A 68,869-nucleotide genomic window follows, 5' to 3' on the forward strand; every position below is an offset into this window, starting at 1 on the left:
CAACCCAGCCCAGCCTTGGTTGTTGAGTGAACTACTGGATCAAAGACCTCTCTGCCACTCTTTCAAATAAATAATTTTTTAAAAAAAAGATTTACTTATTTACTTATTTGAAAGACAGAGTGACAGAGAGAGCAAGAGCGAGAACAAGGCAGAGAGAGAGAAAGGTCTTCCATCTGCTGGTTCACTCCCCAAATGGCCACAACAACCAGAGCTGGGCCAGGCTAAAGTAAGGAGCCAGGAGCTTCTTCCGTGTCTCCCACGTGGGTGCAGGGGCCCAAGGACTTGGACCATATTCCAGTGCCTTCCCAGGCCATAGCAGGGGGCTTGATCAAAAGCAGGACAGCCAGGACTTGAACCAGCGCTGATACGGGATGCCGGGGTCAGAGGTGGCAGCATAACACAGTGCACGAGCCGGCCCCCTTGGTTCACTCCGAAGTCTGGTCCGGTGACCCTACAGGAACAGCCTTATTCTGGATTGATCTGGCTTACAGGGATTGGGCTCTACCTGGAGAGCTTCTGGGGGCCACCATCCACACAGCTCCCCAAGGCCCCGCCCTGGGCAAGGATGAGGCGACAAGACAGGGAGTGAGTGCTCTGTAGCTCGGGCCAGGACTGCCGCGGGAGCTGGGGCAGCCTCGGCACCCCGAACACAGCATCCCGGCCCTTGGGCACTTGCCACGCCTGTTTCAGGCTTCCAACAGCACTCACAGGGCGTGGAGCCTCTGAGAATGGCTCTCTGGCACTGCCTGCGCACTGGCTTCACCCGCGATGGCGTTGGTCCTCCCATCCCGAAAGGCTCCCTCCCGGGCAGGGCTCGCGGGCCAACACCGGCGCAGGCGGGAGCTCGGAATCCTGTGTCTATTTCCAGCTCCATCACTGACTCAGAGCGCAGGGCGCGCTCTTGCTGAGGTCACGGCTGTGTGCTTCTTGCCAGGGGCGGAATCAGAGGTGGCAAAGCGTGCGTTTTCCCCAGGGACACCAGGAATCCCACCAGGAGGGACCCCTCCCTGCTCCCCAGGGACTCCTCCACGCCTGGCCCTGCCAACGGTCACCCGCACAAAGAGCAGCTGAGCTTTGGCTTCACCAGGCTTTGGGGACACACGGATCAAGAAGCAAGTGACTCCTGCGACAGCGGGGCTTCCGGCCGCGTCACCGGGCAGCATTCCTTTGGTCCTGCTCCCACACCAGCAACTCCCCGACATGACCCGCCCGCCACCTGGAGGGCGGGCTTGCCCCCCCCCCGCCCCCGTTTCAGGATGAGGACGGCCACGGCTGAGAATGGCATTTTCAGGAGTCCCTGTTATTGCTTTACTGCGTCTCTGTTTTACAAGGCACAGACAGCTAAGCGCTCTGCATTCATTAAACAGAAATTCATCTCTTTTCATTCATCAAAGCACAGTCGAACTGTCGTTAAAATTTCTGCTCACCCAAAAGGGACTGGAGCTGCCCACCCAGTTCACGGCCAAGACCTGTGGCATCTACTCCAGGTTATTTCCTGGCAGCTAAAGGGACACTTTTCATCAGACTTGGTGCAACTGTGACAACAGTTTATCTTCCAGGGGCCCAGGAACCTGGGTTGGAATAGTCCCCAGAGACTTCCCAGGGACCCCGTGAACTCTCCTGTGGCTAGAGTCGAGGTCAGGGTCAGAGCTGGGGTCCTGACCACTGGGCAGGCAGGAGGCGGGGCTGTGAGCACACTCAGACCCACAGGCACACGGATGCACCTGTGCCAGGCCATAGCCCAAACCCAAGGCTCCCGAGGGCTCAAGCCAGGCTGGGGGGAGCAGTCTGAGGCTGGAGTGATTTCAGGGAGGGGCTGGGGGATAGCATTCATTCTGCCGCCTGCCTGGGCTTTGTGTGGCTGCTAACAATGTTTCATTCATGCAGGCTGAGACAGGGCACCCACCTCCAAAGCATTCAGCCCCTTCGGCAGCACCTGCCCCTTCCCAAGGATGGATCAGTGGGGGGCGGGGGAGGGAGGCTGAGCTCAGAGGACAAAGGCAAGGGAGGGAGCTGAGAGAGGGAGGAGAGGGGGAACAGCTTCCCTCCCGGTTCCCCCACCCCCCACCCCGGGGCTCCTGCAAACACTCTCCTCTGCTGAGCCCTTGGCGTTTCTCCAGAGGCTCAGCTGTTTGATCCAGGGGCTCAGAGGCATCAAGACTTTGGAAAAAACCCGGGGGCTTAGCTCCGTGGCTCCACCAATCCCAGGCAGGGCCAGGGGCCCGGGGCAGGGTCTTTGGGGGCCTGTGGCCCCGACAGCTGTTCCCTGTGTTATTTTGGTCCCGGGGGAGCATGTCCATTCCAGGATATTTGGACCAAAATAGCCAACATAGCAGGACAGCCTCCTAGTGGCTCTGTGGCAACCTCCCCATTAAGAAGTTTCTAGAAGAGGCTGGGGCACAGAGAGGAGTCCTCCCCCCTTTTTGTGGCTGAGTCCAACCTGCCAGGATTTGCTCTTCGGCCACACCTCTCGGCCAGCAAAGCCAGGGGTTTCCTAGGGAAGGAATGGAGCTGGTGTTAGGAGCTGGTTCTTCCATTTGCTGTCCCCTGCACCCGCACCCCAGGAGCTGGGGAGACAAGCATTGCCCTTGCCCATTTCACACTCGGGGCTCACCTGGTTCAGAGAGACAGGGCAGGGGTCTCAGACCACGACGTTTGGAACTCAGGCCACAGTGCCTCTCCGTTGGGCCTGGGGACTAGTGGGCGCAGATCCCGGCCCCAGCAACTGCCAGCCGGTTCCATGGCGTAGCACGGAAAGCGCTGAGTGACCCTGGCCTTCCCTTCGGGCCACGGCGGGGGCCTGGCAGCTGCCCGCCTCATTCCCTCCTCCTCCTCCTCATGGAGTTGGCCCAAGCGCAGGTGGAAACGGGAGAGGGAAGACCGACCACCCCCGCCCGCCGACCCCTGGCGGGAACCCTGAGGGCTCCTCCCCGCGCACCCCCAAAGGGTCCCAGGTCCGGCTCAGTCCGGCCACGCGGGGGAGACGGCTTTGAGCCCAGGCGGGAGCGGCGCGGGGCGCGGGGTGCACGCCCCCTGGAAGCTGCTCGGCGCCGCGCGAGTGAACTCAGTCGTCGCGTGCCGCCCGCCAGGTCCGCGCGGCGAGTCCAGGGCTCGGGGCCTCGGACGTAAGCAGCCCGGGAGGGGGCGCGTTGGACTCCCGCGCCCCGTCTCTCCGCCGGGATTTCGCAGCGGGCTGATTTCCTGTGCGGGTAAATCCACCCTCCCCGCCTCTCCCCGCTCCACCCCCGCCCCGCCCCGCCCCGCTCCGGTCCGGCCGCGCAGCGCTCGGTCGCCCCCGCGCGCCAGGGCGCACGCCCTCCCCGCCCGGGCAGCCCTCCGGCTGCCAGCGTCCCGCAGCCGGGACCCCCGGCGCGCTGCCCAGTGCCAGGGCTCGCCCGGAGAGCCGCGTCCGCGTCGCCGCGGCCGGCCGGGGCCCCTCGGCCATGCGCCCCCGCGCCACCTCCCGCGTCCCCGCCGGCGCCGGCAACGCGCTCTGGCTCTGCAGCCTCCTCCTGCTGCTGCTGCTGCCGCTCCGGCCCGGGTACGCGTGCCCCGCGGGCTGCGCCTGCACGGACCCGCACACCGTGGACTGCCGCGACCGCGGGCTGCCCAGCGTGCCCGACCCCTTCCCCCTGGACGTGCGCAAGCTGCTGGTGGCCGGCAACCGCATCCAGCGGATCCCCGAGGACTTCTTCATCTTCTACGGCGACCTGGTCTACCTGGACTTCAGGAACAACTCGCTGCGCTCGCTGGAGGACGGCACGTTCAGCGGCTCGGCCAAGCTCGCCTTCCTGGACCTCAGCTACAACAACCTGACCCAGCTGGGCGCCGGCGCCTTCCGCTCGGCCGGCAGGCTGGTGAAGCTGAGCCTGGGCAACAACCGGCTGGCGGGGGTGCACGAAGCCGCCTTCGAGACCCTGGAGTCGCTGCAGGTGCTGGAACTCAACGACAACCGCCTGCACAGCCTCAGCGTGGCCGCCCTGGACGCGCTGCCGGCCCTGCGCAGCCTGCGCCTGGACGGGAACCCCTGGCTGTGCGACTGTGACTTCGCGCACCTCTTCGCCTGGATCCAGGAGAACGCCTCCAAACTGCCCAAAGGTGAAGGGGCCGGGGGCGCTGGGCAGGGAGCAGGGAGAAGCCACCAGGGTGCGCAGTGCGCCCGGGGGCTTCAGGTTGACCCTAAAGAGGAGGCAGCTCCAGCTGCTGCCCTGGCAGGTGCCGGAGGAGCGGGCTTCCTGGGTCTGTGCCCCGGGGCGAGGCAGGGAGGGACCCCTCTGGAGTTCTCCGCAGTTGCTGGGCTCTGAGGCCTGTGTCTTCCCCTGTGTCACCAACCACCCCCTTTCCCAAGTTAGAGACCCGACAGGTCTGCCTTACTGGGGCCCAGGAGCGCTCACTGGGCCTGGTGGGTGCAGGGGGCGCCTAGGCGGCACAGCCCTGCCCTCAGCGCCCAGGTCATGGTCATGGTGAGTGAGACCACGGGTTCCTGGTGCTCTCCAGTGGCCCCAGATCCTGAGCTGGCTTCTGCCTCTCATCCCGTTTGCTCCCGGAACAGGTGCAGTCCTGATTGACATTTCCCTGGCTTCTCAGCCCAGATGTGCAGAAACTGAGCTGAATTATTGGGGGGGGGGGTGGACAGGCGCACCCACTTGGCAGATGGGAACACAGGAGCCCAGGGAGATGGAGGGGGGCTCGGGGATGGGCAGTGGGAAGAACGCGGCAGCCAAGCTGGGAAGCGGAGGATCCTGGCACCCACGGGTTGAGCGCCCGACGGGGGCAGGAGGGTGACCCTGCCTTTGGGGGATTCCAGCCTCCACTCAGGAGCCTGTGAGCACTGGGGCCGGCAGGGCCGTCTCCCAGCCAGACCCCGCCGCCTGCTCTGCCCCTTGGGTTCTGGCAGAGTTAGAAGCAGAGCTGCGAAGCACACAGAATCACCAGCGGGGACACAGACGCAGGGGGAGCCTCTGTCTTTCCTGGGAGTTCAAGGCTGCTGCTCACTTGCGAGCTGAGTTCTTGTGCTCCTGGACTGGCTCCCTGCTGTCACAGGCGCATACCGGGGTGTCTCAGTAGCCGTTCCTCAGCCAGACGGCCCAGGCTGGCTCTGTCCTGCAAGCATCCCTAGAAGGACCCGGCCTGCCAGGCGCAGAGGGCCCCAGCCTTATAAACTTTGCCTTCATTCACCTGCCTGTGTCCCTGGCCTCTCCCTACCAGAACACGCTGGCCCAGAGAGAGGGGTAGGGCTGTGCCCTGGTGCTGCTTGCTCATGGTGCGTGGTTGGTTGGGTTGGTGCAATTGGCTGCCTTTGTTTTCTAGAGGAGGACAAGGTGTGACAGAGCCAGGAGCACCGAGTTTTAGTCTCTGCTCTGCCATGGGTAGCCGTGACCTTGAACAGGCCACTTCGCCTGTCTGGGCCTCAGTTTCTTCATCTCTGGGTTGACCTCTGAACTATCCACTACGCTGGAGTCCGAGCAGCTTGAGATGAGAGCAGGCTTAGGATCTGGGTGACTCTGGGCAGGTCACCTGAGTCTCTTGAACCCCACCATCCTCGTGCGTGAAATCGGGGTGCAGCTAACGCTGCAGAGACCACACACTGGCGGATGTTAGGGTGGAAACAGGGTCAAGTGGGTGCAAAAGCGACATTTCACCCTGCCCAGCCTGAGGTGCAGAAAGAGAACAGGTACCCAGTGGGGGGGGGGGTGGGGATGCGAGGCTGGGAGTGGGGGCGAGGGGCAGGTGCAGTGCCGGGAAGTGTCCGGAGGCCTGAGAGTGAGGTGGGTGTTGGAGGAGAGCACTCCAGGGGCAGTGCCGGGGGCAGCCTGGTCTCCCTGGGTGGCCAGTGCAGTTCCTCCCCACAGCCCCACCTGTGACCCCGCAGGGGCGTAGCTGGTGGAGACTAGCACAGGCCTTGCAGTGGGAGAGCCGGGTTCAGAGCTGGCCTCGGAGTGACGGTCCCACGCGAGTCTCTGACCTCTCTGAGGTCCGTTCAGGTGTACCCTCCAGCGTTGGTGCGTCGAGGGGCACAGCTGCGCCGGCACGAGTGGGAGTCGTGCCCTGCAGGCGCCGTCCACACCCCTCCCTCCTGGGGTGCATTTGTAATGCTGCTTGCACTTCTCACGGAGCCCGCGAGCCCAGCCTCTGCCACCAAGTGACTTCCGCTGTCCTGCTGCCTCTACTTCCTAGTGTGCACCCCAGCGTCCTCCCCCGTGCAAGGGGATGGCACGGCACCTGCCTCCTGGGGGTGTGGGGAGGGCTGTGAGATACTGAGAACAGTGCCTGGCCCACAGTGAGCCCTCTGCTCTTGTCCTGCACTTGCTGGGCAGCCTGAGTGACCTGCCTGCCGGCCCACAGGGCTGTGGGGGGGCCCTGGGACCTCCTGACTCCCAGCCCCCAGCCCCCTGCCCCCTGCCCGAGAAAGTCAGGCTCCGTCTGGACACAGCTTCAGGGCCCCTGTGCCACTCCCAGGGGGAAGGAACCAGAGGCAAGAACAGAGCGACCCTGGCTGTCGTCCTGGCCTTTCCCTGGCCCCCCCACCCCCTCCCCAGAGGAGCTGGAGGGAGCCAGAGCTGCCTCCCGTGACCTTGACTCACTCTGACAGTTGCAGAAATGCGTTCCGGTGCCAGGTGAGCCTCCCCTGTGGCCACGGCACCCGGAGCAGGAAATACAGATACAAAAGCCACAGCGGGAGGCAGGGACCAGCAGCTGATGAGGCCCTTAGTCCCCTCCATCCGGACTCCCAAGGCCTGGGTCTGAGGCTCAGCTAGGAGGCGGAGCCATCCTGCCGAGGAGGCGAGAGGTCCGGTGGATGCCGGAATGCCCAAGCCATGGCACAAAAGGAAAAACCCAGGAGGCTGGGGATCCTCGGACCTCACGCCCCAGATGTCCATCAGTATCTGGTGTCAGATAAATGATGAACAGTATTTTAATGTCAGTACGTCCCCGGCGATAGCTGGGACATGCGTAGACACAAGGCAGTCTCTTATTTTCCGAAATCCACCATGAATCGGCATCCTGGGTTTGATCGGCAGCCCCAGCACCCTCCATCAGGGGTGTCTCTTTGTGGAGTTGTCCCGTGCCCGGCAGGTGCCTGGTTTACCTGGCAGGAAGCAAATGAGGCAGGAAGAAGTGAAGTGGGTTGCACAAGGTCACGGAGTGAGTGCTGGAGATGAACTTGAAGTCTGGAGCGTCCAGCCCGACACCTGCTTCCAACTGGTGGGCGTGGAGAGGGAGGGCGAGACTGTCCCCACACTGCTCTGTCCTCCTGTGTCTCTCACTCTCCCGGGAGCGACCTCCAGGGGCTGTGTGTCACCACGCGGACAGAGCCCATCACTCAGACCTGGAAGCCAGTGGTCTCAGAGACCACCCGGGTGACACAGGAAGTGAAGACACAGAACGGGGCAGCTTGGGGGTGTCTCTGAGAACCGTGTGTTTGAGGGGCAGAGTTCTGGGCCCCTACACCTACTTCCTGAATGAGTGGGGGGGTCGATGCCTGGGGACCTGCATTTTAACACTTCCGCCCCCCCCAGGGGTTCCTGTGCACACTCCACTAAGCACCCCTGCTGCTCAGAGGGTGGGCTTTTTGCTGGGTCTGTGGCTCTGTCACTCAACAGCTGTGCGACCTTGTGTAAGTTGCTTGTTGTCTCTGAGCTCCACGTCTCTTTAGGAAGCCAAGAAACATGGGCATTGGAAAGTCTGGAGTTGCCAAGGAAGGGGATTCCTTTCTTTTTTTTTTTTTTAAGATTTATTTTATTTATTTGAAAGACAGAGTTACAGAGAGAGGTAGAGACAGAGAGAGTGGTCCTCCATTCACTGGTTCACTCCCCAGATGGCTGCAATGGCTGGAGCTGCACCGATCCGAAGCCAGGAGCTTCTTCTGGGTCTCCCACACAGGTGCAGTGGTCCAAGGACTTGGGCCATCTTCTACTGCTTTCCCAGGCTATAGCAGAGAGCTGGATTGGAAATGGAGCAGCCAGGACTCAAACCAGCGCCCACATGGGATGCCGGTGCTTCAGTCCAGGGCTTTAACCTGCTGTGCCACAGCGCCGGCCGGAAGGGAATTCTTGTCTTGGTTTTACAGACGGGGAAGTTGAGGCCGCAGAAGGCCAGGTGCCTCTCCGAGGCTCTGCTTCCGCCAGACATCAGGGGACCACCGTCTCTGCTGCAGGGCGGGGCTGGAGCACCTGGGCAGCCCAGGGCCCTGGCTTGTGGGCCTGAGACGCTGTTGCAGGGTGGACGCACCTTCCACACACTCCCCAGCCTGGGTTCTGGAGCCACTGGGAGACAAAGCCACTGAAGAGAAACCGAAGCCGGCAGGTGCCTAGGTGCTTGGCCTGTGAGGTGCGTGCGGTCACAGGAGAGACCCGTGCAGGTCTCCAGGTGGGGGGCTGACCTCGCCAAGGGCCCCTCTTGCACCTCCCTGGGTAGTCACTGCCATGTGTGGCCTGCACGTCCCAGCCCACAACGCTGGGGGAGAGATGGGAGCTGATTCTCTCATCCTGCGGCCTGGACACAGGGAGGTCCAGGGAGGGGCTGGGAGGAGGGTTGGACCCAGGCCTCTGTGTGGGGACCGCCTTCTAGAAAATTCCCACTTAAGAGTGCTTGGAGCATCCATTCGGGGCTGGGGCCTGGGTGAGGCAGGGGATCACAACAAGCTGCACCTGCTGGCCTGGTCGGGCCTGGCTCAGGGCCCACTGGGGAGCCCACCCCCACACCCCAGAACCCCCTGCCCTTCTCCAATGTCAGACACGCAGAGAGGCCTGGTGCGCTGTAGAGGCATGGAAACTTCGCATCACCCTGAGAAAATCGATGGTTTTTCAGCCGAGGGGACAAATGTGGATGCTTGTCTGAGGGTCACCTTGCTCCTTTCTCCCAGGTGCCTCCAGAGTGACTCTGTGTCTTTTCCTTTCCTTTAGGAAGTAAAGGCAGCTTGATTTTCCCAATGACAAACATAGCAGGCTCCTGTTCCGGGGAGGGGGGAGGAGGAGACACCAGCAGGAAGAAAGTGAGCGGCAGCCCAGCACCCACCGCGACTAGAGCTTCACTCTGTCCTGTTGTCCTCCACGTGCACATATTTGTAAAGAAATTGATATGATAGTGTACCTTTTCTAAATGACTTTTGCTTTTTAATTAATCTTTTAAATATTTATTTATTTCTTTATTTTGAAAGCCAGGGTTGGCAAGGGAGAGAGAGAGAGAGAGAGGTCTTCCATCTGCTGGTTCACTCCCCAAATGGCCACAACAGCCAGGGCTGGGCCAGGCCGAAGTCAGGAGCCAGGAGCTTCTTCTGGGTCTCGCACATGGGTGGCAGGGACCCAAGGACTTGGGCCATCTTCTGCTGCTTTCCCAGGTGCATCAGCAGGGAGCTGGATTGGAAGTGCAGCAGCCGGGACTTGAGCCCGTGCCCACATGGGCTGCAGGCATTTCGGGTGATGGTTTAACTTGCCACGCCACAATGCTGGCCTCTGATTTTGTTCTTTTATTTAGTTGTGAGTTTCCCATCATTACAGTTCTCTGAAAATTTAGCTTTTCACGGCCATGGGAAGGGTCGTTTTGTAGATGTGTGAACTGAGCCTGTCTCCAGTTATTAGACATGTGGGTCGTCTCCTTCTGTTTGTAAACAGTGCTGAGCTGCGAGTCCTCCTATCAGAACTTGAGAAAGTTCACAGAGGGGTGGGCATTGGATTCAGTGGTTACACTGCTGCTTGGGACGCTCCCATCCCTATCAGAGTGCCTGGGTTCGAGGTCCGGCTCCACTTCCAATCCAGCTTCGTGCTAATGCACATCCCAAATGCCCACAACAACCAGGGCTGGGCCCTGCCGAAGCCAGGAGCTTGGCACCCTATCTGCAGGGACCTAAGCACTTAGGCCGTCACCTGCTGCCTCCCAGGGTGCACCTGAGTAGGACGTTGGGTCTGCAGCGGAGGAGCCAAGACTCGAACCCCAGCGCTCTGATATGGGATGCAGGTGTCACGAGCAGCGGCTTCACCGGCCGCGTCGCCGTGGTCCCCCGACACTCTGCCTCCAGCACATTTTAACTAGCAGGCGAGCACCGTCAGCATTAGAGTCTGGGTGTGGCCTTGTGGATTGTGATTTTAAACCATACTTTCTGATTCCCTGGGTGAAACAATGACCCCTCCTTGCTGCTGTAACTCCCAGGGTCGGCTCGCGGGCCGTGCGTGCGCGTTCTGTGTTCTGCGTGTGTGTTTAGATTCCTAAGAGAATCGTGCTCCCGAGCGGGGTTGGCTGAGGTCTCAGCTGCTGTTGTGACTGTTCTCTCTCTCCTGCCTCTGGCGGGGCTGTGCACGGCGTGTGTCCACAGGCTGCTGCGTTTTTAAATTGTCTCTCAGAATCAAGTCATTGGGTGTCACCTTTCTCACCATGACCGGTGTCCAGGGGCCGGGTGTCAGCTTTTATGGGCTCCAGAGACTGGAGCCAGCAGTAGACGTGGCCTCAGGCGGCCTTTTTTGCCTCTAGAGCACTCCCATGAGGTCCTGCTACCCAGGACCTCGGGTCTTCCTGAAAATGCCACGTTCGTCCTGTGGCTCTGTCGGTTAAAAGTCCCAGGGGGCAGTCGCTCCTGGACGCCGAGGGACAGTGGACACACAGCCCCAGGGGCCCATCGCCGGGGGTTGCTTTGGAGGTGACAGGAGCACTCAGATGCCCAGGGCTGCCCGCTTCCTGCTCTCCCAGAGTCCTGTGGTCCCCAGCGTGGTTTGCAGTGCTGAGGGCTTGGCAGGCCGTGTCCATCTGCAGGTTGGCGGTGGCCATCCAGGCGCATCAGGCCCTCCATGGAGGAACGTGTTCACAGCCAGCGAGTGGACACAGCCAAGCCCATTACTCTCAGTGTGGGGACGCCCCCTGGGCTCCTGTGCCCCGGGCCTGTGTCAGGCTGTCCTGTCCTGGGGGGTTTCCTCCCTGCCCCCTTGTTCCCTTCCTCGCCTTCTTCGCGGCGTCCCTCTCTTGTCCGCTCAGCTCGGAGGAGAGGTGGGTGACGCGGTACCTGTTGGCTACCAGGAGCTTCTCAGGCTGCCCCGGTGAGGGATGCAGTGTAGGAAGTGTAGGAAGGGGCAGACCACCTACTGGGTGACCTTGACCGTGGCTGTCTGGAGGCGGATGAATTCCCCCAGCGCTCCTGGGCCCCCAAGTCCCATCAGTCAGGTGCGGGTGTGATGGGATCTGTGCTTTGACCTTCAGTGACGTCCTGTGAGTCCGCCCACAGCGCAGCTCCCCACCGCCGCACAGAGGCGCTGTCCTGTTTGGTCCCTGTCCCAGGACGCAGCTGGGCCCCAGGCATCCGGGTCCCGGTTGTGCCACACAGTGCAGCTGCATCACGTTTTCCCGGCACATCCTCGCGGCGGCTGCACTGTGCAGCCTGCCAGTCAAGGAGGCCCCGATGTCCCGTCTCGCCTGTCCTCGCTGGCCGTGTGACAGATGCCAAGGGCAGGGAGTTGGGACTTGAAAGGGGAGCACGGGCCGTTCAGGATGAAGGGGCCGGTTCTCAGAGGCCAGCCCGAAGCAAAGGGGCACGGGTCAGTTCCAGCCCCAGCCGTGGTCAGCTGCGGGGGCAGGGCTGGAGGGTGGGGGTGCTGGGAGTCTCCTCCTTCTCCTGTCCTAGTCTTCACATCCCTGGGAGAGTGGGTTACCCCAGACCAGGAGCGGTGACCACCAACACCCCTGGGACCCGCTGGGTGAGGCTAGCGGGAGAAGCAGCTGTGAGAGTGAGAGAGTGTGCCACTCGCCCCTTGAGGGCATCGAAGTCCCTGAAGCTTGTCCTCCCGCTGGCCACGGGGCCGGGCGCGCCCTGCAGCTCTGACTGCAGCTGATGCCGTGACCTGCACAGTCTCCTCCAGGGCACAGGGCGAAAGGGTCTGGAAGCCCCTTGCCCCAGCTCCCGGCAGAGCTCCCCTGGGTTGGGGGCTGGCGTGAAGGTCCCACCGCCCCCCGAGGGCTCTCAGATCAGGGGTGCAAGAGTGTCAGGCTCTCGTCATAGGCAGGGAGCGCACCCCCTCCCAGGGGAGACCAGGAAGACCGACATTGCTTTTCCTGACACCCAGGAGAGGACCTGTGGCTGCACATGGGACCGTCACGCGTGATTCTGTGCATCAGACGTGAACGCTGGCTGCGTGGAGGACTGGGGAGCTCAGGGTGAGGCCCGGGATGCACTGCTTCTCTCTCTGGCCTTGACCCAGGCTGGCCACGGACTCCCTGGGCTTTGGGTCCCTGTGTGCCATCCCAGGTGTGCGGGGAGGACCAGAGGAGCCTGGGGAGACGGTGGAGGCCTCTAGGTGTCAGGGAAGGGCCCGGTACACGTGCTTTCCAGGCGGACGACACAGCACCTGCTGCAGCAAATGCAGCCCCTCCCTCTGCCCCTCTGCAGGCCGCACGTGGAACCGCACCCCTCCCTGCTCGTCCCATGTCTGGTCACAGCCCTCCTCTGCTCAGGACTGGCCAGGGACTCCCATACAGCCACACGCAGCCTTTATGGGGCTGGCGCCGTGGTACAGTGGAGTAAGCCACCTCTTGCAATGCTGGCATCCATAAGGGCACCAGTTTGAGTCCTGCTTGCTCCACTTCCAATCCAGCTCCCTGCTAATGCACCGGGAAGGCAGTGAGCAGAGCCGAGTGCCTGGGCCCCCGCGCCCACGTGCGAGACCCAGATGGAGATACGGGTTCCTGCTTCAGCCTGGCCCAGACCTGGCTCTTGTGGCCATTTGGGGAGTGAACCAATAGTAAGTCAATCTCCTCCCCCTGACCCCCGTCTTGTTGCTTTTCAAATAAATCTTTTTTTTTTTTTTTTTTAAGAAGAGTAGCCCTCGAAGTCCTTCCGGAGGCTTAAAAGGCCCTGGTGACCTGACCCCTCCTGCTTTCCTCCCGACCCCATTTCCTGCCATTCTCCCCTTAATCCGCTCTGGGTCCGGGCACTCTGAGCCGCGCGGTGCACCTCAGACACACCAGGCACATTCTCACCCCAGGACCTTTGCACGCTGCACCCTCTACGTGGAGTGCCCTTCCCCTGATGTCTGTGTAAGGTGCCCCCTGTGCAGAAGGCCACCCTCTGCCTGAGCCTTCCGCCGCCTGTGAACCCCACAACCTGCCACCCCAGCTCTCCCTGCCCTCCCCATAGCTTCTGTTTGCCCTGGAGCACCTGCTTCCACGGCAGGATTACACATTCTCCTGATTTATTCAGGAGCTGTCTCATGGAATCGTAGCCAGAAAGGGCTGGGACGCCTCAGTTTTCACCCCAGTGCTGGAACTGTGCTGGCAGAGAGCAGGTGCCGGGTCCATGTTTGTTGAGTGACTGAATGACTGACTAAGCACACAGTGGGTGCTAAGGCAAAGCAAAGGGAAGAAGGATGGAGAGGAGGGGGCTCCTGGACCACCCCCTTGCTTAGAGAAGCTCACGTGGTTGAGTAATTCTCATCCGCCGTCAGCGAGCACAGGGTTAACCAGGGACAGATGCGGTGGTGGCCGAAGGTGGTGCCATGAACCTGCGTGGACTTTCACGCTCACTGGTGCTCAGGTCGGGGAGACCTAGGGGCAAGGTCGGGGCTCCCAGGCCCCTTCGGGTCACCACTCCCCTGGGCTCCCCCCAGATGCCCTTGGGATGTGCAGACTGGGAGTGTCGAGGCCGGTGTTTCTGCGGGCTGATGCTGAACTGGCAAATGCAGAGACCTGTCTGCCGCGTCTGAGGAGCTGTCACCGAACTCGGAGGCTTTGTTCTGGCCTCAGGGGGTGGCCCTGGGGCTGGGAGCCACGGGGAAGCTGACTTGGATATTCCAGGAGCAGGAACATTTGACCTTCGGGGTGCTGAAAATGAGCTGCCGAGAGAGGTAATGAGGCTCCCATCACTAGAGGCATTCAAGCAGAGGCCCAGTGATTGCTTTCCAGTGGTGCAGGTGGGTGCATCAGGTACCCGGAGAGATTCAGCCAGGGCAGCTTCAGCCCCCTGCCTGTGGCTTCCTGGGGCTCCTCCATCCCGTCCTGGGTGGCAGGCGTGCACCTTGAGGGAGATTCCAGTGTGATCCTAACCCAGGGAGGGAGCTCGGAGGCCACAGCAGTGGTCGCCCCTCCCTGCCCCACCCCTCCCCCAGCCACACCAGCCCCGAGCCTCCGGCACATCTCCACTCTCACTCTGCTCACGCCCACCAGTGCTCGCCGGAAACCAGATGGCCTGCCAGCAACCGGCGCCGGTTTCTAAATCCGGAACGTGCACGCCCAGTTCCCGCCCAGCTCCCCTTGAGCCAGGGCTGTGGCCCTCTGGGACTCCCCCCATGAGCCGGCGTCACCTGGGCTCCTAGCCTCGTAGGGCCGGCTCGCCGCGCATGCCACCAGCCCCGTCCATTCATTCGCGGATATTTGTCGTGCTTCGGCTCCCTGCTGTGGAGGGAGAAGTGTCACCCTCTTTGCCACTGACCGTTCTGGGAATGGAGGGTGCCTGAGCCGCGAGCCTGCCCTCTGGCGTCCACTGCTGCTGCACCAGGCTCAGGAGCGAGCAGAGAGCATCTCACGCAGAGCCTGGCCAGGGACAGGTTAAGCCGGAGGGAACTTGAGCCCCCCGGAGCAGGCTTGCCACCTGCCCAGAGCACATTCAGCTCCCGGCCCCCGGCTCGGGATGCAGCGGGGGAGTGCGACAAAGGCTCTGTCTTCCTGGACAGAACATTCCAGGGGACTCGGACAAGCACAGGCTGTAGGGTTGGCCACTCTGCGTTTTCAGAATGCAGCCAAGGCTCTGAGAGACCAAGTGGGCTGCTGAAAGCCTCATGCGTGCTGAACCCTGAAAGGTGGAGCCAGGAGCCAGCTGCCCCAGCCCTGACCCGGCACTGTGCCCCCAAGGTCGCAGGTCAGGGGGACGAGCCCCATGGCTGAGAGCTGGGCTTTGGGCTTAACTCCAGCACTGTTTGAGTCCAGCTCCTCTGGAGCCCTGCTGTGTGGGCCTGGGTGGACCGCTCACCCTCTCTGTGTCAGCTTCCTCGAGTGTGGAGTGTGGACAGAACTCGTTCCAGAGTCCACTGTGAGGGTCGGGGACGTGACTCTGTCAGGGGCATAGCTCAGAGCAGCCGTGCTGTGCGTGGCGGATGCTGTTAGCATCGTCTCAGCAGCAAAGCAATGCCGCCACTCAGAGGGCCGGTTCTGGAAGCTTCCACTGACCACAGTGTACCCGTGTGGGCTGGCTGGAGGCGCAGGGCTGCGCGTGGGGAGAGCGGGCGCCCAGCTCGCTCAGCCACCTCTGCAAAGCCCCTGAGCTGTTGACAGATGCCGAGGGGCAGGATGTGGGCGACTCGGGGTTGGGGTGAGGGGGGGAGTCTTTATTCTGCTGCAGGAAGTCGCCCCACTGCTGTTGCCCACCTGTGAAAGTTGCCGGTCTGGTGATGGTCAGGTCTGTCCACCTGCACAGGCTGTTTCTCCTCCCCGCGCCCCTGCCTGTGTGCAGCCCTGCACACGCTGCTCAACAGCGCCACCTCGTGGCCCCATCGTGGCACTGTCACAGTGCTGGCACCCTCGGAACCAGGAGATGCAGGGTCTGTAGCCAGCATCTGCTTTCTGGAAGAATCGTGAATACAGGAGGCAGGCAAAGGAAGGGAAAGGTGTTCACCTGCCAGAGACGTCCAGTCTGGAGTCACCCCCAGCTGAGAAGTGCTGTTCTGAGGGTTCCTGACAAAGAGACTGAGAGAGGAGAGAGGTGATGAAGGCGCCAGCCCCTGTCGGAGGCCCTGATGGCAGCGAGAGATTCGGTAACTGTCGCTGCCTGCTAGGAGGTCACCTAGATGGTGGACCCCATCCTCCTCCCGACACGCAGCATGGCCCTTCTGGCTTGGCCAGCCTCCCACGGTTAGACATTAACAGGGACCTCTGGGTGCTGGAAGTATGCAGCCAGGGTGGGGTTGGAGCTTCGGATCCCCCGGATGAGCTGTGGGAGGCAGCAGGCTCATGGGCCACCTTCCAGAAGGTTCTCTCCAACCAGGTCGTTGCTAATCCGTAGACACGCATTAGCATCCACTCAGTGCAGAGTCCGTCTCGTGGCGAGTGTCTGCTATGGAGGACAGAGGTGAGGGTGGAGATGGACATGGGGATGTGGTGGACTGAGCCCTGACCCTGTGGGGGAGAGGTGAGCATGGCGGGTGTGGTGGATCTGGGGGAGGTGATGAAGCAGCAATGGCAGTGATGGACGGGGCAGAGGCCGTGACAAGGACAGCGGAAACTCATACCTAACTTCCCTGAGAGTCGCATTTTCAACTCTCCTCCACCCAGAAGGGGCACAGGATGGAGACATCACCCTGGGGCCAGCGGCTTCTCCACGCTCAGGTGTGCAGCCGCAGTCGGCGTCCTGAGGTTAGGGCTGGGAGTCAGGCTGGAGGGCAGGATGGAGACGAGCACCCCTCCCCAAGGTGGGACCCACGCACTGTCCCTTCTACAAGAACACGCCGTGCGGGGCCAGGGTGGGCCAGGATGAGCCCTTGACCGTGCCGCTTTGTAGAAACCAGCTCTTCGCTTAATCAGCTGAGTGCTGTGCGGCAGGGCGGGTCACTGGCATCGTCCCCTGTGCGGCAGCCGGCTTTTAATGAAAATCGCAGTGGAGAACAAAGATGAGCACTCTAAGAAATTAGAGCCGGCTTGCCTGCACCCCTGGCCCCTGCAGGGGCAGGAGCACGCGCCCAGCACCTTCCCTCTGCCTCCTCGCGCCCTGTCCCTGCATGCCACCAAGGGCTTGCAGCAGCGGCTGTAGCACACACAGGGTCCCAGCCCCCACGCCCTGAGCTAGAACCTGCTGCCTGGGAGCAGCACCCAGCTGGGAGTCGCGACGTCTCCGTTCCAGTCCAGGCTCCAGCTGACCTCAGACAAGTTGCCCAGTTGTTAGATAAGAGAGAGAGCCTGAAGGTGTCATGAGCACCCTCAGAGCCACCCTTCTGTGCCGCCAGGAGGTCAGGATATGGGGGCTGCAAGGCCGGCTGGGCAGGTGCAGGGAAGAGTCTTTCCCTGGCCCAGGTCAGGCCCCCTTAGCTCAGCAAGGAGAAGCAGGCAAGGATTAGAGGGAGGGAGCTGTGGCCACAGGCGGAGGGACCAGCATCCAGGGGCCCTGGAGCACCTCCCTTATTGGTCCCGCCCCCAGGATGTGAGCAGGAGAGTGGCCTTCCCTGGGGCATACAGCAGTGGGCTGGGCTGCACTGCATCCCTCTGTCCCCAAGCCTGTACTTGGAAGACCTGCAACGCTGGGCAGGCAGTGGACAGAGGCACAATCCAGGGGGCTCATGGGCTCGCGTGACAGGACTCAGCTCTGGGCGCAAGGGGAGACGGGCGGACTGAATCAGCAGCACTCCTTTTTTTTTTTTTTTTTTTTTTTTTTTTTTTTGACAGGCAGAGTGGACAGTGAGAGAGACAGAGAGAAAGGTCTTCCTTTTGCCGTTGGTTCACCCTCCAATGGCCGCCGCGGCCAGCGGGCTTCGGCCAGCGCATCGCACTGATCGGATGGCAGGAACCAGGTACTTATCCTGGTCTCCCATGGGGTGCAGGGCCCAAGCACTTGGGCCATCCTCCACGCACTCCCGGGCCACAGCAGAGAGTTAGCCTGGAAGAGGGGCAACCGGGACAGAATCCGGCGCCCCGACCAGGATTAGAACCCGGAGTGCCGGCACCGCAGGCGGAGGATTAGCCTAGTGAGCCACGGCGCCAGCCATCTGCACTCCCATTTGTGGCTGGTCAGATGGACAGAGAGGAAAGCCTGGTGGAACCCATGGACGGACTTGGAGTGAGATCCCGCCCGGGGCGCATCTCAGGGAGTCGGGGGAGAGCACCTGCGAGGAGGCTCGCCATGGCCTTGTTTCTGGTGGGGAAGAAGCTGGCGACCTCCTGGGCCTGGGTGAGGAGCCGTGGCTCGCCTCACCGTGGAACACTCGGGCTATACACAGCGGGGGCCTGGCTGTGCTTGTCGAGTGGAAGATGCTCCCGGTGTGGTCGTGCAGAGAGCGCGCGGGGCCTTGGAAACAACCCCGGACGGCCCCAGCCCACGTGCTAGTAACCTTGCATTTATGGGCTCTTCTCTCACCCTCTGCCTGTTTCTCTGTCTCCGCGTGCGTGCAGGCTTTGCCCACTCAGCGGAATTAGGACAACAAATGTGCATTTTTCATGGCATAAAGCGTTTCTCAGACCCTGGCCTTGGCCCTCATTGGTCAGTTCCTGGGGGAGGGGCAGAGCAGAGGCCCCCCAAGGAGGCTGCAGCCGAGGCTAGTTTGTTGGCGAGAGGTTGGGCGTGGCGGGTGAGATTAATCTCCCTCCACCATCTGCTGCGTCACTGTCTATTTCCGGAGGGTGGCAGCTCCGGCCCTGACCAGCTCAGGTGTCAGCTGCTGGGAGGAAGCCGTCAGGCCAAGGCAGGGCAGGCTGCCCCGTGCAAGGGTGAGCCCCGCTGCAGGGGCGGAGGTGGCCGCGTGGCCTGGGCCACTTTGGTTTGCTGGGGAGGCAGGTGCAGGTGGCTGCTTACCAGGCGCAAGGTGGGAAGTGAACGCCCTGCCTGTTGGGACTGCCTGCGGGGTTGCCCACAGGAGAGGAACTGCGTTGCATCCCCACTGCCTCCCACGGGCCTCCTGCCACCACACACAGGGTCTGCAGACCCCTGGCAGGGTTAGCTGACCTGGGGCTGTGGGGCAGAGATTGGCAGGTCTGGCTTCTCTGGACTCTGTTTTCCTACAATCCGTCGGTGGGGGCCTCCCGAGTGTAAACAGCAGGAGCCAACTCTGTGCAGGGATGCCAGGCAATGCACAGAACTGGAGACACATTTACTGATCTGAGTGGGCTCGGGGCACTAAAATTTGAGTGCCGTGGCACAGGGCGACACGGGCTCCGCGGGGGTCACGTGCAGACCCTTTGGCCAGGAGTGGTCTGTGCAGTGCTGCACCGGGACATGCCCAGTGGGTGGGAAGTGATTGTCCTGGGAGGGATCTGGCCGCCACGGGGCAGCAGGTGACACCTGCAGTGCTCGAAGTGCCTCCCCCCACAAGACCTTCCGGGTCCTAACCCCTGGGTGCGTGAAGGTGACCTTATTCAGAGGGCCTTGGCAGGATCTGGGGGTGAGCTTACCCTGGGTTGAGGGTGGGTCTGCCCCAGGGCCAGGGGCGGGGGTCCCTGTGGGAGAAAGGCTGATGAGGTTTGAGAGACAGGAGTGTGGGCGCGCGGCGTGAGCAGGAATGACTGGATGGAAGTTTCTCTGGAAGGCTCTGGCTGCCGAGGGGAGCCCCGGGCAGCCTGCCAGGTAGGGGCAGGAAGACAGCCGGTAAAGAGCCTGACACTTTGATTTTCTGAATCCTCTTCGCGTCTCTTGTTCATGCATTCATTCATTTCTAAGCCCAGGGAGGGAACTGGGTTCTCTGTGGCTAACCCGCCGATACTGTTATGGCTTCACACATCATCCGTAATCCGTAAGGAGGGTTTCTCCGTCTGCGAGGAGCTTCCGGGATGAAGGCAGAGAGACCTGAAGATTCATGGCTCCCAGCATCTTTGCCCTGAAGAACCTCTGTGCTGATGTCTCTAGAGCCAGGGTTTGAAAGACGATTTTAAAGATGTATGTATTTATTTGAAGGGCAGAATCACAGAGAGAGAGAGAGAGAGAGAGAGAGAGAGAGACTATGGGGGGCGGGGATCTTCCACCCACTGGTTCACTCCCCTGCTGGCTGCAACAGTGGGGGCTGGGCCAGCCCGAAGCCAGGAGCTAAGAGCTTCATCCGGGTCTCCCGCATGGGTGCAGGGGCCCAAGGGCCTGGGCCATCCTCTGCTGCTTTCCCAGGCACATTAGCAGGGAGCTGAATGGGAAGTGGAGCAGCCGGGACTCGAACTGGTGCCCATACGGGATGCTGGTGTCATAGGCAGCAGCTTTACCTGCTGTGCCACAGCGCCAGCCCCTGGTTGGCTTTTTTAACACACTAGACCTCACTGACAGGCTGCTGGCCACAGCCCCCGACCGGGAAGACCCCTCAGTCTTCTCACCCAGAGGGTTCTAACTTGTTCCGGCGTTTCTCAGGGTGTGTGATGAACACTTGCTATGTGCAGGCCCTGAGCTGGGAGGCAGAGTTCCCCGGGGAGGAGTCAGCCTCACTGGAGGAGGTGCAGGGGACCAGGAAGCAGAACTCTATGAGTCAGGGGGAGGAGGAGGCCGGGAAGCATTCTGGGCAGGCTTCCTGGAGGGGGTTTCCTGAGTGTGTGTTGAGTAGGAAGAGCTGACGAACTTGAGTATTCTAGACACAGTATCTGTCACAGTTACTCAGCTCTGCTGTTGCTGCTCTAAACCAGCCGTAGATGACATGGAAGCCAGTGGGTGAGCAAGATTTTATTTACAAGGGGCCGGCACTGTGGCATAGTTGGTAAAGCCACCGCCTTCAGTGTTGGCATCCCACATGGGCACCAGTTCGAGTCCCGGCAGCTGCACTTCCAATTCTGGTGCTGATGGCCTGGGACAGCAATAGAGGATGGCCCAATCACTTGGGCCCCTGCTCCTGTGTGGGAGACACAGAAGAAGCTCCTGGCTCCTGGCTTCAGATCAGCCCAGCTCTGGCCATTGCAGCCATTTGGGGAGTGAACCAGTGGATGGAAGACCTCTCTCTCTCTCTCTCTCTCTCTGTGCCTCTCTGTAGCTCTGCCTTTCAAATAAATAAATAAATCTTTTTTAAAAAGATTTAATTTACAAAAATATACAGGAAAGGGCCAGCACTGTGGCACAGCGGGTCAAGCCACCATTTGCAACGCTGAGCACCAATTCAAGTCCCAGCTGCTCCACTTCCAATCCAGCTCCCTGCTAATGTGTCTGGGAAACAGCAAATGATGGCCTGAGTTCTTAGGCCCCTGCACCTATGTGGGAGACCCAGATGGAGTTCCTGCCTCCTGGCTTCAGCCTGGCCCAATCTAGGCCATTGCAGCCATCTGGGAGTGAGCCTTCCCTCCTTCTCTTTCCAATAAATACAACAAATCTTACTCGTGTGTCTATATGTGGGCAGGCAGAGGGAGGGTGGACGAGGTCTGTGCTCTGGAGGGTGCTGACTTCTGGTCTTTGTCGTCCAGGGCAGGGGAGCCCAGCAGACTCTGGGTTTCAGATTTTTTCCGAGTTTAGAATGTGTGCGCAGACGTAGTGAGGTGTCTCGGGGGTGGGACCCGGGTCTCAGCACGAAATTCACTCATGTTCCACGTACACCTTGGATGTCACTTAGCCTGGTAGTGACTCTGGCTTTGAAGAAAATTTATTTATTTGAAAGGCAGAGTGGCAGAGAGACCGGGAGAGACAGAGAGGGAAAGAGAGATCGCTCCATCGGTTCACTCCCTACATGGTTGCGATAACCAAGACTTTGAACTCCATCCTGGTCTCCCATGTGGGTGGCAGGGGCCCAAGTCCTTGGAACATCTTCCCAGGTGCCATCAGCAGGAAGCTGGATGGGAAGAGGAGCAGCCAGGATGCTGCTTCCCAAGCAGCGAACCTCTGTGCCGCAGCACCAGCCCTGGCGGTGACCACACACTATTTTGAGTGCTGCTGCATTCTGGGGTGACCACATGAGGTCAGGTGTGGAAGTTTTCAGTTTTAGCGTCCTATGGGATTTCAGAAGGTTCTGGATTTTGGAGCATTCTTGGATTTCCAGTCTCGGATTTGGGGATTAGCAGTGTTCAACCCACATCTTCCTGGTTGTGTTTCCTTCATGACCCTCACCGAGACAGGCTCCTTCCTCAGGTGGCGGGAGTCGGATGCAGGCACAAGTTGGACATCGGAACAGTCCGAGGCAGGCTTTGCAAACTCAGGCAGTGAGCTTTTCAGTCGGCCCCTTCCCCGTGCTCGCGCCATCAGCACCACGTGGCTCTCAGCGGGCCTGGGCCTGACCACAGCCACGGCAGCAGTGTAGCAACACTGGCTGGCTGGCATCTCCCCACACGGCACGGTCTGTGCAGCATACAGCCTGGGGATTGCTGGAACATTCTAGAACTTCTTCCAGACACTGGCGCGTGCTCTGAGGGGCCGACTGAGCTGGTGCAGCCTTGGGTCTCACAGCCTGGGAGAGCCAGATTGCGTGAGTCCTAGCATGGATGCCTCCTTGTTGTGTATCCTGGGACTAGTCTGGGCCTCAGTTTGTTCATCTGTAAAGTGGAGACAATTGTAGCGGCCCCCAGTGGGTGGGCACGAGGGCCCAAGGGGCTGACGTTCTTGGAGCCGTGAGCAGCCTCTGGCACATGTGTGGTGTTGTGGCCAGCGCTGGCCATCCGGCTCCATTCTTTTTTTTTTTTTTTTCATTCAAAACAATTGAGATGCATTTATCTTATTTCTCAAATAAACGTTACTGTTTTAAAAGTTCACAAGTGATCACGGGGCATGTTGTCGGGCACCGTGTGATATTCTGGTCTCTGGAGAGCTGCCTCAAGGAAGGCAGGGGACCCGGAAAGTGGCAGGGGGCTGTCCCCGGGGCTCCGGACGCCTCCACTGCCCCTGTTCCCCACAGCCTCCCGCTCGTCCCTCTTGGCTCTCCCGCGAGCTTTCTCTGACGCCTTCCCTTCTGCTTGTCACTCTGTCTCCAAGTTTCGCCAGGCCCTGCCGCCTCCACCATCAGACCTCAGCTGCTGGAGGCCAGGGAGGCTGCCTTCTCCTCCCTCCTCGCTCGCTTCTTCCTCCCTCTTCCTCTTCCTCCTCCCCTCTCTCTTCTCTTCTTCCTCCTGGTTGGTAAATGCCTGGATGAAAAGAAGAGATTTAATAACTAAATGTCTACTTAGTAACGAAAAGTTGGCTTGTCTTAGAAGGTTGCTGTCTTTTAAAGAATTATTTGTTTTTGATTTATTTGCAAGGTGAAGAGACAGGGAAAGCTCTCGTCCAGTGGTTCACACCCTGCTGCCGGCAACAGCCAGGCCTGGACCAGGTCAAAACCAGGAGCTTGGAACTCCATCTGGGTCCCCCATGTAGGTGGCAGGGACCCAAGTACTTGGGTCATCACCTGCTGCCTCCCAGGGTGCACACTAGCTAGGAGCTGGAATTCAGGGTAGGACCAGTACCCAGAGCCAGGCGGCTGACAATGAGGTGCCCATGTCCCCCGTGGCGTCTTAACCACACCACCAAGTGCCCTCCCTGAGGGTTACCGTCTTAGTCAGCTCAGCCTGCCTTAGGCAGGCGGCTTGCACAGCATGTATGTCCCTCTGCAGTTCTGAAGTTCAAGTTCAACTGCAGTCAGGGCACCTGCGCGGCTGGGTCCCGGTGAGGGCTCCCTTCCTGGCTTGCTGGCAGCCGCCTTCCTGCTGTCCCCCCTGCACAGCAGGGAGAGAGGGGGCAGGTCTCTCTGGCCTCTTCCTACAGGAACCCCAGTACTGTCCAAGAAGCCCCACCCTTATAACTTCACGCAGCCCCCATACTTCTCACGGTCCATCGCATTGGGAGTGAGGGCTTCCACACAGCGATTCTGGGGAGATGGGAAATGAGTGTAGCAGCCACCTACTTAGCAGGCACTCCTGTTGAGAGCCATGGTTCCCGCCCAGGGGACATTTGGGAATGCCAGGGGAGGTGATTGATGGTCGCACTCGGTGAGCGGGGGTGGTGCCGGCATCCAGTGCGCAGAAGGCGGGGAGGCTGATAAACATCTCAGGGCGCACAGGACCACCCCCCCCCAAATCAGACAGTCACGCTGCTCCACATGTCAGCTGTGCCGAAGTTAAGAAACCCCAAGTAAGGTCTTGCAGGAGAGAAGGGGCCCCAAAGTCAGGGACCCCAACTTCAGTTCCACAATCGGTATCTTGTTCAGGTCCCTGCGGTGGCCACGCCCCCCTCCGTTGGCCGGTCCTCCCCGCTCCTGCCTGGCCCACTCTCTGTCCATCTCATCTCATTTCTCTGCCTTTGTGAGCTACGAGCATCCATTCAGTCAGCAACGTGAGCTGACGTCCCCCGAAACTGTCACTTTGTACAAGCGCCAGTCCAATCTCCAGGCACAAAGAACGTCAGGAAAACCGGAATTGACTGGATTCGCGGCGGCGGCCGGGGGAGGTGGGGCGGTGAGCGGCCTGGGCTGTGTGGCCATGCTGGGGTTGTTCTTGTTGGCGCCGCTCACGGAAGACAGATTCCCGGGAAGCGTCTGGCCACACAGCGGTGTGGGAGGAGTTTGAAGGTTGTGCGTGATCTCGGCTTCGCTGCGCTGCCTGGCTTCACGCAGCCCCGTTATCACTTGTTCTCGTGACATCTTTGCCCGAGGTAGGATGGGACAAGGAGGCAGCTGCGTTGATTTTTTCCACTTTTCCATGGACGAAATCGGAGGCCGTAAGACTCTCAGCCTCATGCTGCCTCACAGCCCTCCGGCCTTATTCGCGTCCCGAAGTAGCCACACGCTTGGCCTCTTACAAATAAGAGATCGGGGCCAGCACTGTGGTGCAGGGGTTAAGCCTCTGGCTCGAGTCCCGGCTGCTCCACTTCCGATCCAGCTCTCTGCTAATGCACCTGGGAAAGCAGTGGAAGATGGCCTGAGTGCTTGGGCCCCTGCACCCAAGTGGGAGACCAGGATGGAGTTCTTGGATCCTGGCTTTGGCCTGGCCCGGCTCTGGCTGCTGCAGACATTTGGAGAGTGAACCAGTGGATGCAAAATCTCTCTCTCTGTCTGTCTCTGCCTCTCCCCCCCCCCCCCCGCCTTTGAAATAAATAAACATCATTTTTAGAAAGAGAGGAACAGTCAAAAGCTGTAGCCAAGTGTAAGCTGTTGAGGCGTGCAGACCTCAGGTCCAGCTCACCCCTTGGGTCTTTTTTTTTTTTTTTTTTTTTTTAAGATTTATTTAGTTTGCTTGAAAGTCACAGTTACACACAGAGAAGGAGAGGCAGAGAGAGGTCTTCCATCCGCTGGTTCACTCCCCAGTTGGCCGCAACAGCCAAAGCTGCACCAGTCCGAAGCCAGGAGCCAGGAGCTTCTTCCAGGTCTCCCACATGGGTGCAGGGGCCCAAGGACTTGGGTCATCTTCCACTGCTTTCCCAGGCCATAGCAGAGAGCTGGACTGGAAGTGGAGCAGCCGGGACTCAAACTGGCGCCCACATGGGATGCGGGCACTGCAGGCAGCCGCTTTACCTGCTACGCCACAGCGCCGGCCCCCACCCCTTGGGTCTTTAAAGCAGGCTCAGATTCAGGGACAGCAAGGAGCTGGGGCCTGGTTGCTAGGCAACAGTTCCCATGGCGAGGAGAGCATGGTGGGTGGGCTGCGGACCACCCCAAAGGGGCCAGGCCAGAAGGAAGGAGGAAGATGGGACGCTGTTCCTCCATCTTCTGTTTCGGAGCCGGGGAAGGAAAGATGTAAAATAAGGAAACGCTGCTCTTGGCCGCATGAAAGGCAGCTGATTAGTGAGGTGTGCAGAAGGCGCCCTGACTCCCAGATGAGCTGGAAATGGACTGAGGGTCAGCTCCCGACACCGGGAAGCACCGGCAGAGAGAGCAAGTGCAGGTCTCGCTCAGAGTCGCAAAGGAAGCGGGAAGTAAGCCACCACGGAGACAGCTGAGCTTGGGGACCCTTGCACCCAAAGAGCGAGCGTCGGACCCCAGAGCCAGAAGCCCGGGTTCAAGTCCTAGCTCCGCCACCACGAGGCTGCGCCGTCAAAGGCGCGCTGTGTGGATTTGCTGGGCTTGGGTTTCCTTAGCTGGAAGATGGGCATCATAGCAGCACCTAGCTCGGCAGGGTGCCGCGGGAAGTGACAGTTACCTTGCGTGCAATGCTCAGAACAGTGTGCGCCGGTCCTGAGTGGGCTGGGACTGGCAGCCGCTGCTGCTGTCATGCTAAGTCCTCCTTGTTGCCCCCGCTGCTGCTCCTTGGCCACACGGTGCTCCCCGAATGCCCACCTTCTTGTCTGCCCGGGAAGTTCTCCCGCGGCCTTTAGAGCTTAGTGATGACGCCACCCTCACTCGCCATTGTCCCAGACGCTCATCGTCTTTCCGCCCACCGAGCTTTCGTGACTCGTTTTGTGTGTTTCCTGATGTAAAAGCACCTGCAGTGCTGTGTGAGGGCTGTGTCCCCAGAGCCCACTACATAGTAAACACTCAAAGAGAACTTGTTGAATAGATGAGCAGGTGTCTGTCTCCTCCCACTGGGACTCACTCTCTGGGGGCAGGGGCCCTCTTCGCTCTGTTGACCATCAGTGACTTGGCATAGGCGAAGTACTCAGTGCGTGTTTGTTGAGTGCATAAATGAGGGTACACAGTGCTCAGTTGCTCACGTTTCAGGCAACCCTCCCTTGGGGCTCACGTAAGTAATCAGAGGGTATAGTGTTGACCCCCCTGGGCTTCTGAGAGCCACTCCCCACTTCACTTGATGCCAGATGGGGTCCCCCCCAGAAAAGCAGCTCGCAGGTTAGGGAACAGCCAGCAGGAGGCGTCTCTAGGTTGTTACAAACAGTGCCCTAGGAGCCAGGTGACTGGCAGCTTCTGCCCCTCCCACGTGAAGGCAGCCATGGGAAGAACGCATCAGCTTCCTGTGTCCCATCCCCCGCACCCCAACAGCCTTCCCCCACTCTCCTCCATTCAGGGACACAGCGGCCATGGGCGAGGTCTCTGGAGCCACACTGCTGGCTTGGCTGCTTGCGCGCTCTGCAGCTTTGGGCAAGTTGCTTCACCTCTCTGAGCCCGGTCCTCTACCTGCTGCACTGGGATGGGACGCTCGAGGGGCCCCAGGGAGTTGCTGTAGGCTTCCGAGCGTGCATCTGTGTCAAGTGCTGAAACAGCGCCTGGCCCAGCTGTGTCCACAGCCGCTGTTTCATACAGCTCTTAGCGCCCGCTCGGCTGTGGGTGTTTTGCTAGACTGGAGGGTGGGACACTCGTCCTTAAGTCAAACACTCTTGAAGTAAAATCGTGATGGCAACTCGTGTGTGTGAAATAGTCAGTGGGCTTGTCTGGACACGGGACGGGGAGTGTCCCAGGGCTCTCAGGCTGTGCTCAGACAGTGACAAAACACTGCTGCTCGATGGGCGTGGCATCAGAATCACCCGGTGACGAAAACGGCAGAGGAGGCCGGTGCTGGGCAGGGCAGCTTAAGTGGCCACTTGGGACGTTTGCATCCGCGTCGCAAGTCCCAGCCACTCAGTTTCTGACCCAGCTTCCTGCAGATCCACAGCCAAGGAGGCAGCAGTGGTGGCTCACGTCCTGGGTCCCCGCCACCCACGTGGGAGACCTGCATGGACTTCTGGCTTCCTAGCTGTGGCCTGGCCCAGCCCTGGCTGTTGTGGGCATTTGGGGAATGAACCAGCAGACAGAAGATCTCTCTGTGTCTTTCACTGTCTCTCTGCCTTTCAAGTAAAATGAAAAAAATTAAATTAAAACTTCAGGGTCAGGGCCCCTGCCCCAGACCTGCAGAAGCTGAGGCTCTGGGTGGTGCCTGGGCCCCTGCATTTGGACAAAGCCTGTAGGTGACCCTTACGCACCTGGAGCCCCCCCCCCCAGCTTCCCAGGAGCAGGTGCCGTTGGAGGCCTCCTTCAGCGCAGCCTTCCCTGGCGCACTGCTTCCAGGGTGCTGCGGGTGCCGCTGCTCATTTCTGCTGTGAAGCCGGCACAGAGGAGGACGGCATGTGACAGGGGGAAGGGCACGGCCAGCTGGAGGGAGCAGCCTCTGGCTGGCACTGCCACGGCTGCTTATAACCCAGGTTTGGGTCTGAACCCCCAAAATGTGCTGCCCCCCAGCCCCAAGCCCACCACAGTCACAAGCCCCAGGCCTGAACTCAGGTCGGGGCACGCCCTGACTGTTCCCATGCTGATAATTCTGTGCTTTGTGAACAAACGTGGCCTTGCACTCCATCCAGCTGTCCTCGCCTTTTACTTTGGGGGCTGCTCCCCCTTCGCTGGCTCTGCCCCGGGGCCACGGCCTAACCGTCTCTGCCGTCCCACCTGCCTTCCCACAGGCCTCGACGCCATCCAGTGCTCCCTGCCCGTGGAGAACCGCAGGGTCTCGCTGCACGAGCTGTCGGAGGCCAGCTTCAGCGAGTGCAGGTTCAGCCTGTCGCTCACGGACCTGTTCATCATCATCTTCTCGGGCGTGGCCGTCTCCATCGCCGCCATCATCTCCAGCTTCTTCCTGGCCACCGTGGTGCAGTGCTTCCAGAGGTGTGCGCCCAGCAAAGACACAGAGGACGAAGATGAGGACGAGGACGACTGAGCCGCCTCCCGCACCGCCCCCGCCGGCCGGCACCTGCTGAACACGGAAAGCCTCGGCCGCCGCCGGGGACCAGAGCGGAGCGTCTCTCTGGCAAGGACTCTGGGTCGCCCCGGGGCCATCGTCCATGTCAGAGTTCAGAAGCAGCAGAGTGGAGGAGCCTGGGAGGGGCCGTGGGGGTCACCGTGGAGCAGAGCCTGGCTCCCAAGAGGAGTGGGGGCTGGGGAGTGGGGGCTGGGGAGACCGAGTCAGCTAGGAGCCTCCCACGGAGCTCTGCAGACTGGCGGCCTGGGGCGCCAAGATGACTTCGTGCTGTCCTTTCTCTGCCCTGGTCCTTTCTCTGCCCTGGGTCCTCCTCCCAAGAGACAGGGGCTTGGGCGGTAGGGACTCAAGTTCAGATCACTCTCCGTGAGAGAAACTCTGCTAGCGCAGGCCCGGCCGGCTTGGGAGGCCACCGTGGGGATGGGTGAGCGCCCAGGCAGGTGTCTGCGTCCCGCCACACGCCCCTGTTGGAACTTCAGCGCCAGTGTGACAGAGTTCAGAGGTTACGCCCCTGGGAGGTGCGGGGTCGTGAGCGAGGGACCCTCCTCTCACCGGAGGAAGCCCTGGAGAATCTCTTTGTCCCTCCTACCGTGGGAGGGGACAGTGAGAAACCAGCCGTCCATGAACCAGGAAACGGGCCCTGACCAGGCCCCAGCCGTGCTGGTCCGCTGATTGCAGGCTCCCAGCCTCCAGAGCTGAGGGGAATAAACGTGTTTAATAGTCGCTCCGTGTCGTGTTCTGTGTAGCGGCTGAACGGACAAAAAACCAGGCTTGGCTCAAAGGGCGCCAAAGACAGAGCCGAGAGCTGGCCGGAGAGTGTGTGCCGCTGCATTTTGGGAAGCGGGTGGGAACCTCCCATTGGGGTCAGCCAACCCCGGCCCCGTCCTAAGAGGTGGCCCCGCAGAGGAAGGGGTTCCCTCTGGAGCATGGCGCGCGTGGGGGGGTCCCTTGCACCCACCTTCTCCTGAGCCCCTCCTCACAGAGGAGATGCTCTGAGCTTCCTACTCCAATTCCAGACGCATCAGCTCCAGGACTTGGGGTGAACTTTCCTGGAGCCCGGGATTCCCACAAGCAGGGTGCCCTGGACCAAGCAGGTGCTCCCCCAGAGCCCCACAAGCAGCTGAGACTTGGTCTCTGCAAGTCCTCCCTCCCCGGCTTCCCGGGATGTGGAGGGCAGCACCCTGGCTCAGGACAACGTGAAACACACAAGTCACGTGCCAGCGAGTTCCGTGCAAGGTGACTTGGGTTGGCGGCGCTGGAACCAGGCTGGGCTGAGACCAGGACAAGGGGCTCCTGAGAAGCTCCTGAGAGACTAGGGAACCACTCCTTTATTTCTTGTAATAAAGAAACCTTTGGAGCAGCCCCCAAAGGTTTCCTTGCTCCCTTGCTCTCCCCCATAAATATCCATTTCTATAAATCATTATCCAGGGCTTGCTAAGCGCCAGGTACGCATCAAGGCTCCTTGGATGTGGATCAAAACAGAAAGATGGGGTTCCTGCCTTCCTGAGACTTTTATTCTTTTTTTTTTTAATATTTATTTATGTGAAAGAGTTACAAGAAAGAGAGAAGAAGAGATAGGGGAGAGATCTTCCGTCCTCTGATCACTCCCCAAATGGCTGCAATGACTAGATCTGGGCCAGGCTGAAGCCAGGATCCTGGCGCTTCTTCTGGGTCTCCTACGTGGTTGCCAGGGCCCAAGCACCTGGGCCGTCTTCCCCTGCTTTCCAGGATCATCAACAGGGAGCTGGAGCAGAAGTGGAGCAGCCAAGACTTAAATCAGCACCCAGAAGGGATGCTGGCCCTGCAGGTCACTGTACCACAGCACCGGTCCCCTGAGCCTTTTATTCTGACAGACAGAACACAACCAAGGAAGCAAAACTCTCCTTGTTGCTAGCGATCAGCTCTGTGAGGGAAGAAAAGTGGTCCCAGGACAGTGTAACTCCCAGGGGCCGCTCCACAGTGGGTCGAGGGTGTGTGTATCAGGGTCATGCTGTGAAGCAAACCAGCTCCAAGGATTGACAATGGGGGCCGGCGCTGTGGCGTAGCAGGTAGAGCTGCTGTCTGCAGTGCCAGCATCCCATATGGCGCCAGTTTGAGTCCCGGCTGCTCCACTTCTGATCCAGCTCTCTGCTATGGCCTGGGAAAGCAGTGGAGGATGGCCCAAGTGCTTGGGCCCCTGCACCCACGTGGGAGACCTGGAAGAAGCTCCTGGCTTCTGGTTTCAGATCAGCGCAGCTCCAGCTGTCTGGGGAAGTGAACCATTGGATGGGAGACCTCTCTCTCTCTCTCTCTCTCTCTCTCTCTCTCTGCCTCTGCCTCTCTGTTAACTCTGCCTTTCAAATAAATATTTAAAAAAAAGAATGGACTGTGAGGATGAAGAGCTGGTGCGTGCAATTGTGGAGGCTGGGAAGTCCCAGGATCTGCCGTGGGCAAGCCGGAGGCGGGACACCCTGGGGTAGACACCCTGGGGTAGGTCCAGTCCAAGGCCATCGGGAGGCCCAGCTGCACCCTTTTGTTCTGTTCAGGCACCCAGTGGATTAGGTGATGCCCGAGGCATGGAGGAGGGCCATCTCCTTCACTCAGTCCAGCAACTCCAACGTCAATGCCAAGGCCATCCCAAAGCGCCTGCACACACACCCAGAAATATCATTGGATCCAATAACAGAACCTTGTGGCCCAGGCAAGTTGACACATAAAACTCACCAGCACCTCCCAAAAGGCCTCTGACTGGGCGGTACCCACGCTGGGTTGCCCCCTCCCCCTTTTCTTACCTACCCTCCCTCTCTCTCTCCCTTTCTCTACTCTCTCGTCCACTCTCAACCTTGAGGTCACCCCTCTATCCCCAGCATTGTGAGCTCCGGAGGAGGAGACGCCACTGTCATCTCACAGAGCCTTGGGCAGGTGGAGGCGTCCAGCATCTTCATGGGCTCCATGGCAGCTGGCTCTGAGCTGGGCCCTGGGCTTCCGGGCAGGTAACTTGGCTTCTGTCGAGGAACCAATCTAGGCAGGGGACACTGAGCCTCTGAGCCATCAGACACTGCTCCAGTCCCTGTCTAAGGGCCCCAGCCATGAGCCGCACCTGCATGTGAACGGAGCATCCTGGGAAGATTTTCAATCAGAAGAGACAGAAGCTCAACTGGTATTGAGCCACAGGAGGGGAGATTCCAGGCGAGATCACTGAGGGAGCCCAGGGGCTCAGAAGCTGGGAGTTGGGGGCACAAACACTCTCCTCTCAGCACCTCCCCAGCCACCTGCTAATCCCAGCCTGGCCCTGGGTTCAGCTGAGACCCGCGTGGGGTTGGACAAGCTGCCTGTCACCTGCTCCCCAGCCCCGGCATGAACACCACTGCTGGGCCTTGCCACAGTGATGATGTTTCTCCCAGAATCCTCGGAGGGTGGTGCCCCAGCGGGAGGACCAGCACTAGACGGGGTTCCAGTGGATTCTGGAGGACGAATTCCCATTTGTGGAGTCTGTTTCATTCCTTCCGTCTGCGGCCCCGGGTCGGGCTGGTCGGTGGGCTCGCCTGTACTCTCAGAAGCCACAAGCCCTGCACCGTGTAGGGGGCCGGTGGCCACGCACTGATAAATTAGGGGGCCAGGGAAGACGGTCATTTGTGCCGGCTGCACTCCAGAGTTCTGGGCTGGACGTGATCTGGGGAGGCATAGCTTTAAAATATTGCCGGTTGAAGCAGTCATTTATCGCCTGGACATAAAATCCCCATGAAAAACGAGCTGTTGGGCACACGCGGGGCATCTGCAGTCACACTCAGGGAGATATGCTGACCAGGAGCTGCAGCCCAGCTGGGGAAATGCCTCTGAGGCGTGAGATCGCAATCACCACGGCACAGACCTAGAGCTCTGTCTCGCCCCGGGGCTCAAGTGATCGTCATGATTAACTGTGATGACAGTGCTGCCTACAAAGTCTCACGTACTAAGGGGGAGGGGCCTCCCCGGGGAGGGAGTGCCCCCTTCCCACATCTCCATGGCTTGTCGCTTGGCCATCAGTTCAAATATCACCCCCCACCCTCCCAGAGAGAATCCCTGTAGTACCCCGTGTGGTTTTCTGCACAGACCTGGCATGATCTGACATTACCCTGCCTGGGTGTGCCCATGTTTGTTGTCTATCTCCCTGGACTAGAAGTTGGGACCTTGGGCTCATGGCACAGCACAACATGAGTGTTGGTTGAAGGAGGAAACCAATTGCAGGCATTGGCCAAGCCACGCACAAGCCAGGAGCTCTGGTTTGGTGTTGCCACAGCTGAGGCTCAGAGCCAGAGCAGACCTGCAGCTGCCAGACTCCAGGTTATGGTGCTCTTGGTTACGGTACCGAGGGTTCCCTCTGCCACGTGCTGGCCCAAACCCTTTATTTAAATACCTTCCCCTAAGCCACCTGCAAACCCTGTGAGGTGGGTGCCACTAGTCCCTCCCCTTTGCAGTCTTGTCACCTCCGATGTACACTGGGAGAACTGCTCCTGGGCCCGGGAGGGACTCCCCTGCTGGGACCCAGCCAGCCAGTGATGGGGCGGGATTGGGCCACAGGTGCTCTGACCGCTGCCCCGCACTGCCTCTCCCCCCACCCCCGCACTGGGCAAGTTCCCTTCAGAAGTGGCAGGAGCAGGCCTGGCAGGGACAGCCTAGAGTAGCACATCTCTGGGGCTGTGAGCTGCACTCCTGGAAAAGTAGCCTGGGCTTCTCAGGTGCGCCTGGGCTGACTTCATTTCTATTTTTTTTTTAAGATTGATTTATTTATTTGAAAGAGTTACACAGAGAGAGGAGAGGCAGAGAGAGGTTTTTCCATCCACTGTCACTCCCCAGTTGCCCACAATGGCTGAAGCAGCACCCACCGAAGCCAGGAGCCAGGAGCTTCTTCCAGGTCTCCCACATGGATACAGGGGCCCAAGGACTTGGGCCATCTTCTACTGCTTTCCCAGGCCATAGCAGGAGCTGGATTAGAAGTGGAGCAGCCAGGACTCGAACCAGTGCCCATATGGGATGCCAGCACTGCAGGTGGTGGCTTTACCCATTATGCCACAGTGCCGGCCCCCTGACTTCATTTCAAACCTTAAGTGCAACACCTTGGATCCTTCCCAGAGAGTGAAACTGTAACAGAAGACCCCAAGACTGGCTGGGATAATTGCTACAGAGCTCCCCGAAACTGGGCCCAGGCACTCAACACCCAGCAAGCCATCACTGACAGCTGGGGAAGCAAGTCAAAGTTTGCTTGCTATGCACGGAGCAAGGTGTCAGGCAGCTGTGGATTCCCAGGCTCCCTGAGGGATCAGAGGCAGTGAGTCATTAAGTGGGGGTGGAGCCGTGCGTGGTCAGCTCATGTGCGGGCCTCTGGTTGGTCTGCAGTGTGCATGGCCTGCCTTTGATTGGTCAGTGGCAGGAGGCCGGTGTGTCCTTATGAAGATGCTGGGATGGCAGAGTGGGGTCCAGCCTGTCTGGGGTCTATTGGGGGAAGTAGCAATTTGTTTGATCAGCATTGGATGGAACTTCCTCCAAAACAGCTCAAAACAGAGTTGAGGGGTCGGCGCTGTGGCGTTAGAGGGTAAAGCCGCCGCCTGTGACGCCAGCATCCCATGTGGATGCTGGTTCGAGACCCGGATGCTGGTTCGAGTCCTGGCTGCTCCACTTCCAATCCAGCTCTCTGCTGTGGCCTGGGAAGGCAGCAGAAGATGGCCCAAGTGCTTGGCCCCTGCATCCACATGGGAGACTGAGAAGAAGCTCCTGGCTCCTGGCTTCAGCCTGGCCCAGCCTGGCTGTTGTGGCCGTTTGAGGAGATTTCCCTCTCTGTCTCTGTCATTTTTTTAATTAATTAATTTATTTATTTGAAAGTTGCACACACAGAGAGAGAAAGAGAGAGAGAGAGAGAGAGAGAGAGAGAGAGAGAGAGGTGTCTTCTATCTGCTGACCCACTCTACAATTGGCCGCAATGGCCAGAACTGTGCCTATCTGAAGCCAGGATCAAGGAGCTTCTTCCTGGTCTCCCAAGTGGGTGCAGGGGCCCAAGGACTTGGGCCATCTTCCCCTGCTTTCCCAGGCCACAGCAGAGAGCTGGATCGGAAGCGGAGCAGCCGGATCTTGAACCTGCTCCCCATATGAGATGCCGGCACTGCAGGTGGCGGCTTTACCTGCTACGCCATAGCAACAGCCCCCGTCTCTGTAATTTTGCCTTTCAAACAAATGAAATAAACAAATCTTTTAAAAAACAGAAAAAGAAAAACAAAAGTATGAGTTCACCCTGGTACAAAAAGGTAAATAAAAAACCGGAGTGGAATGAGTTTGTTAGCCATGGAGAGAACAAGTGCATTCTGGTCCTGCAGCCTGGACTCCCGCAGAGCTTCTGGCCCGCCCGTGGAGCTCTCCCGGAAGCGACAGAGTTAATCTTTGCTGGTGTCACCCCAGTGCAGACGGAGGAGCTGCAAGCTAGGGGAGGGAGACGGGACCCTGGCAAAGTCTGCACCGGACGCCTTAGGCGTGGGGCTTGGTTTCCAAACCACTACAATATCCTCCCGCCGCAGTCCTGCTGACAGCCAGAGGGTCCGGGCTGCACCGCGAGTGAACCCGTCTTCCTGTGGTGACAGCAGGCGCCTCCAGGGGTCCAAAGGGCCAGCGCCTCAGAGGACACTGCTCCTGCCCTATCCTCGCCCGCGGAATGAGCATTCTATGAAAGCAAGGGCACGTGCCCACCCAGAACCAGCGCTTCCCTCTAGCACTTTCTCTGGATAGCCAGGTTTCACAATTCCCTGCACCAATGCCCCTGGGCTTAGGCGTGGGCACCTTCCCAGCATGCTCCAGGGCAGCCTGTGAGCGGCCGTGCAGGAAGTGTTGCCCGGGAATGCGGTAGGACTTGGGTGCGCAGATGGGGGCGTCTACACAGGAGCGCCCCCTGGAGGGGCAGGGAAGGGTGGCAGGCCTCAGGCAGCTCAGCTGGTGCCGACGCTGGAGTCTCAGAACTGAGCCTTAAAGCTGGCCTTCCCGGTCACTAAGAGGTTCTTCTGTCAAGGGAGGGAACAGAGCTTTCCTTAGGAGTTTCTGGCAGGCGTGACTTGTGTTCAGATGTAGGTGTGCGCAGGGCATTGTGCAGTGCCCTGGCTTCACAGGAGTCACGGTGGGGCTCGGTACCCAGCAGGCATCCAAGGGCAGCCACGTGCCCCGGGCTCTGTACTGCTGCTGCCGTCAGTGCTGGTGCACACGGGCCTCTACACTGGAAGACAGACAGAAATGTGCGGGTATGGCTTGCTCTCCCCAGCGACAGGGAAGGCTTGCCTTGAACTTCCCAGCCCCCTTTAGCTCCTTTCCTCCCCCCCCACCCCCCCACCCCCCGTCCCTGCAGCCTCCGGTGCCCTAAGTTCCAGGCGCCGGGGATTCTATTTGCAGTCAGGAACTCGGCGAGGGTGAATGTAACTGGACCAGGGGCAGTGGATGCTCTAAGCTTCATTTACTCAGCTGCTGCCTGGGCCCTGGCTGTAAACTCCTCTCCAGAGGCCCCTGGCGACCTTGAGGGTTAAGTAATTTATTGCTGACAAAGCGGCCTATTGGACCCTGTACAAAGAAACTCCCAAAGCCAGCCCCGCCCCCCTCCAAGGCGGTGTGAGTGAGCTGTGACCCTGTGGCCTAGGAAGACACTCTGGTCCGTGCCACACCCAGGCTCTGGACCACTGGGCATGAACTCTGCTCCCCGGAGTCTGGCTGGAACCAGAGCTGGAAGCTGGTTTTACAAGGAACAGTCAGAGTGTGACCCCTCCCCGCGCCCCTCACCCCACCAACGACCCGGGTCCTGGACACAAAACCGACCCCCACCCAGAGTCTCTGCAGCAGATGGCCAGAGGGGAGCAAGCACAGGTTCTCTCTGTAACTCTGCCTTGTACATAAATAAGTAAATCTAATAAATAAATAAATAAGGAGGCACTTTAAGAGGCTGTTGGGGCCTGCCCTCGTGGCTGGATGTGTCCGTTTGTGCAATCACTGGGTAGCTCGGTTATCCTGGCCCAGCCGTCGAAGCTAGCTGGGCCTGGTGTCTGGCGCACTCCCTGTCCCTCCCCAGCTGTGACCCCTTCCTCCTGTCACTTAGCTGGTCTGTGGTACCAGGTCGCCAGCCACAGGACACACAAAACAGCCCCTCTGGGAGATGCAGGTCCTGCGGGGACAGAGGACGGGGAGATGCTGACCCCACGGTGGAGAGAGCTCCGTGAGGTCATGACCACCCTCCTCCCTCCTCCGAATCCTCGTGGCGCCTCCCGGGGCGCTCACAGTGCACGGAAGCGGGGTGGTTCCGAGGGAGCCTGGAGTCAGCGCCCAGGCCCAGCATCAGATGGCGGTCAGTGTCCGGGCTCTGCAGACCCCAGTTCTCGTGGTCACCGCATCGTGGTCGGCCCAGCCCCTGCTGTTGGACAAATGGCCCACCAGCCCTGCACACTCAGGAATCTGCATGGGTGTCAGAGCTGCCCGTCCATGCAGCCCACCCCCTGGGAATGCAAATGGTGCATACCAAGGCTGCTCATCCACCTGCCCGATGCGAGGCCTCACCCCAGTGAAAGTCTCCCCCCCGGCCCTGCCCCCAGGCACAGACACTGGGTGGTTCTGGGGACCAGAGCTTCTCTCTCAGGGGCAAAAGGTCAGGCTGACAGGTGTGCCCTGAGTGTCCATCACAGCGCTGCTCACCCTCACCCTGGGCAGTGTGGCTGCCGTCAGCCCTGCGGCGGCTCCTGGGAGGCCCCCTCCTCAAACCATCCCAACCTGCCGGGTGTTTAATCCCTAACTGCCAACCCCTGGGGGTGCTTTCACAGGTGGGCTTCCTTCCAGTCCGCATCAGCCCACATGGGCTCTCTCTTTCTCACAGAACGGGAACAGTGTCCCCTCCGAGGGGTCAGACCTAGAGCCCTGGCCAGGCTTAAGACCAGGCCCCCAACACTGTCCCCGGGTCCCCATCTTTCCAGTCTCCCCGCCGATCACCAAGACCTCTCTCCCCTCCGGCCCAGCAGCTTCCTGGTGGCAGAGCTGTTGGCCCCTGAGCTGTTGGCCCCTGGTCACCCTGGTGGCCAGCAGCCTCCAGACGCCACCTCCGGCCCAGGGGGGACAGGACACGGATGGGACTCAGCACCTCCACCCCTTCCTGGTTGCGCGGGAGGCAGCGGGGCGCTCCTGTACCTTCAGGCAGCTTCCTGGGAAACCAAGAAATGCACATGTCCCCTCTTCCCCGGGACACGCGCCTCCTCCCAGTGGGACCCTGTGTCCCCAGAGGTGCTCAGAGCTCCCTGAGCCCTGGCGAGTGGGTGTCACCCCCCATTGAGCACCGGCACCCACCTGTTGGGGCGACTGTCCCCTGCACAGCTGCTGTTGAGAGGTGGCTGCCAGTGTGAAGGTGTGAAGAAGGGACTGAGTCTCGGGGTGAAGGCCGTTACTTCGGGAGCAGGGTTAGTTACAGAAGAGGGCAGCCGGCCGGTTTCCTCCCTCTGCCCTCTGTGCGCTCACCCGCCCCCAACCCCTGCTGCGTCAGGACGAGCGCAGACACCCTCACCAGGTGCAGCCCCTTGATCCGGAACCTCTGGGCCTCAGAACTGAGAGCCGAGCAAACTCCCGTGTTTGACCCTGTGTCCAGCCTGTGGCATTCTAGTGCAGCTGCCACAAATGGGCTAAGACACAGCATGGACCTGGCTGGCAGACAGGAGCCCTCACCTGTGCGCCAACAGTTCCCAATGTGGAGGTGGCTCCCCAGGTGGCCTCCCCCAAAGGCAGTGAAGTCCCAGCGGGCGAGGAGGCAGGGTGTCCGCTGGACGTCCGGGCTGGAGGCTGCTGCTGTGACCTTTTCAGAAACCCACAATTGCTGAAGCGGCTCCGACAGGGTACTTGGGAGGATGTCACCCAAGTATGAGAACGGTGGAGTGACAAAACAGTCCAGCAAGACAGCAGGGTGTTCACAGTCTGTGGAGTGTTCAGGCGCACCTGTGCTGGGCCCGCTGCTCACCTGGCTGGCCCTGGCCTGTGTGCCGCTGCTATGGGGTGCCAGACTTTGCCCGCTCCCGCCCCTCTCTCCCTATCACACACACCCTCCAGCCCCTCAGCTCTCCTTGGGCCCCTCACACGAGCCTCGCTGGTTCCAGCCAGAGCCCCTGCAGCGGGCTGTCCCCTCTGCCTGGGATGCTCATGCCCCAGAGCTTTGCTTCTTCTTAGCACCCAGGTCGCAACTCAAAGGTCACCTCCTCCGAGAGGTCCTCCTTGCCCGTCTCAGCCAAAGAAAGCCTCGCCCGCCTCCCTCTGTGACGGTTCCTTGGCAGGGCCGAGGGATACCGGATCACTGGTAAACCATTAGCTCTGGTTATGTCTACAAGGATGTTTCCGGAAGCAACTGGCATTTGAATCGGTGGGCAATCTGCCCTCGCCCAGTGTGGGTGAAAGCAAGGAGGGAATGCAATGGCAGATGGGAGGTGAATGCATGCTCTCCTCTGGAGCTGGGACTCTCCTCCTGCCCTTGGACATCAGAACTCCATGTTCCCCTGCCTTTGGACTCTGGGACTTGGACCAGTGGCCACAGGTTCCCGGACTTCGGGCTCAAACTGAGAGCCCGGCTGCCAGCTCCCCTGGGTCTCCAGCTCGCACACAGCCAACTCTCGGCTTCCTTGATCACTCGATGTAGCTACGTCTATGTCTGTATATCTATATCCACATCTATGTCTACATCTACCCACATAGATGCGATTTGTTGTCTTTCTCTGGAGAACCCTAATGCACCCTCGAATACTTGGTCACTGTGTTTGATCCTCTTCACGGCACTCGTGACTGTGTGGACTGCTGGGGTCTTGTTTGCTTGCTTGTGCACTGTTTCTCCCTCACTAGATTTTAAACCACAAGAGCAAGGTCCATGCTTGTCTTGCTTATCAAGCCTAGACTTGCCAAAGCTTAATAAATATTTGTGAAGTGGATGGACAGGTACGTGGATCGTGACTAGGTGGGTTGTGGATGGCTGGATGGTTAGATATATGAATGAGTGGATAGATGGGTGGGATGGTGGATGGATGGATCGATGGATGAATGGGTAGGTGAGTAGGTAGATAGGTGGGTGGGTGGGTAAATGGGTAGGTGGTAGGGGAGTGGATATATGGATGGATGGATGGATGGATAGATGGGTGGATGGATGGATAGATGGGTGGATGGATGAATGGATGGGTAGACAAGTGGATGAATGGATAGGTGATGGACGGATGGATGGGTAGGTAGATGGATGAATGGATGGATAGGTTGGTGAGTTAATGGGTAGGTGGGTGGGTGGATATATGGATGGATGGATGGATGGATGGATGGATGGTTGGATGGATGGGTAGGTAGGTGGATGAGCAGAAAGGTGATGTATGTATGGATGTATGGATGGATAGACAGATGAATGGATGGATAGATGGGTAGGTGGTATATGGATGGATAGGTGGGTGGGTGGATAGATAGATAGATCGATGAGTTAATGGGTAGGTGAGTGGGTGGATATATGGATGAATATATGGATGGATGGATGGATGGATGATGGATGGATGGATGATGGATGGATGGATGGATGATAAATGGATGGAGGGATGGTTGGATAGGTGGGTGGATGAATGGATAGGTGATAGATAGATAGATGGGCAGACAGGTGGGTGGGTGGATGGATAGATGGATAGGCAGGTGAGCTAATGGGTAGGTAGGCGGGTGGATATATGGATGGATAGATAGATGGATTTATGGGTGGGTGGCTAGATGAATAAATTAATGGGCGGATGGGTGATGAATGTCCTATCCTTTCCAAGGACGTGAAAGCCACACACGCATGGCTGAGGAAGGCTTTCTGTGACTCATACCAAGCACGTTAAAGGGCACAGCTCTTCTTTGCCTTGCAGAGCACACAGTCCCGAGCCCAGGGCTACAGCGATGTCAGAACCACCGTGGCGTCTCCTTCCTTAGCAGCTCTGGCTGTTGATGCTGGATGAAGCTCCCCAGAGTCCACATCCTGCCTCTGCCCTGTGCGTCCAGGGCACGGAGTCCCCGGTCAGGGTCGTGTGCAGTCTCGTGGCGGCAGCCGCCTCCTCTCCTCTCGGAGCCATCACGCCTCCTTGGCAGCGCCCGCCTTGGCATCAGCGGCTGGACAGTAAGTGATTTCCATTCGTGACCATCTGACCCCTAATTACTTCTGTTAATTACTTGGACAGGCTGTCCGTGCAGGAAGGGCTTAGCACCCAGGGGCAGCGGGGAGGAGGCGTCCTTCGTCTGCCCTTGTCCACCACCTGCTTCTCGAGGGAGGACACCGCGTGCAGCTCAGGTTGTCCGAGCGCCCTCCCCTTGTTCTCTTGCACATTGTGAGCTGTGGCTGAGGTCAGCCTGTCACTTTGATGGGTCCCCGCCAAGAGCCTCTTCTCTGACTTATCCTGGGTCTTCAGATGACTGATTGCTTGTTGGGGAAACAAAGGTGACAGGAGGAGAGGGAGTGAGGGAGGAAGCTCGCCTCCTCCCTGCCATGTGGACTTAACCGCGGCAGCTGGTGGTGGTCCCGACTCCGACTCCCAGGAGCAAGAAGAGGCCAGACAGAGCAGCCAGGCCCAGGGAGAGGAGTCGAGTGGGGTCCCAGGGCCCCCCACACCATCAGTGACACCCATGGTACCTGTCCCCACTCTACCTGTGGCTCAAGAGAGGGGGAGGGATCAGCACTGTGGTGTAGTGGGCTAAGCCTCTGCCTGTGGCAACGACATCCTATATGGGTGCCGGTTTGGGTCCCAGCTGCTCCACTTCTGATCCAGCTTTCTGCTATGGCCTGGAAAAGCAGCAGAAGATGGCCCAAGTCCTTGGGCTCCTGCACCCATGTGGGAGACCCAGAAGACCCTGGCTCCCGGCTTTGGACTGGATCTTTAAAAAAGACAGAGAGGCCAGCGCCGCAGCTCACTAGGCTAATCCTCTACCTGCGGCGCCAGCACCCCGGGTTCTAGTCCCAGTTGGGGTGCCAGATTCTGTCCCAGTTGCTCTTCTTCCAATCCAGCTCTCTGCTGTGGCCTGGGAGTGCAGTGGAGGATGGCCCAAGTGCTTGGGCCCTGCACCCGCATGGGTAGACCAGGAGGAAGCACCTGGCTCCTGGCTTCGGATCGGTGCAGCACGCTGGCCATAGCGGCCATTTTGGGGGTGAACCAATGGAATGAAGACCTTTCTCTGTCTCTCTCTCACTGTCTAACTCTGCCTGAAAAAAAAAAAAAAAAAAAAAAAGACAGAGAGAGGGAGAGAACAGACATAAGATGATTCAGATTTGCATTTTCCCTACTCATCAGCCTAAATCCTCCTACCCTAGGTGCTTCTTGGGGCTTATTCATTCATTCATTCACTCAGCATCTGCCCTGTGCCAGGCACTGGTCACACGGCAGCAAGCAAGACATGCCCCGCCTCACACACGCGTGGTTTCCGGTCAGAGAAGACAAAGGCGTGAGAGCCACAGACAGGACCAGCAGTGGCAGGAAGCACTGGGGGCTCAGCGTCTGCCTAAACAAGACCAGACTCTCCGGAGAGTGGGGACCTGGGTTTGGTTCTTTCCCAGAGCGTTGCCAGGGCAAGAGCTGAGCAGGGCAGTGCGGAGAGGACAGGTGTCACCTGCAAGGCTGGGGCAGGGGACAGTTGTTAAAGGCAAAAATAAGGAGGATGACATCAGATGTTTTGAAGCAATTGTCCTTAATAACCAGGGTGACACTAGTCAGAGGCTGAACAGACAGCAGCTGGGCAGACGTCCTTTGTGAGGTCCGGTGTTGTGGTGCAGTAGGTTAAGCCGCCACCTGCTACAGCAGTGTCCCAGTTCAAGCCTCAGAGGTTCTGCTTCCAATCCAGATGCCGCACTGGCCGGAGCCAACTGATCCGAAGCCAGGAGCCAGGAGTTTCTTCTGGGTCCCCCACATGGGTGCAGGGGCCCAAGCACTTAGGCCATCTTCTGCTGCTTTCCCAGGTCATTAACAGGGAGCTGGATCAGAAATGGAGCAGCTGGGACTTGAACCTGCGCCTATGTGAAATGCTGGCGCTGCAGGCGGAGACTTAAACCACTATTGTGCATGGCCAGCCCCACCTGCTATTACACTCGCAAAAGCAGTGGAGGATGGCCCAAGTGCTTGGGCCCCGGAACCCAAGTGGGAGACCTAGAAGTTCCTGGCTCCTGGCTTCAGCCTGGCCCAGCCCAAGCCATTGTAACCGTCTGGGGAGTGAACCAGTGGGTATCTCTCTGCTTTTCAAATAAATGAGAATTTTTAAAAAGAAAAGAGGGTTCAGTTCTATCCACGAGGGTCTTTGGACGTGTCCCCAAGGATAAGGGGGCATGCCACACATATGCGTTGTTGGGTCACAATGGCTAGCATGGCAGGCAGGATTCTTTTTTTTAATATTTATTTATTTACTTGAAAATCAGAGTTACACAGAGAGAGGTTTGTCACCCTCTGTAATGGCCAGAGCTGTGCCAACCCGAAGCCAGGAACTTCTTCCTGGTCTCTCAGGGGTGCAGGGGCCCAAGGACATGGGCCATCTTCTATTGCTTGCCCAGGCCATAGAGGAGTGCTGGATCAGAAGTGGAGCAGCCGGGTCTCGAACTGGCACCCACATGGGATGCCGGCGCTTCAGGCCAGGGCGTTAACTTGCTGTGCCACAGCGCCGGCCCCAGGGAGGCAGAATTCTAAGCCAATCTGTAAGATGATGGCTTTGGTGAGTAGACCTTGTCTGTTTCCTTTCCCCTGAGTGTGGGCGTGGCCAAGAACCTGAGCGGGGATTTCTCAGGTGTAATCAGGTAACATGACACGGCCAGTGGTGAAGGCGTTTGCACCTGCTGACTTTAGGTTAATCCAAGGGGCAGGTGGGTGGCCTGTGGGTGGGCCTTTGCGGGGGCGAGGGGTGATCTGGAAGAGGGTGTCCATGTCCCCTGCTGGCTGGGAGAAGCCGTCTTAGGTGCTCCAGCTGCAGGGAGATGAGCTCTGCCCACAACCACGTGGCCACTGCATTGCTGTGTGTGGACAGTCCATTGCTTCTTCCTGCTGGGTGGACGTCACTGCTCTCTGATCTTCATCAAAAGCAGGCCACGTGGTCTCTGTAGGCCTGTTTCTTTTATATATGTATATAAAACATATCTTGGCTTTTATTTATTTTTTAAAGATTTACTTGTTTATTTGAGAGGCAGATTTCTAGACAGAGAGAGAGACACAGAGAGAGAGAGAGAGAGAGGTCTTCCATCCGCTGGTTCACTCCCCAAATGGCTGCAATGGCCAGAGCTGGCCGCTCTGAAGCCAGGAGCCAGGAGCTTTTTCTGGGTCTCCCACATCTGTGCAGGGGCCCAAGCACTTGGGCCATCCTCCCATGCTTTCCCAGGTGCATTAGCAGGGCACGGGATTGGAAGTGGAGCAGCCAGGACTCGAACCGGCATCTTTAAGGGATGCTGGCACTGCAGGCAGACTTAACCTACTGCGCCACATCGCGTGCCCTGCCTCGGATTCTTCAGCGAGTAAGGAGACACCAGACTCCTGGGGACCCACCCTGCTATCCCCGTGTCTTTGTTCCTGGAATTCTAAGACCATTGCTCAGAGGGGCCGAGCGACCCAGAACCTTCTCTCCCCTCCTCTCTGGCCCCACGCTCTGCTGGGGAGCCCGGAGGGTGAGAGCAGAGCTGAGCAGCGGGGCGGGCAGCCTCCGCAGATCTGGCCCTGCCGCAAGGGGCAAGTTGTGTATAACCAAGGACTGGCCGCTGCTGCTGCTGCTGCCGCCACCCCCCACCCCGCCCTGCCTCGCGGACCTCCTGCCCCACCCCGGGGGCCAGGCGCCGGCCAGCAATTCCCTGCATGAGCAGAGCCGACAGCAAAGACAAAAGCCCGTCACCACTGGAAAATCTAGAAGCAGCAGACAGCATAGCAGGCAGCTCCTAGGGTTCAGCCTGAAAAAGAAGACGGAGAGGGAAGAGTGAGAGGGAAGCGAAACTAGCAGAGCCGTGGGAAGCCTGGAGCCGGCAATGGAAGACGACGGCGAAATGATCGCGAGTGTCCGACCCTTGGACACTGGGCTGCCTGGCCCTTGGTGTTTCCGGGCCGGCCTGGCATCAATGACCGGCAGTGTGCCGGGGTCCGGCTGTTCCATGTTCTGCACGTGGGCTCTGTGTTAGGAATCACCACGGAGGGGCTGGCGGTGTGGCACAGCGCGTTACGCCTCCACCTGGGACTCTGGCGGCCCATATCGGAGCGCTGGTTCCCGTCTAGGCTGCTCCACTGCTGATCCAGCTCCCTGCTGATGGGCCTGGGAGGGCAGCAGCAGACGACCCAGGTACTTGGGCCCCTGCCACCCGTGTGGGAGACCCGGATAGAGCTCTTGGCTCCTGGCTTCAGCCTGGTCCAGCTCCGGCTGTTGCAGGCATTTGGGGAGTGAACCAGTGGATAGATCGATCTCTCTCTCTCTCTCTCTCTCCCTCCCTTTGCTACTCTGTCTTTCAAATACATAAAATAAATCTTTAAAAACAGCCTTACACATGAAGTATGCAGGAGGGTGTGTGTGGCTTCTATGCCAATACCTGCGGTATACCATTGCACACCGGGTGCTTTGTCTCTGCACAGGGCCCTGGAGCCATTCCCTGCAGAAAACTTGTGTCAAAGCTCACTGGAGATGTGTGTTATGAAAGACTGCCTGCATTCAAAAAGAAAAACTACCACGGGAAAGGTCATCCATGTTTTCACAACCCCCTCTAAGTCTTCCTGCCCATCCAGTCCTGCGTTCCTGGCTTCAGACAGCTCTGGGTGCTGGTGGGGGGACAGAGCAGGGTGTCCCGGGGAGGACACAGCCGCTGGCTGGCTGTACCTCACAGCTCCTGGCTTCCCACCTGCACACCAGTGTTCTCCAGGGAAAAACGGGGACAGTAGCACCTGTCTGGCCAGAGGTTTGAAATTGTGTGCAGAGCACCTGCGCTGAGTGAGACCCATCAGGTAATTGTCACTGCTACCTTGTGCGTCACCCTGGTGGGCATCTGAGGCCACCGCCCTCCAGGAATCCCAGGGTTGCGAGGGGCTCGGTGATGTGCGTCCCCAGTGTGAGCCCAGCCCCGTCTCCATGGGGATTTCTCTCTTGTTTGTTTTTTTTTTTCTTTTCTTTTCAAGATTTAAAAAAAAATATTTAAAGGGCCAGCATTGTGGCATAGCGGGTAAAGCTTCTGCCTGCAGTGTCTTTTTAAAAACTTTTTAAAAGGCAGAGTTGCAGAGTTAGAAGGCAACAAACCACGTACCTGGGCCACGCCCACCAGGGGCCACAACACACCTGTCACCCCCCAGGTTCCCTTATCAGCGTCATTTTCACGTGTGAGGTTTGCATGTGAGCCTAAGACCCGCCCTCTTAGCTCTTAGCCAGGTGAGGCCCCCGGTACCGTGCTGCGAGCTACGGGCTGCGTGGCAGAGCTCCGGAAACCACAAGGCGGGCGCGGCTGAACCGCCCCCTGCCGGCCGGCACCCCCGCTCCCACCCTCAGCCTGCTTCTGTGGGGTTGGCTGTTTCAGATCCCGCACAGATACAAGACCAGACTTCTGGCTGCGGTCTACCGGCCATACCCAAACAGAGCAGCCCTGCCGTCCACTCACCCCAGACAACAAAGAGCCGGCTGAGCCTGGCATTCAAGGCCTTTGTGGGCCTGACCCCATGGTACTGCCCTTCCCGCCACTACACTCCTGCCAAACTGAGCAGCCCCCCAAAGCACCCCCACCTCCACTCTACCCCCTTGCACTCTTCCCTCCTCCTGGAATGCCAGCATTGGCCTCTTCCTCCTACCGAAACCCCACATCTCAAATGCTGCCTCCTCTGTGAATTTCCCCCCATAGGGCACACTGCTCCAGACTGTGCAGTGCGCAGCCTGTGCAACCAAATAGGGGATCAGCTGCGCCCTAGGTACAAGTGTTACTTTGTGAAACATTCTCTCCCACAGATGCCTGGGCGTCTGTGGCTCCCGCTCTCCCCTCTGTGTCCACCCTGCTGTCCTCCTGAGTTGCCCCTAAGAGGGCCTCGGACTTGTGGCTTCTATCGTCTTCACGTTCCAGGGCAGGTGGGGGATCCCCGAGGGCTGGCCGTGACCTCTCCCGTCTGCCTCACCACATGTAGCGGTGTGTGTGTGTGTGTGTGCGTGTGTGTGTGTGTGCGGGGGGGGGGGCAGCCTGGGACAGCTCCGAGGAACAGAATGTGGGGACGTCTGCTGGGCCTGCTGCCCCTTCAGCGCCAGCACCACGTAGAAGATCAACTCCCATGGAGCCGGCGCTGTGGCATGGCAGGCAAAGCTGCCGTCTGGGATGCTGGCATCCCACAGGGGCACCGGTTTGAGTCCCAACTGCTCCACTTCTGATCCAACTCCTTGCTGATGGCCTGGAAAAGCCACAGAAGATGGCTGTACTCCCCACCGCGTCCCTTCCTGCCCCAAGCGTTGCACTTCTGTCTGCCTGCACCTGTGTGCCCAGGCCTTCCCTGGCCACACCCACCCGGCCCCCACGGCCTCTGCCTTCTCCTCGCTGAAGCTCCTTCCTATAAGGGGCCAGTGCCTTGTCTTCTGCTGCCTCCCACCTCCTCTGTGAGTGCAGAGACAGGGTCTGTGCTTGTGGCCTGGACTGCGGGGCAGTGCTGGGCACATGCGGGATGAATGCATGAATGAATGAGTGAATGAGAGAGGGAGGGAGGGAGGCCTGGGCCTGGCCCAGCTCTGAGGCCCCCGCGGTGCTTGGCTCTGTGCCTCTGGGTGGCCCTTGCTGAGCTGCACTTGCTGGATGGAAGTGGGGGTGCCCTGACACGGATTCCCCAGTGCTCAGGGCCTTGGCCTCATTTCCCAGCCCTTGGGGACCCTCTGGGAGGGCACCTCGTGCTCCAGGAGTGTGGCCCCTGGGCCCATGGGGACAGAGAATGAGACAGGTGGAACTGCCTCCAGCTGTGCGTTCGTCCTGTGAGGCCTGCACTGCCGGGATGGTGGGGTGATGGCGTTCTTCGACAAGAAGCATTCCAGACAAGTGTATTAACAACCAGGCACGAGCTTCTAAACGGCAGGCAGAGGGGGCGTAGCTAGTTCAGGGCACTGCTGATTCTATAGGATAAAGCCGATATTGGCACAGCCATACTTCTCCAATCAGCTTGAAGGTCACATAGCCCATGTAGCCTTCCAGGTGGTCCTTATGGGTCCAGGCCACACCTGGGAGCTGTTTACCTAGCTGACAATCACAAGGCCCCTCAACAGGAAGCGGGGGTGGGGGAAATGTGCCTGGGGCCCCTGCTGCCTGCCGACACTCAGGTCATGTGTGGGTCTCAGAGTGCTGAGTCCTCAACCAGGGTCTTTCCCAGGGGGCATGGTGTGCCACGACCTCGTGACCTCCTGCATGGGCAGGGCAGGCAGTCTCCCAGCCAGACACAGGATCACCCACATCCGTCCCATGCAACGTGGGGGAATGAGTGAATGAATGAATGATGTGGCCCAGCAGGTTGGCCCCGTGTCCCCTCCTGAGGTCAGCAGCCCCCTGCAAGCCCAGGCTCCCCCACTGCCTCGCCGAGTGACCTTGGCCTCAGTTCCCCCACTGTACCTGGGAGAGTCAAGCACCACCTCACGGGGTTGTTGCAGGACTGCCTGGGAGCAGCTCCTGCGTGCATGGGGGACCCTGGAGAAGACGCTGGAACCTCTGGAACCTCCCCCTCCCCTCGCAGCTCTGCCTGCTCCAGCCCCCTCCCCCTCCTCACCTCTGCTCTTTTTCTTTGGAAGTCATGCAGCTGCCCTGCTGAGGGCCTAGTCCTCTCCTTGAGCCCTGGGTGCTGTGACAGGGAGATTTGCAGAGATTTGCTGCATTGGAAACCGGTGAGCCTGGTGTGCGGTCATTGGCCAGGGTCGGCAGGAGACAGCCCAAGGAGGATGGAGCTCACTTGCTCCCCACTGCCCAGTGTCCCCGAGGACAACGGATCCCCTGCCCCCAGTCCACACCTTCTCCTCTTTGCCCCCCTCCCCCACTCTTCACCTCCCCCTGGTCATCCTCCAGCTCAGCCCAGCCCGGGTGGGCAAGTCCCACTGGGGAGGGGGCTTAGAAGGCACTGAGCCGCAGCCCCCTGTCCTGGCCTCGGTATAATAAGGCCGCTGGGGGTCTACTGCTGCCTGACCGCTGCATTTCCTTTTTCTTGGTTCTGAAGATGCAGGCAGGGGCCCGGGGGAGGGTCCGGTACCACCACCCAGGTTTCAACAACAACATCACCCCTGTGTACCAGGCACGGGCTAGACCTGCGTTCCCCACGGAGTCCACGTGGGTGACTAAGCAGGGAGAGCCCTGCCCTCTGGAGCTGGCCGTCTAGAAGAAACAAGAATGTGCATCGTGGCAGACGGTCACGTGTGGGTCCCGTGGAGGAAACCAGCAGAGTGGAGAATGGGAATGGGGCGGGTGTGTGTGTGTGTGTGTGTGGTCGGGGAAGGCTGCTTGGAGGAGGTGTCACTGACGCTGAGACCTAGAGGAGGAGAAGGAGCCAACGGGGGAATCAGGGACCAGGGGTTGGGCACAGGACAGCATTGCAGAGAGGAGAGGCCCTGCCCGTCTTCCCCCCCACTCCCTGCTCCAGCGGGACCAAGGCGGCCATTGCAGCTCCCCGCGGCAGCTCTCACTCCAGCCCCAGGGGGAGAGAAGCTCCTCTTTGTGTCTGAAGCTGCCTTCAGTGTCCTGCCGTGGGAGGTGACAGCTCTTTGATTTATCTCCCTCCAGCACTCCTCCCAGGCAGCTCCCAGGCAGCCGCTCCGAGGGCCTCCGAGGGCCGGCATGCATCTTTATTCAGAACGAGCAGCCACCGTGGGGGAATGAATTGCTGAGAAACTCAAAGAGCTTGGCCAAGCCCGTGTCAGGCCGAGTGCAGCGGGAAAGAAGACAAAACAAACCCAGCCGCCTGCCTAATGGATTTGTTTATCGCGCTGACCAGACCCTGTCCGAGACAGACCCAGTAAACAACAACACGGAAAATCAGCTTGGAGCTCCTGCAAGACACGAAGCCCAACACCATGAACAAGTCTGTCCTGAGGTTCCTCCAGTCCATGCATCCCACGGGCTGCGTGCACGGCCACGAAGCACAAACGGACCTGCAGTCGGATCTGAGTTAAGCCAACGGGAGTTTAAAAAATAATAATAACCGGGTTATAGAGAGAGAGCACTTGGCTAAAATGCTGAAGAGTCCACGACTCTCAGCTGTCTTTCTCTCTGACCTTGGAAATGGCGTTGCGTTCCTCCGAGTTTTCCCTTTTATTTCCCGGCCCAAACCTGGCAGGGCTCAAGACCCCTTCTCTTCCTTTGCCTCTCTCAATAGCTTTGGTTTGCGCCTTCTCCCTGAATAGTTGCAAAAAAAAGTCACAGTGAGTACGCGGGTAGGCTGTCTCCGTGCTAAGCAAAGGGGCAGGTGTCCGGTCTGCTGGTTAGGAGTCAGCAAGGATGCTCCCGTATCAGAGCGCCTGGGGTCAGCACCCGGCTCTGGCCCCCCGAGTCCAGCGTCCTGCTAATACAGACGCAGGGAACAGCAGCGACGACCCATGGGACAGGGTCCCTGCCGCCCACACGAGAGACCTGGGCTGTGTTCCTGGCTCCTGGCTTCCGCCCAGCCCAGCCCTGGGTGTTGTGGACATTTAGGGAGTGAGCCAGCGGTGGATAGAAGCTCTCTGTCTCTGTCTCCCCCCCCGCCAAAAAAGAGAGAGAGAGAGAGAGAGAGAGAGAACTTCTGATCAAAAAACAATTCATGTCTCCCTTGCCTCAGGAAAAGACAAAGGAGAAAAAGTAGTACATTTTTAAAAGTTCTTTTTTTGCTGATGTTGTTTCTTTTTGCTGAGAAATCAGGGGTCTTCAGAGGTCGGAAAAGTTTTGGAAAAATACAGCAGGCAGGAGCCGCTCATTAAAGTCCGCCGGAGTAGCTGCCTTCACGCCTGCCCTCCAGGGAGGAAGAAAGCACTGGAATTTCCAAGGAGGCTGAGCCCTTGGCTGGAACCTCAGCAAAGTAGGGCGCATCTCTCCTCTAACAGACTTCATGTCAAAGAGAAAGCTGGCGCCGGCCCAGGCCAGGGGCCAAGTTCACAGAATAGTCCTCACCCGGGAGCCCTCGCACCGCCGAGCGATGCTGGGGACGCGGGAAGAATCCCAGGCTTTGACAGAGGCAGAGAGACAGAGACAGCCAGCCAGACTGACGGAGAAGGAGAGATCTCCCATCCTCTCTGGTTCACTCTGCAAATGCGGACCCCAGCCAGGGCAGGGCCAGGCTGAAGCCAGAAGCTGGGAACTCCATCCAGGTCTCCCACGTGGGTGGCAGGAGCCAACAGCTTGAGCCAGCGCCCCCTACAGTAGCAGGACTCAGGAGCGGGGGCCGGAGTGGAACCCAGGCCGCTGAGGGCAGACGCAGTGTTTTTTTGTTTTTTGTTTTTTTTTTTTAAGGATTTATTTATTTGAAAGGCAGAGTTACAGTGAGGCAGAGGGAGGGAGGGAGAGAGAGAGAGACAGAGAGAGACAGAGAGGTCTTCCATTTGCTGGTTCACTCCCCAGATGGCCACAACAGCTGGAGCTGGGCCAGGCTGAAGCCAGGGTCTGGGACCTTCTTCCGGGTCTCCCACACGGATACAGGGTCCCAAGGACTTGGACCATCCTCTGCTGCTTTCCCAGACACATTAGCAAGGAGTTGGACTGGAGGTGGAGCAGCCGGGACTTGAACCAAAGGCAGGAGCCACAGCACTGGTGCAGTCCAGCAAGGTTTGCAATGTTGGCTGCACTACCCACACTGATCAGCAGATGGCGCCAGAGTGCTGCACCGGGGCTGTTTCCCGCTCATTGGCGCTTCCCACCGCCCCTCTGCTGGCTGCAGGGGCCAGGGGCTGGGTGGGATCCTGGTTGAATGGCAGCCGCCACCCTGCAGAAGCTGAGCCCTGCGGTGTGCTCTGGTCCTGCCCCCCCCCCCTTCCTGTGAGTGGAGAGAGAGCGGGAGGCTGAAGGAGTGGGGGCTTCCTGCTGAGTGGGAAAACGAAGTCAAGACACAGGTCCTGAGTTCCCGCTGCGTGCCCGGTCCCTACGGAGCCCCCCGAAGTGCATCCCCGAACAGGCTCTGAGCAACCAGGCCCTGTGCTTTGTTGAAGGAGGAAAGTACAGGCTGGCGCTGTGGCGTAGAGGCTAACACTGCCGCCTGCCACGCCAGCATCCCATATGGCACTGGTTCAAGTCCCAGCAGCTCCACTTCCGATCCAGCTCCCTGCTAATGCACCTGGGAAAGCAGTGGAAGACGGCCCAGGTGCCTGGGCCCCTGCACCCACGATGAAGTTCTGGGCTCCTGGCCTCAGCCTGGCCCAGCCCCAGCCGTTGGGGGCATTTGGGGCGTGAACCAGCAGGTGGAAGACCTCTCTTCTTCTTCTGCCCCTCTAACTCTGAAATGCATGCATGTGCCGGTCATGTGACCCCCCTCTGAGTGGGGGGAGTGGACTCAGGTGTGCCCCCAGATGGGGAGGCCACTGTGCCCCGCGTGGTGAGGGACCCCCGCTGGGAGTGGGGCACGGTTTGCAGGGCTGTCACCTGCACCGTGCGCAGTTGGCAGGGCTGTCGGCCGCACCATGTGCAGGTTCGTTCATGCTTGTTTCCATTTTGGTTGGAACTGAAGCCTACTTTTGCCTTGTGTGTGGTCATCTGTAATCCAGAAACGTCCTTCTTTCTCTTCCATTTGCTTTCCCAAGTGTAAAGCGGTGGTGGTGGGGGGGAGTAAATGGAGTGACGACAGCGACATGACCACCACCCAAAGGAAAGCGAAGCAGTAACTCCCTGCAGCACAGCCCGGCCTCGCCACGGCTGAGAACCCGAGAACACGGCCCATAGGTGGCTCGCCCAGCGACCACACGTCCTGCATCCGCGCTCTGCTGGTGGGGCTCCCCAGGTCCAGGCGTCCGTGCTCTGACACCAGGGTGATAACGAATGGAGAAGGGGCACCGCCCCCGGGTGCTCAGATCAGAGGAGGGAGCAGAGAGAGCGGTTACCAAGGAGGGAACTGCAGGGCGCGGGAGGGGACGGGGCTTTAGGCACCAAGTCTGCCACCAGCCACTTTCTTAAAAGATTTCTTTTTATCTATTTGAAAGGCAGAGTGACAGAGAGGGAGGGAGAGATAGGTTTTCCGTCTGCTGGTTCACTCCCCGAATGGCTACAACAGCCAGGGCTGGGCCAGGGGAAGCCAGGAGCCCTGTCTGGGTCTCCCACATGGGTGGCAGGGACCCAAGTACTCTGGCCACCTTCTGCTGCTTTCCCAGGCACCTTAGCAGGGAGCTGGGTGGGAAGAGGAGCAGCCGGGACTCAAACCCATGCTCTGACCTGGGAGGCTGGTGTCAGAAGCGGTGGCCTAGCCCGAAGCAGCACACGGCCAGCCCCTGCCACCACCCTTGAACCATCTACGCCAGCGGCTGCACTCCAGCACCCCCGCCCGGTCCCCCGTCGCCAGCCATCAATGACAGCACTTACAGCTCTGCCACTTGCTCCTGGTTCGCATCTGAGCCAAATCCTCCCCCAGCGGGGAGAAACACTGAGCCCACATCGCACAGGACCCTGGGGAGTCAGAGCCGGGTCTGATCTCCCCACGAAGAACCCAACAGGGCACTCGGTTTGGTGCAGGGCCACCTCTGGAGCAAGGAGGCTTAGGTGCGCACGGCCGGCAGGCTGGCTTTCTCTTGCTGCACTGCCCACTTTAGGCCTCTGATTTGATTGGCTGGAAACAGGACCCCCCTCCTGCCCAGAGGACCCCTTGGCTTCTCTGTTTTCAGCCCATCTCCCCTCTGCTGGTTGCGAAGCGCACAGCCTGGTTATAGATCAAGCCGGGCGGGAGGCTCTCCAGCGCCACCTAGTGGACCCTAGTCATGTTCGAAGGCAAATCTGGCAGTCCCCATGTCCGACCTTAATTGGAAACGGAAGAATTTCTAGAAAGAACCTACCAGGCTTGTTGGTACCCCGGGGCCGACCCGCGGTTCCTGAGACCCTCGGGCTGCTGACGGTGACTCCCTGGGCAGACGCTCCAGAGCTGCAGAGAAGGGGAAGCGTGACGTTAGGCAGAGTCCTGGGACGAGTTCTCCCTGGCTCGCAGCCAGGGCCGCTAAGGTGAGAAGCAGCAGGGAGAGACACGGAAGGCGGAGGGCGGGCGAGGCTGAGCTTCCCGCGGGGCTGCAGCCGGGGGGGTCCCCTGGGACGAAGGAAGCAGGGTCAGCGTTTTCCAGGAAAAGGCCAGTGCTCTCTGGACACTGGACTTCCCCAGGATGGGGACAGACAGAGGGACTGAGTTGGTTCGAGCCTCAAGCTGGTAGACGGAGTCCTGTTTCCAGTCCCTCAAATCAGAGGCTGAAGGGGGCAGCGCAGTCAGAGAAAGCCGCACACCTGGGCCTTCTCGGACACTGAGCAGGGATTATGGCCTTGCTCCGGAGATGGCCCTGCACCAAACCGAGTGCCCTGTCGGGTCCATCATGGGGAGATCAGACCCGGCTCTGACTCCACAGGGTCCTGTGTGACGTGGGCTCAGTGTTTCTCCCCGCTGGGGGAGGATTTGGCTCAGATGCGAACCAGGGGCAAGTGGCAGAGCTGTAAGTCATTGATGGCTGGCGACAGGGGACCGACTGGTAGACTAAGATGATGAAGGGGCGGGCCTGAAATAGATTTAAAATGGCCAAATTGGGGGCTGGCACCGTCACATAGTGGGTAAAGCCACCACCTGCGGTGCCGGCAGCCCATATGGGCACCAGTTCGAGTCTTGGCTGCTCCACTTCCGAGCTGGCTCCCTGCTAATGTGCCCGGGAAAGCAGCAGAAGATGGTCCAAGTGCTTGGGCCCCTGCACCCACATGGGAGAACCGGAAGAAGCTCCTGGCTTCTGGCTTCCAAACAGCTCAACTCTGGCCATTGCAGCCATCTAGGGAGTGAACTAGAAGATAGAAGAATAGAAGACCTCTCTCTCTCTGCCTCTCTGTAACTCTGCCTTTCAATAACTACATAAATAAATCTTTTTTTAAATGGCCAATTGGATTACTGCACAGTGGCCCTGGGTGAAATAGACAGGGGGAAGCAAAATTGACTTTTTCTGTTTTTTAAAAAAAATCATGTATTTATTTGAAAAGCAGAGTGACAGAGAGAGGGGGAGAGACAGAGGGGAAAGAGAGATCTTCCATCTGCTGGTTCACTCTCCAAATGGCCATAACAGCTAGGGATTGGGCCAGGTTGAAGCCAGGAACCTGGAAGTCCATCCGGGTCTCCCACGTGGCTGGAAGGGGCCCAAATACCTGCACCACCATCCGCTGCTTTCCCAGGTGCATTGGCAAGGATCTGGGTGGGAAGAGAAGCACCTGGAACCTGCACCAGCTCTCGGGTCTGGAATGCCGGTGTCACAGACAGCTTAACCTTCTGCGCCATAATGTGGGCCCAAACTGATTGACTTCTTTTTCTTTTTTTCTTTTTTTTTTTTCTTTTTTTTTTTTACAGGCAGAGTGGACAGTGAGAGAGAGAGAGACAGAGAGAAAGGTCTTCCTTTGCCATTGGTTCACCCTCCAATGGCCGCTGCGGCCGGTGCACCGCGCTGATCCGAAGCCAGGAGCCAGGGGCTTCTCCTGGTCTCCCATGGGGTGCAGGGCCCAAGCACTTGGGCCATCCTCCACTGCACTCCCGGGCCACAGCAGAGAGCTGGCCTGGAAGAGGGGCAACCGGGACAGAATCTGGCACCCCGACCAGGACTAGAACGCGGTGTGCTGGCACCACTAAGCGGAGGATTAGCCTATTGAGCCGCGGCGCCGGCCCTGATTGACTTCTTAGCATGTGCCAGAACCTCCTACTCAGCAGAATGCTGGAAACTTGCTTAGAAGACTTTGTGGTCTATCCCAACCATGGGCGTCTCTGGAGAAATACAGAATCAGCCATTCTTATAACCATTAAAATGAGAATGGCGGCTTCTACCCCAAACCACAGTTTTTGTAACTGCCAGAATGCTCTACCCTTCTCCTAGGCTGACCTTTTATGCAAATTGAATGTTCTGACTGGCGCCACAGCTTGCTTGGCTAATCCTCCGCCTGCGGTGCCGGCACCCCTGGTTCTGGTCCCAGTTGAGGCACCGGATTCTGTCCTGGTTGCTCCTCTTCCAGTCCAGCTCCCTGCTGTGGCCTGGGAGTGCAGTAGAGGATGGCCCAAGTGCTTGGGCCCTGCACTCTCATGGGAGACCAGGAGAAGCACCTGGCTCCTGGCTTCAGATTGGCACAGTGCACCGGCCATGGCAACCGTTTGGAGGGTGAAGGAAGAAAGGAAGACCTTTCTCTCTGTCTCTCTCTCTCACTGTCTAACTCTGATTGTCAAAAAAAAAAAAAAAAAATTGAATGCTCTTGTAATTTTCTCATCAGAACGAGTCAACATTGGGGTTCCCCGGGGCAGGCTGATGGCCTCCTGAGAACACACCCCCAAAGAAGAGACCTTGTGCCCCTGGGAATTTTAAAGGAGCCCTAGGCAGAGCCACGCCGGGAAACCACACAGATGTTCATGGGCCAAGGTAGGCGTCACGCTGGGTGTGTGATGGTAACTCAGGGCACCCTTGAGGCCACAGAGCAGCGGAGACACCCCCGCTCTTACGCAGGCCCACCAACTCGAGCTTTCTCCGTTGTACATGGCCATGGGCCGTTAGGGCATAAGGACGCAGGCTTGCCCATGGAATTCTGAACCCACACAGGCTGCTCCTAAGCCTCTCCCCGGGGCCAGGGTGCACAGCCAAGGTCACGACCCCGGAGACTCGGTGGGCTGAGCGAGTTGGCAAGAGGGTAGCTCCCAGAGGAGGCATCAGGCTGCCTTGTGGCCGCCTGTCCCCCAGCCTGATCGGCCGACTTATTCAGAAGACAGAGAGAGAGCTACGGAATGGGATTTTATTGCTAACCATGAAACACGATGATGGACAAGGGATTGTCCTGACTCCAGAAACTGCGACGGGGCGTTCACGCCAGTGCCACTAGGGGTCAGTGTTGGGGAGCAGCAGGAAAGCTGCCACCCGCGACACCAGCGTCCCATAGCAGAGCAATGGTTTGTGTCCTCGCTGCTCTTCTTCCCACCCAGCTCCCTGCTAATGAGCCAGCGGAAGCCCAACTACTTGGGCCCCTGACGCCTACCTGGGACACCCAGCTGGAGTTCCAGGCTCCTGGATCTTTAGCCTGGCGCAGCCCCAACCATTTGTGGCCATTCGGGGAATGAACCAGCAGATGGAAGATCTCTGTCTCTCATTATGCCTTTCAGAATATAAGTGAATCTTTAAGATAAAAATAATAAAAATGGCACAGTGATAGCACCCACTATGGGTGAGATACGGCAGTGGGTACAAGAGTTTATTCTGTGGCCGGAGTTGCAGACACACTGTTTAGGGGTCATCCAGAATGGCATGACCTGTGACAAAGACAAAGAGCCATGACAACCCCCCACCCCAGTGAGAGTTCAACGTTGGGGCCATTGCCCCCTTGAAGCCTGGCAGGCTGATCTGGTCCCACCACCCCACCACCAGCCCTGCCACCCCACCCCCACCCCCACCACCCCCACCCCTACCACCCCCCGCCGTGGGGAGCTTCGATGCTTCCCGTGTCTGGGCACAGCTCTGGGTGGGCAGAGAAGGCCTCTGAAGTGGCTCCGGCTCCCCAGCGAGTCCAACTCTGCCGGCACCCAGCCAGCACCACCTGCAGGTCGCACTCTTCCAGGGGGGCCCAGGCCGCAGGAGAAATGAAAGAGGTGAACCACACTGGAAAAACCATCTTGCCGGAGCTGGCGTTGTGGCACCGCGGGCTGAGCCTCCATTTGCAATGCCAGCATCTCGTATCAGAGCGCTGCCTTGGGTGCCGGCTGCCCTGCCTCCGGTCCAGCTCCCTGCTAAGCACCTGGGAAGCAGCAGAGGAGGGTGCAGGTGCTGGGGCCTCTGCCACCCATGTGAGACACCAGGGTAGTCTGAGCCCTGGCCCTGACTTCAGCCTAACCTGGTTCCTGCTGTAGCGGCCATCTGGGGAGTGAACCAGCGGATGACTTCATCGGGGACAACACATTGCCGGCTGCCCTGTGTGGGTGTGGGTGGTCCCGGAAGCAGACCCCAGCTGAAGCCATCCCAGGTTGCTGCTCTCCTGGGTGGGGCACCTGTTCAGTGTCCAAGGAAATAATCTCTAAGTGCGTTAACCCTCGGGTGCCTGCATGAGTTTGCGATTCGCACCCGGTCCCTCTTCTTCCAGGACGTGAGAGGGACACGCAAGTGGTGGCCTCAGGGAGGTAGAGGGGCTCCCCCGAGGGTGTGATGGATCTGCCAGGCTCAGGTTGTGTCTTGTCTGGAGGAAATCGCCCAGGGTGGAGGCGGGGAAGCCGGGCTTGGGATCTTCCACGGGAACCCCGTGGATGGCCCAGGACAGGCGAAACCTGTGTGGGTTTTCTGGGTGTTGGGCGTGGAGCATTGGAAGGCCTTTATCTAGACAAGGTTTAGAAAGGGAAAGGGGAGAGAGTGCAAAGGAGATAACAGAGACTCAACCCCAACCCCGGCCTCCAGGCAAGGGAGGGAGAGGGGCTGCTGATGCCACCCCTACCCCCACCCCCACCCCAGGGAGCAGGGGCTGCAGAGGGGGTCAGCTCAGGGGCTGTGACCCGAGGCAGGGGCGGAGAGCAGCCCTGACAGCCAGAAAGCCCCTGAGGCTGGAGGGTGATGCTGGAGAGACGAGCCTGGCTGACGTCACATGTCCCCGACGTCACGACGGCTGCCACCGGGTGACAGCGTGCTTCAGGGTCACGGCTCTTCCACGGCAGGCTGCTGCCCAGGCATCCGTCAACCCAGCTGATCCCTACAACCCGTGAGAGGATCATCTGAGCTTCTAGTTAGTGTAGGCTGCTGCTTTTTCAGACCAGTGTTTTGTGAGCGGCCCCAAGAGACCACACCCAAAATCTAGGCAAAGTCACTCAGGCTAAAGCTCAAACAGAAAGTAAGCTGCTATCTGACCTTCCAAGGTGAGAGATAACAGCTCAAGCCAGACCAGTTTATTCCCAGTCTTAATCCTGACATTCCCTAATCCTTTCAAGGAGTAACCTGACATAATATGGTGTTAACCAATCAAAGAATTTCTATCTCCCTGGTCCCGCCTTACAAAGAAAGACTTGGCAATGATGCGTCCACGCCAGTTCTTTGTTTCTGCTTTCTTTTTTTTTTTTTTTTAAGATTTATTTTATTTGAAAGGCAGAGTTACAGAGAGAGGTAGAGCCAGAGAGAGGTCTTCCATCCACTGGTTTACTCCCCAGATGGCCACAATGGCTGGAGCTGAGCTGATCCGAAGCCAGGAGCCAGGAGCTTCTTCTGGGTCTCCCACTCTGGTGCAGGGGTCCAAACACTTGGGCCATCTTCTATGCTTTCCCAGGCCATAGCAGAGAGCTAGTTCGGAAGTGGGGTAGCTGGGACTCAAACTGGCGCCCATAAGGGATGACGGCACTGCAGGCGGCAGCTTTGCCCGCTACGCCACAGCACCGGTCCCTTTCTGTTTTTTTGTAAAACCCATCTCTGCTCAGCTCAGAACTCTTGCTCTGTTTTAAGCAAATGTTGCCCAATTCCAGAATCACAAAGAAAGCCAAGTGGGGCAGGCGCTTGGCAGCTGATCCCCGAGCTGCAGGGAGCATGATGCATTCATGCCTCCGAGCGCTTCAGTCCAACTTCCAGCTTGCTCCACTCTTCACCCAGATTCCTGCTAACACAAACCTGGGGAGCAGCGAATGACAGCCCGAGTGGCCGGGTCCCTGGACTGAGTCCTGGGGCTCCCATGTGGGTGGCAGGAGCCCAACTACTTGAGCCACCACCTGCTACCTCCCAGGTGCATTCGCAGGAAGCTGGATCGGAAGTAGAGCAGGCGGGACTCAAACATGGATGCTGGCGTCCCAAGCAGTGGCTTCACCTGCTGTGTCGCGGCCCCCATGTGCCCTGGAGGAAGGCAGGACAGGCAGCACTGACCCCCACTTTGGGTCCCCAGCTCCCTTCCAGAAGCCAGAGTAAACAGTAAATTCTGCCTTTCAAAAAGCTATTTGGGGGCTCGTGTATAGAGGGTTAAGCCACCACCTGCAATGCTGGCATCCCAAACTGGGCCCCTGCACCGACATGGGAGACTCAGATACCCAGATACTGTTCCTGCTTTCTGGTTTCGGCCAGATCCCAGCCTGCAATGGATACCTGCATCTCAGTCTTTTTTCTTCAAACTCTTTTAGCTCAGGAGAGAAATATTTGCCCATCAAAAGTTGGAAATCTTCCCCCCTACAAATATGGCATCACAAACATGGAGGCCATACCCACTTCCTTCATGTCTCCTTTTGTCCCTACAAACCTTGCACTTGCCCTGGTTCCCTTGGAGAAACCTGTGGTCCCCCAGAGCTTGAACATCCTCCGTACAAGCCCTCCTGGGCATTAACCCTGAGGAGCCACCACGGGAACCGGAGGTGACAGACGCCCGGAAGGGACAGAAATGGCTTCGTCGCGACTGGATGCCGAGACTTCCAGGGCCAAAGCTCACAGCCACCTTCTGTCGGGGGGTTTCATCAGGAAATCCAGGCCAACCCATCCTGGAGGTTACCAGACGTTACACATTCAGGTTTGCTTTATTGTTTATTATCTGATATTAAGGAAAAATGTAATTTCGAGAACCAAACATAGAAAACAAAGTTAACCTACTTTACATTGAAAGAAAAAAAAAAACAACACAGCTCTGGTCAGATGATCGCTCTCTGGCTTTCCTGAGGACTGCCCAGGCACAGCCAACACCCGTGTCCGGCAACCTGAACCCCGCTCCAGAAGTCGGTCCTGACACCCATGTCCGAAGGGCCCCTTGCAGTCCCAAGTTCACACAGCCGCCGCCCACCCCCCAGGCTGCCAGACCTCCTGCTTCGTGCCCGCCCCTTCCCCTCTCACACTGAACCTGGAGTGTGCTCTCTTTAGGCAAGTTCCCACTTGCAAGTGCCCTGAAGCTTTTAATTTATGTCTCCAATTACGCAGGCTCAGGGCATTGGCACTGATAGGGCATATCCATGCTGTACAATACACGTTTGTCACAGTTCCGGCAGGGGCGGGTACTGAACATGACCCCCTGTGGCTCCCGAATTTCTTTCAGGATCCCCAGCAGGTCCCGGCAAAGCTCGAAGAACCTTGCCCGCTGGATCACACCCTGGGCGTTATAGCTCTCCAGGGGAGCGGGGTAAAGCTCCAACCTCAGCTTGTTCAGGTTGCCAGTGTGCCGCATCAGGCCCTGCATTGTCTCCATGGAGAATTTGTTCCCATAGAAACAGCAAGTGGTGAGCTGGGAGCAGCGGCTCAGGGCAGGCAGGAGGGCATCGAGCTGGGAGTCGGTGATCTCACAGTCCAGGAAGTCCAGGGTCCTGAGGGTGGACGCCACGGTCTCCAGCAGCACTCGGAGGGGCTCGAGACGGAGGCTGGTCAGCGGGACGCAGCTCAGGTACAGGTGTTTCAGCTCATCGGTGTTCGGGCACTGGGACAAGTGCACGAGATCTGCTTCTGAGAGGACGCAGTTGGTTATGGACAGAGCCTCCAAGGGGGCGCTCAGGCACCTGAGGACAGATAAGTGTTAGTCCTGGGGGATGACGTCAGGGTGGGAGACAGCTCGCTGGTCCCGGCCCCAAAGCCCAAGACTGCTCTGACATCCAAGCAGGCCAACACCCAGAATGCTGGTCCCGCAGGTCAGCCCCCTTTAAGCTGAGTCTTAAAGGTCATTTGTGCGCCATGGTCATTTGTGCACCTGGGTCAAGCTCAGGGAAGCCTCCACAGCTCCCTTTTGTCGACTGTGGAGAAGGAGCAGAGTCTCACGCGACTGGGCCAGACCCGGCCAGGGGGAGACGCGAATACGAGTCAAACCCCGGCAAGATCCAGCAGTAGCAATATGGCTGCCAGCCCCGGACGGCTCGCCCACACCCCTGGGTCAGCAAAGCATCTACCACGTTTCACAGCTATCGGCTCTCCAGCCCTGAATCAGACACCTCTCCCATGATACTGACCCGTACCTGGAGCTCAGGGCCCTAGCCATAGGCCCCTCCCTGCTACACAGGGAACAGGTGCACAGCTTACACTTTGAGGTGTGCAAATATGATGCTGCTTCCCCTTTTCAGTCCCCTCCTCACACTTACCTACCTTCCAGCATCTCGGGCATCCTAGGAGAACTCCCAGACACCCCCAGGAGCTGGCTCCCTTCCTAGGACATACCCCTTATGCTCAGTGCTCCTGGGAGACCGTGCATCAGGCACTGACATTCTACTGTGTGGCCTGGGTCCACGGCTGGTGGCTGGCACTCAGTGGATGCTCACTCACTCTGCTGGGGCCAAGGCTTTCCTGTGGTCTGCGGAGAGGGCCCGCCCTGCGTCCTCACCTGAGCACCCGGTCCAGGTGGTCCTGCAGGAAGCTGACACCTCTCATGTGGAGCCTGCGAAGCCGATTCAGCCTGAGGAACTGCGAGGTGAAATGGGAGATGTGCTCCTCCTGCTCCTCGGGGGAGCTGTCGGTGGATACGCAGATGTGGGACAGACACAGCTTCTGCAGGTTGCTCATCCGGCCCAGATAAAAAGTGAACTTGGCCAGGGTGGAGAGATGCCAGGTGGAGCGCACATTCACTTCCTGGATGCAGCCCAGCTCCAGAAGGTCTAGGAGTTTGCGGATGCTGTAGAGGAAGGTCGCCGAAATCTTCAGCTTGCGACAGCACAGGTGCACCGTGCGCGGATTCTTCTTCACCCACTGGAACAGGTACGCCAGGAACTCATTGGGCATTATATCGCTGAGGCAGAGGTTTGCCATCACCTTCACAGCCGACCTGGCGCACATCCTTGGGCTGTGCTGCACCGGCTGCATCCTACCCACAAGGCCTGGAGGGCAGGCATGGACACAGGCGCTCCAGAAGGCCCCATGAATGCTCCTTAAATCCAGCGTCCGCAGTTTGCACCTCCTACGGTGGAAAATACAGGGAGAGCTCAGGTCTGGGCAGAGCGAACTTCCGAGCCGGGCACCCCACACCCCGCACAGCAGCTGCCCCGCCCTCCCGTCTCTTGTTAGGTCTGCTTTTCCTTCCTCCCCGTTTCCCGTGGGCTCCTGCCTGGTCCCCGCTCTCTAGTACTTGGAAGTACTTCTGGGAAGAGCCAGGTGTGCGTTCCCTCTGCTCTCATTCGCTGCGACCAACCTAAGCTGCCCTAGGAGGAAGCTCAGGGGCAAGGCCTCTCTTGCTGCCTCCTTGGTATCCGGAAGCTCCTGGGCCACTCTGCAGCCTGTCCCTGGCCCCAGCTGTCTCTTCCCTGGACTCCGGGGTCACTCTCACCTGCAGCCAGACCTCCGTGTGGGTCTCATGTCCAGCCCGTCCAGCACGGCCTTCAGGATATCCAGCTGTGGCTCCTTCATCAGGGCCCCCAGTGGGAGGGTGTCGAAGGGCCAGATCCGCACCAAGGCCTTCAGCGTGTCCTTGAGTCTCGCGGTGAAGGCGTCCTCGAAGAGAGGCGGGAACATCTGGGGGGGCAGCTGCTCCAGGGCCGGGATGGCCAGGCTCTCCTTCTGTAGCAGGCTCTTCCGCGCCAGATCCACGAGCGTGGGCAGCGACCCGGTGCTCATCCTGTCTCGCTGAGAACAACCCTGGGAAGCGTTCGGGAAGAGGCACCCGGTCAGGAGCCACTCAGGCAACCCCAGCCTGCTGGGGCCCCACGGGTGGCACTATGGGCTGCCAGGGACTCCTGAGCACCCCCTGCCCAGGTCTCCTCTGCGCCTCTTGGCCACAAGTCACACGCCAGCCCATTGGACACTGGGTGTATCTCACAAGCACTGAAGTGGGGATCAGGGGAGCGATGGCCCATCCATCCCAAGCACTGTGCCACTGAATTCTGGGTCCACTGAGAGTGAGGCCCAGGGAACTTGACTGCAAATCCCCTCACCTGACCATCATTCAAGGCCCTAAAGCAATGGAAATGGTCGTGTCATGGGTCAGTAGACTCAGATCAAAGTTTTAATCTGTTCATTTGAAAGGCAGAGTGATGGACAGGAAGAGACTGGTTCACTCCCCAAATGCCCATGACAGCTGGCGTTGAGCCAGGCCAAAGCCAGGAGCCAGGAGCTCCACCCTGGCCAAGCGGGTCATAGCCATCATCTGCTGGCCCCCAGGTGTGTCAGCAGGAGCCTGAATTGGAAGCAGAGGTAGGACATGGACATCCCAAGCTGTGGCTTAACCTGCTGCACCATCAGTTCCAACAGTTATCTGGGAAATTTAAATCATTTTCAAACTTGAAAGCTAAAATGTTTTAATAACATACAATTAGTGCTATTATTATCAAGCAAATATCAACATTGGGCTGCAAGAATTATGAAGAAACAAGTTAACAGGACACTTTCAAAGGAAATTACTCTTCAGAAGCAGAATTCAGAAAATACCCGTGGTGGGCACCGTCGTGGCACAGCAGGCTGGGACGCCAGCACACCAGACAGGTAGCTGTTCAAGTCTGGCTGCCCCACTTCCCATCCAGCTCCCTGCTAAAGTGCCTGGGAAAGCAAAGACAGAAGTACCTGGGCCCCTGCCACCCACGTGGGAGACCCAGATGGGATTCCAGGCTCCTGGCTTTGGCCTGACCAGCCAGGACTGCTGTGGCCATTTGGGGACGAAACAGCTGATAATATCTACCAACCATTCATCTGACGTAGGATTCATACCCGCCACATACAATGACCTGAAGCTGACAGCCATAGAATCGGATAACTCAATTTAAAAATGGGCGGGACCAGGTGTTGCCGCACAGCCCATTAAGCTTCCACGTGGGCCACCCTTATCCCATCAGGGTGCCTCCACCTCCTGTTCTCCGACAACTTCCTGTCTCTGTGCCTGGGAAGCTACAGATAATGAGCCAAATACCTGGGTTCCTGCCAAGCCCAGGGGAGACTCAGACGGAATTCCTGGCTCCTGGTTTCTCTCTTGTGTGGCCCTGGTTGTTGTGCGCATTTGGGGAGTGGACCAGCAAATAGGAGATCTCCCCCACCCGCTTCACTCCTGTCTTTCAAATTATAAAATCTGTGCTAAAAATTTTCAATGGGCAAATGATGGGAACTGACATTTCTTGGAAAGAAATGCAAGTTAACCATGGGTAGAAAATTGGCATAGCAGTAAAGACCTCACTTGAGACACCCACACCACATGTGGAGTTTGAGGGCTCTAGTCCGGCTAATGTGCAACTCGTGTAGTTGGGTGTCTGCCCCCATACTGAAGCCCCAGATGAAGACCCTGGCTTCTGATTCTGGCTCAGCTGCTGCTGGCATCAGGGGGAGTAATCTAGTAGGTGGGAACTCGCTGCTTCAAAAATGAAATAATTAATTACCAGGCCAAGATATGAGAAAGAATCCCTGAGAATTTCGGGAGAAAGCTATAGTCTTAACGTTTAAATCTCTGAAAAGAAAAGGAGTTAATCTTCCACTGGAGACTCCATGAAGACAGGCTCGGTGGGGGCTGGCAGTGAACTCCAGACATGCGCATAACTACCAACAGATGATTGGATAAGTAACTGCAGCGCCATAGAGCCACCGCCTGCAGTGCCGGCACCCCATGCAGGCGCCGGTTCAAATCCAGGCTGCTCCACTTCCGATCCAGCGCCCTGCTAAGGCGACTGGGAAAGCAGCCCAAGTGTTTGGGCCCCTGCACCCACGTGAGAGACCCGGATGAAGCTCCCGGCTTCAGCCTGGTCATGAGAGCCAGCTGGGGAGTGAACCAGAGGATGGAAGATCTCGTGCTCTCTCTAACTCTGCTTTTCAAATAAATAAATCAGCCTTTAAAAAAAAAATAAGTGAAATCTTGTTGTTTGGAACAAAATGGATAGAACTGGAGGACATTAGGAAGTAACATAAGCCAGACACAGAAAGAAAATCTATGTTCTCTCTAGTATGTGGAAGCTTTAAAAAAAGTCCTTCTGACTGTAGCCATTACCAGAGGCTGGGAGGGGTGAGTGGGAGGGAGCAGAGAGCGGAGCAAGTCGGGGTGTCCCACAGCACAGTGGGGGCGCCTCTAGCTCAGGACAAACGACCCTGTGTTTAAGAACCAGAGAGCTCAAGGGCTCCACACGCAGAGATAAATGGAGAAAAATGCGAACGACCCTGCTGTGGTCTGTGCACCATTGAATCATCGCACACTGCGCCCCGTCCATGGGCCCACTTACCACAAGTGAGCCAAAACTGACGTCTAAAAATTAAAAGGAGGGGCTGGCAATTTGATGAAGCCGGTCAGGCTGCCGCCTACAACGCCGGCATCCCAGCCTCCCATCAAGCTCCCTGCTAGTGAGCCTGGGAGAGCAGCGGTAGATGGCACAAGTGCTTTGGCCCCTGCCACCCATGTGGGAGCCTGGGGCAGTTTCCGGCTCCTGGCTTCAGCCTGGCCCAGCCGCAGTTGTTGTGCCATTTGGGAAGTGAACCAGCAGATGGAAGATCTGCTTCTTTGTCTCTCCCTCTCGTCACTCTGCCTTTCAGATGAATGAACAAGCATTTTTTTTTTTTAATTTAAAGTAAAATCTATCACATGATTGCAACTTGTCTATGCCATAGGACGTCCTACTCTCAATATCCCTAGGCCCCACATTTCTGCCACACGCGAAAATAAGTAGGATTCTTGAGGATTTTCAAGAAAATTTAAAGTCAAACACAAGTTTAAAACTCTTTGAAAAGGAAGAAGATGGAGGATTCTGCATACCGTCTGGTGCTGTCTCGCCCCGGAGACTGAGGGGAGGCCTGGTGTGGTTCCTCGTGGAGGCCGGAGACTCTGGCTCTGGGAAGGCCGGCAGAGCACCGGCGCTCTGGAGGGAGCAGGCGGCCGCTCTGGGATCCAAGGCTGTGGGTCTGGCCTTTCCCTCCCCAGGGGCTTTTATTGGTTTCTGTAATCACATTTGCTCCCTCCCATCGCCAACAGCCAATCAGAAGTGACTCTGATTAGCCTCCTGGCCCCCGCCCAGTGGATCCGATTGGGTCTCTGCTTTCTCTGGGTTGACTGTGTCAGTTGTTCAGACAAGAACCGGGAAGAATTAGGGGCGGGGTGATCCAGCCCACAAGCTCTGAGCAGGTTCTACTGAGGCTGAGGTTGAAATAAAATCACAGAACCTGAGATGATAGATCTTGGTGGTGTCTGCAGCAGGGCCCTGGAATGGCCCCGGACAAGGCTAAAATAAACACGTGTGGGTTTTCTGGGTGGTGGGCATGGAGCATTGGAAGGCCTTTATCTGGACAAATCGGTTTAGAAAGCGAAAGGGGAGAGAGTGCAAAGGAGATAACAGAGACTCAACCCCAATCCCGGCCTCCAGGCAAGGGAGGGAGAGGGGCTGCTGATGCCACCCTTACCCCCACCCCCACCCCAGGGAGCAGGGGCTGCAGAGGGGGTCAGCTCAGGGGCTGTGACCCGAGGCAGGGGCGGAGAGCAGCCCTGACAGCCAGAAAGCCCCTGAGGCTGGAGGGTGATGCTGGAGAGAGACGTCACACAAGTCAGCCTCCACAGCCCTCTGCTCCTTAAGGCCCTTCGGCTGGCAAGAGAGAAATCTAGAATTTGAACGTAAGGCAAGTCATGAGTTGGAGAAAATCAGACTGGATGTGACGCGGTGTTTGAAGACAATCTTCAGAGCCAAGTATGTACAGAGAAAATAGGAAGCAAAATGAGCTATTTGGTTAGTTCCTGTCATAAAATTACATTGTTCGGTTACCTTGTTGGGAAGTTCTTTATCACATAAAGATATATTAGCTGGTTGTTTATGGTTACACAAGGCTTTTTGTTCAGATTTGTTTATTTATTTAAAAGGTGGAGCATCGGAGAGAAAGAGGAAAACAAAGAGAGCTCTTCCATCAGCTGGTTCGTTCTCCAAACGGCAACAACAGCCAGGTCTGGGTCAGGCTGAAGCCGGGACTCCATCCAGGTCTCCTACCTGGATGGCAGGGGCCCAGGCACTTGGGCCATCCTCTGCTGCTTCCCCAGGCGCATTAGCAGGGAGCTGGATTGGAAGCGGAGCAGCCGGGACTCAAATGGGCGCTCCAATACCGGGGAAGCCAGTGCGTCTGGGCCTCCGTGTTGGCTCCTGGAGGTTCTGTTCTGCCCGGCTGCAGAGTTTCCCGGCAGTGACCCAAGCCCCGTCTCCCCTCTGGTCCCCGTCGCTCCGTATGCAGGCTCTGAGTGTGCTTCAGAAATGCACTAAAAGATAGGTTTATTTTGGTACAAAAATCCACGCTGGAAGTTTTCGTAATACCAATTTTCCATGAACTTTTTGAAGACCCTGGGTATACATGGATTTCAACAGGATTTTTATACCAGAATGAACTTGTTGTTTTTTATTTACGCCACTCCTCACCAGCTTTTTGAAGTCCCTTCAGTTTTCATGGTTTTGTTATTTTTGTATGCTCAGCAATTTCTTCACATCTGGTCGCTATTTTTAATTTTAATTTTGTTAACTAAAATACTCAGTCTGGCTGAAAAAGGAAAAAAAAAAAAAAGCAAGTTTATTCAGCAAACTGAAGATTTACACCCAGCAGCGCCTGTCAGTTGCCCGAGCTGGCTGCTCTGCAAGTCTGATTTTGGTTGCAGGTTTCAGCTTTTTTCTCACAGCTGCCTGAGAGGATGATGGAAGGGGAAACGCTTGTGGGGCTCAGGGGGACCCCAGAGGCCTGTGCCAGCAGAGACAAAGCCCTGCAGCTGGCTCCCAGGTCCCAGGCCCTGGACGTGAGCCTCAACCTTGGGCAGGAAACCTCTGCTGCACCTTAAGGAGCCACCTTCAGCTCCACAGGCTGTGTAGGAAGAGGGAGTACCGACCTCCTTGCTTATCTCTCACAGGGCAACCAGGACTGGGCCAGGCTGAAGTCAGGGCCAAGAACTCCATCCTGGTTTCCCACATGTGGAGATGAAGCAGCAGATGAAAGACCGCTTTCTCTCTGCCTTTCCAACAACCAAACTTAAAAAAGCATGACCCACGGAGGGCTGGCGCCGTGGCACAGTAGGTTAATCCTCCACCCGCAGTGCTGGCATCCCATATGGGCGCCGGTTCTAGTCCCAGCAGCTCCTCTTCCAATCCAGCTCTCTGCTGTGGCCTGGGAAAGCATAGAAGATGGCCCAAGTGCTTGGGCCCCTGCACCCACGTGGGAGACCCAGAAGATGCTCCCAGCTCCTGGCTTCAGATCGGCACTGCTCCAGCCATTGCAGCCATCTGGGGAGTGAACCAGAGGATAGAAGACCTCTCTCTCTGTCTCTCCCTCTCACTGTCTGTAACTCTACCTCTTAAATAAAGAAATAAAAATCTTAAAAAAAAAAAAAAGTGTGACCCACAGGCACAGCTTTGCTCTGGCTAACGTGACGGGCATGGCCATGGGACGAAGGAGCAGGTGAATGTCATTGCCAACCTCGGTAACAACACAGAGAGCTGTTCTCCAACAACGACTTCCACTGAAAACTGTCATATGGGATAGTCCTGCACAGCCATGGAGGCCGAGCTTCCGAATGAGGAAGTCTACCAGCCCAGGAAGAAGGGCGTGTCAGTCCAAGGCGGGGCAGGCAGAGTTTTGGTGCAAGGCGTGGTGGCATCTGGACGGGATTGCACGGTCACTGAGTATCGCGCAGTGTTGGGCCACTGCAGTTAGGGGGTGGACTTCTGCAGAAAGGTTAGCAGGTAACCTGCAACAGGTGGCACGTGTGACAGGCACTACATTCAAACAGGAAAGCACAAAGTGAAATTCGTAGGAATGTAACAACCCT

General features: G+C 58.4%; 2 protein-coding genes and 1 long non-coding RNA gene across 3 annotated transcripts; 1 reads left to right on the forward strand and 2 right to left on the reverse strand.

The window, feature by feature from the left end:
* Positions 1-1,282: 1,282 nt before the first annotated feature.
* Positions 1,283-3,187, reverse strand: LOC138850733 (uncharacterized). The gene is made up of 2 exons (XR_011390888.1): positions 2,615-3,187; positions 1,283-2,494 (listed from the first exon to the last, which is right to left on the reverse strand). It is a non-coding gene; the product is annotated as an uncharacterized lncRNA (long non-coding RNA).
* A 106-nt stretch (positions 3,188-3,293) lies between these two features.
* Positions 3,294-28,866, forward strand: LRRC38 (leucine rich repeat containing 38). The gene is made up of 2 exons (XM_008275369.3): positions 3,294-4,098; positions 27,851-28,866. Exons 1-2 carry the CDS (start codon positions 3,444-3,446, stop codon positions 28,102-28,104), a joined length of 909 nt encoding a protein of 302 aa, XP_008273591.1. The 5' UTR covers positions 3,294-3,443; the 3' UTR covers positions 28,105-28,866.
* A 30,946-nt stretch (positions 28,867-59,812) lies between these two features.
* Positions 59,813-62,748, reverse strand: LOC100351361 (PRAME family member 20-like). Its single transcript, XM_051834359.2, has 3 exons — positions 62,450-62,748; positions 61,514-62,083; positions 59,813-60,701 (listed from the first exon to the last, which is right to left on the reverse strand). Exons 1-3 carry the CDS (start codon positions 62,734-62,736, stop codon positions 60,125-60,127), a joined length of 1,434 nt encoding a protein of 477 aa, XP_051690319.1. The 5' UTR covers positions 62,737-62,748; the 3' UTR covers positions 59,813-60,124.
* Positions 62,749-68,869: the final 6,121 nt, after the last annotated feature.

The sequence above is a fragment of the Oryctolagus cuniculus genome, chromosome 7 (assembly GCF_964237555.1).
Source record: "Oryctolagus cuniculus chromosome 7, mOryCun1.1, whole genome shotgun sequence".
Lineage (NCBI taxonomy): Eukaryota > Metazoa > Chordata > Mammalia > Lagomorpha > Leporidae > Oryctolagus > Oryctolagus cuniculus.

Bases quoted from the DNA above. Each gene is read 5' to 3' on its own strand.
- LRRC38 (XM_008275369.3), top strand. From the start codon at position 3,444: ATGCGCCCCCGCGCCACCTCCCGCGTCCCCGCCGGCGCCGGCAACGCG. The intron at 4,099-27,850 runs GTGAAGGGGCCG...GCCTTCCCACAG, and splicing joins CGCCTCCAAACTGCCCAAAG to GCCTCGACGCCATCCAGTGC.
- LOC100351361 (XM_051834359.2), bottom strand. From the start codon at position 62,736: ATGAGCACCGGGTCGCTGCCCACGCTCGTGGATCTGGCGCGGAAGAGC. The intron at 62,084-62,449 runs GTGAGAGTGACC...TTTCCACCGTAG, and splicing joins ACACGGAGGTCTGGCTGCAG to GAGGTGCAAACTGCGGACGC. The intron at 60,702-61,513 runs GTGAGGACGCAG...ATCTGTCCTCAG, and splicing joins CACCTGGACCGGGTGCTCAG to GTGCCTGAGCGCCCCCTTGG.